Source organism: Arachis hypogaea, chromosome 15 (genome assembly GCF_003086295.3).
Source record: "Arachis hypogaea cultivar Tifrunner chromosome 15, arahy.Tifrunner.gnm2.J5K5, whole genome shotgun sequence".
Lineage (NCBI taxonomy): Eukaryota > Viridiplantae > Streptophyta > Magnoliopsida > Fabales > Fabaceae > Arachis > Arachis hypogaea.
Genome location: NC_092050.1, coordinates 148,495,179 through 148,567,267, shown reverse-complemented (window position 1 = coordinate 148,567,267; position 72,089 = coordinate 148,495,179). Strand labels below are relative to the sequence as shown.

The 72,089-nt window shown below is 34.5% G+C and overlaps 2 protein-coding genes and 1 non-coding gene across 8 annotated transcripts; 2 read left to right on the top strand and 1 right to left on the bottom strand.

Moving 5' to 3' along the window:
• The first annotated feature begins 14,196 nt into the window (after positions 1-14,196).
• LOC140179017 (uncharacterized) lies at positions 14,197-28,353 on the top strand. The gene is made up of 2 exons (XM_072217198.1): positions 14,197-14,618; positions 26,764-28,353. The coding sequence occupies exon 2, from the start codon at positions 27,652-27,654 to the stop codon at positions 28,180-28,182; it is 531 nt and encodes a 176-aa protein (XP_072073299.1). The 5' UTR covers positions 14,197-14,618; positions 26,764-27,651; the 3' UTR covers positions 28,183-28,353.
• On the top strand, positions 15,216-15,288 carry TRNAK-CUU (transfer RNA lysine (anticodon CUU)). The gene has a single exon. It is a non-coding gene; the product is annotated as a tRNA-Lys (tRNA).
• Positions 28,354-50,568: 22,215 nt separating the features above from the next.
• On the bottom strand, positions 50,569-67,722 carry LOC112751220 (protein NUCLEOLAR FACTOR 1). Of its 6 annotated transcripts, none has more exons than XM_072217199.1 (26): positions 67,322-67,712; positions 65,331-65,967; positions 64,329-64,444; positions 64,141-64,228; positions 63,798-63,889; positions 63,367-63,544; positions 62,980-63,118; positions 62,130-62,253; positions 60,978-61,075; positions 60,715-60,831; positions 59,519-59,599; positions 58,465-58,643; positions 58,253-58,325; positions 56,994-57,053; positions 56,823-56,861; positions 56,632-56,720; positions 56,304-56,368; positions 55,817-55,863; positions 55,443-55,502; positions 54,597-54,668; positions 53,855-53,884; positions 53,658-53,752; positions 53,249-53,354; positions 52,036-52,098; positions 51,545-51,616; positions 50,569-50,977 (listed from the first exon to the last, which is right to left on the bottom strand). In XM_072217199.1, the coding sequence occupies exons 3-26, from the start codon at positions 64,348-64,350 to the stop codon at positions 50,900-50,902; spliced, it is 2,067 nt and encodes a 688-aa protein (XP_072073300.1). In that variant the 5' UTR covers positions 64,351-64,444; positions 65,331-65,967; positions 67,322-67,712; the 3' UTR covers positions 50,569-50,899. The 6 variants fall into 6 exon arrangements, with proteins under 6 accessions (XP_072073300.1, XP_072073301.1, XP_025656073.1 ...); XM_072217200.1 differs by having other exon boundaries at positions 63,367-63,516; XM_025800288.3 differs by having other exon boundaries at positions 65,331-65,521.
• Positions 67,723-72,089: the final 4,367 nt, after the last annotated feature.

The window sequence follows — 72,089 nt, the reverse complement described above, 5'->3', positions numbered from 1 at the left end:
ATTTTCTGACCGAGCTGCTGAAGAAAAAAAACATCAGAAATCGTCTGTGCCTCCTAAAACTCCAATTGGCCGAACTCAAGAAAAAGGGAAGTTATGTCACGGTCATCAGCTTTTACCGAACAAAAATAATGCCAATGTGTAGAAAAGAAAAATACGAACATTTTTACCAGATTACATTTTTTATTAGAATTACGAATAGCAAAAAATCGAAGTCGAAAATCATGGAGGTTTTCACGGTTTTCTCTCCCTCACCGTCGGTCACTTCCTTCTCTTATCTCTTCATATTGGTTCGGTGGTGATACTAATGAAGGATGGATAGGTGCTTATATGTGTGTATATATATGTGTGTGTGTAAACAAGTCACGTTTGCCTTTTCTTGATTTTTGTTTCCTTAATGGCTTAAGCCAAAGAAAAGAATCAAGGAAATTAATATTAAATAATAATACTAATCAAAATGTCATAGGTTAACAAGATGAAGGTGGCATATGTGCTCATTGTATATATATTTATACATGCATATAAAACCACATTTGATTTCCTTTTTACTTTGTTCCTTTGGCTTCGGTCAAATAAAGAAAACTAACGGTAATGATATAATAATAATAATAATAATAAATAATAATAATAAATAATAATAATATTATTATTATTATTATTATTATTTATTATTATTATTATCTTTTTTAAGATATCTCATTATAATAGAAATTATTTAAAAATTTTAATAGATTTTAAATTCAAAATATTATAAAATTTAATTTAATTATTTTAAAAAAAAATAATTTTTTTAAATAAAATTATTAACAAATATAATAAATCGTAAATCATTCATCGTTTGATTTTTAAAATCTGGGATCTTACAGAAATTCTAATCCAATAATCATACAAAGTATTTGACATTATTATGTTCTCTCTCACCCAATGACTTAGACTCCCCTCTCTTCTCTTCTCTTAGTCTTAGAGCTCTCTGTTGATCGAAAAATATTTTCGATTAAGACAAGTTAGTTCGAAGTAGTAAAGAGGTCGAAGATATAAGTAGTTCTTGAAAAGATGCACGTGCAAGCCCGCATTGGCTGGAGGTACTCGATGCGGATTCGATTTCGAAATATTTTATCGAATCAAACAGGTCAAACCAGTCAGGTATTCGAAAGAAGTAATCGAATGAATTATTTCGAAGAGAAGATCGAGCGGTTATGTGAGTAGGGAAGTTGAAGACATTCATCATGTGGAGAATTTATGAGTAACCGTTTAATTAGCCAATGATCGGGAACGGTTACCAAGGAGTGCGCATTCAAGGTTGTGTTTTTGTAATTAACTGTCAGTTACAAAAGTGGATTATAAATACTAGAAAGTTTTAGGGAATAGAGGTCGGAACTTTAACTCAGAAAATACTCAAGCACACTCACATGCCAGAGAATTCCTGAGTCTGCGATCGAGTTATTTTTCAGTAGGGTTCCTTCCATGTTTTACTCTTTCAATTTATTTTCTTGTAAACTTTATTTTTCAAGCAAGTTTATCTTCCAAGTACCATTTAATTTCAATGTCCAATTTATATTTCTGCACTTTTAATTTCATGTCAAAGTCCTTTGACTCACTCAAAGGCACTTTATTGCTTTCTTTTATTTTCAACGCAAATCTTTCAATTTCAATCAATTTACCTTTCGAAATTGTATGTTTTAAACTTCTTTATCCTTTTACAAACCTTTATTTATTTGTCATCTCGATACACATCTAATCGAAGATACTTTGATGCACTTTTAGAAAACTGGTACCTGCACAGAGGAGTAGGTTTCGCTCCTAGACCACTAGATATCGAACCACCATCGATTTGCTAAAAATCGACAAAAATAATTGGCACGTCCAGTGGGACAGTTTTTAAAATTGAAGTGTGTCAAAAAGTTGTTATATCATTCGGTGTATGCGATTGAGAAGTGGGAAAATCATTCACATGGTTGATGAAGTGTCGAATGTGAATGGTGGTTCTTCCACCAATGATAGCATACCAGTAATTGTACAACAAGCAGACATGACGTCACGTTCGGAAAGTACAATTGGAAGTGAAAACATAGCAGTTACAACCGCGCAAACTAGGAATGTTGGACGCAATATTCGTCCACATAGTACTCTACCACCAACCCAGCCTCCATTAACTGCTGGTTGGCCTCCTTATGGTCTTCCTCCAGGTTATGTTCCACCAGTGGGTAATTTTGTGCCTCCCATTCGATTTGGGAGTGTAAATGGAGGAAATAATTCCCAAAATCCACAACAACATTCCGAGTACTCTCGTGATTATAATGTGGGCTCTACTTCGAATGCTGCTAATTCGATGGCAGTATATCGATAGCAAGTAGAAGAAAATCATAATGACTTGGTCAATTTGCTGACTCAACAGATGACCACAATTCTAAATCCTATGATGGCTGATCACGAATCAAAATTCGAACGTCTTGCTAGACAAGTCAAGCGAATCGCTTGAATCGTAGATTATGAGGAAGGTGAAAGGCATAATGCCAGGAGAAATAATGAAGGATTCAAAAATATATTTTAAAACGAAAAATAATGCTTTTGATCGAGAAAATCCTCATGTAATTCCTCGAGGTCAAAATGCTGATGACTTTCTAGCCAGATTACGTGCTAATCATGGCGGTGAACGTTATCAAGTCACCAGAATTGTAGAAGAAGTGCTCAATCGAGTTGGTTTGAATGTCAGTTTCATGAATCGACCTCACTTTGTGTCTGCTTTTCTTCAAGTTGTTCAAATGGCCGAAGTGCCAGGGGGTGAAAAATCTAAAAATAATCACAAAGTTTATAGGGGAACTTGGAGAGTCAACCACTGAACATGTTACTCGATATTTGGTCGAGATTGGAAATTTAGCCAATGATAAAAATTTGAAAATGAAGTTTTTTCCTTCTTCATTAACGAAGAATGTATTTACTTGGTTTTCGAATCTTAGAACAAATTCGATAACGACATGGAATCATTTAGAAATTGCTTTTCATGCTCAATTCTATCAAGGGGAAATGAATGTGGCAGTTACTGATCTAGTGCCTCTGAAACGTGAAGATGGTGAAACCATCGACGATTATATGATACGTTTCAAGACCGCTAGGAGTAGGCACTATGTTTCATTGCCTGAGAGTGAAGTGGTGAAAATAGCAACTATGGGGCTAGGATTTTATATGCGTAGAAAGTTGCTTAATGTACATATCCCTGATTTAGCCCATTTGGCCGAAAAGGTTTGCCAGACTGAACTTATGAAGAAAGAGAAAGAGAAATATAGGAGTGAGCAACGATCAAAGAGTAAACATTTCATTCGAAAAGAAAAAGTTGCTTATGTGACTATGAAGTCCTTAGAAGAGGAACTCAATTTCGAGACAGAGGTCGATTTGGCCGAACTTAAGAAGGCCCCCATATGTCTGTTCCTTACTTAAAAAGCTTCCTAGTAATGAAAAGTCGAATGATTCAAAACTAAAAAGTGGAAAGAAATACAGTTTTGATATTTCGAAATCTAATCAGATTTTCGATGTGTTGCTTAAAGATAAATAGTTAATTCCGCCTGAGGGCAGAACTTTACTTTCGGTGAAAGATTTGAAAGAAAAACCTTATTATAAATTTCACCAAGCAACAAGTCATTCGACTAACAGTTGTGTTCGTTTCAGGGACTTAATTCAGGAAGCAATAATGGAGGGACGGTTGAAATTTGATGATGGAAAGAAAGAAATGAAGGTTGATGTTGATCCCTTTGATGCTGGGGCTAGTTTCGTCGAACCATGTTTCGAGGTGAACATGGTAGGAATGTCTTATGATTTTGATGTGGCTCTTGATGATTTCGAGTTATAAGTTCTATCGGTGTATCCCCGTGCGGGAGATGGTTTGTTGGACTTTCTGGTGCAGCAAAAGATTGAAGACTGGGACATATCTCTGTGTCCACGGTGTAATGCCGTTTTTGATGCTGAAGTAGCGGCAATTTTTGAAAAAGAGAGAATGAAGAAAGAATTAGCTCATAGAGAAGAACAGGTACGCCAGAGGCAACCGATTCAGCGTGTCGAAGGTTAAACCTCTAAGGCCTCTCAGCAAAATATGGTTACACCTTTGAGCCGATCTCAGGCTATAGGTGTCCAATGGATTCAGAACTGTCAAGAGTTCCAGAAGCGGGATGCCCTTTATCGACACAATCCACAATGGGGACATCGAGGACCTCCTCGAAACCAATATTCCCATTTTCGTGGTAGAGCTAGAGGTTACTCGAGAGGTCGAGGGGGAAGGAGAAATTTCAATCAAGATAAAAAGTCCCAGGCAGAAGTAAGCAAGGGGGCAACCCCTTCTGGGCATTCCTGAATCGTCTTTCCTTCTGATGGAGAGACTTGTCCAAAGAGAATTCCATTTCCTACAAAGATGGAAAAGGGCAAAGGAATAGCCCAATCATCTGGAGTCGACAAAGGTAAAGAAGTTGATGTCGACAAAGAGTACTTTGAAGAAAGGGATGATGATATGATTGAAACAATTTCGATCATTCTGACTGAGTATCTGGGGGAATATGAAGGTGACCCAGAATAAGATTATGATTTGGAGGATGAGGAAACATTTTCCTTTATCCGAATTGAAGATGAGCCGGGGTATTTCCTTCGGCCTACTGAAAAACAAATGTCTCATCTCCGTCCGCTCCATATAACTACTAGTTTGAGTGGGATCAAAGTAAACAAAGTCCTTATCGATGGCAGGGCGGCAATCAGTTTGTTGCCTGAGAGGATGTTAATCAAGGTGGGTAAGCATCCTGATGACTTGGTCCCCACGAACATTGCCGTGACAGATTTTAGTGGGGCTTCGACTCCAGCAAAAGGGCTGGTTACTCTGACTGTGAAGGTTGGATCATTCGAACGAAATACTGTGTTCGTGGTGGTTCCATCAAAGGCTTGTTATAATGCTTTGTTAGGGTGAGATTGGATCCATGGTGTAGGGGCTGTACCGTCTACTGTGCATCAAAGTGTGCTTTTTTGGTCAAAGGATGGCAAGCCTGAAGTCATAAAGGCAGATTCGAACCTTTATGTTGAACAACTGCACATTGATTTCAGGATGTATAATCCTAAGTTAAAACCTTTGAATGTCGACAGGACACTGAACTCTTATAATTATGAAGGTTGTTACTTGTCGTCGGAAGGTTTGTTCGTGAAGTTGCGCTATCCAGAGTTGAATTTCGCTCCGATTGGTTGGGATTGTCTCTCCTGAAAGTTGCTCTATGGACTAGGTTGAGGCAGTTTCCGATTACCTAGTAACTCTGCGTAATTATTTAAATAATTGTCTTTCTGTAGGAAATAAAGATGATTCTTCTGATGAAGTAGAATCACATAAGGTACAAAGTTCTTTTAATGATAATTGTATCAACTCGATATCTTCAATCGAGTTTAGTCATAGTTTAGTTGTTCCTTCTTTATGTAATGGAAGTAATGTTGCTAGGCAAACTGCTGATTTAGTGGCAGAGGCGCATTGTGTTGAAAATCGAAGTAATTTCAGTTTAATAAATGATCAAGTTCATCCAACTTCCAATGAGTCTATTGATTTTTCTTTTGATTGCATCTATGATCTAGAACTTTTGGGTTTCGAGAGATATTCAGTAAAAGATGATGACCATTTTAAAGGGTTTGAATCTCAAGATCCCTTAGAAGAAATTAATCAAGGGACTCTTGATGATGTTCGAATTACATATATTCGTAAAGATCTTGTCGATCCATTTCGAACTGAACTGTTCCATCTTTTACATGAGTTTAAAGATTATTTTGCTTGGGATTATCATGAGATGCCTGGTCTCGATCGTTCTTTGGTAGAATATCGATTAGCATTGAAACCAAATGCTCGACCTGTGAAGCAAATCCCTCGTCGTTTTGCTCCAGAGATTAATAAAAAGATTAAAGAAGAGATAGAACGGTTGATTAAAGCAAAATTTATTTGAACTACGCGATATGTGGAATGGATTTCGAATATTGTTCCTGTGATGAAGAAGAATGGAAAGTTAAGAGTATGCATTGATTTTCGAGATTTGAATAATGCTACTACAAAGGATGAATACTTTATGCCAATTGCAGATATGTTGATCGATTCTGCAGCGGAGAACGAAATTTTAAGTTTTATGGACGGTTATTCAGGATATAACCATATCTTCATTGCGGAAGATGATGTGTCCAAAACTGCTTTTCGTTGCCCTGGCGCGTTAGGTACTTATGAATGGGTAGTTATGCCATTTGGTTTAAAAAATGCTGGTGCTACTTATGAGCGAGCGATGAATGCTATATTCCATGAATATATTGGAAAATTTATGGAAGTATACATTGATGATGTCATGGTCAAGTCGATTTCGGTAAATGAACATATTGATCACCTAAGACAAGCATTTGTTACCATGAGGAAAAATGGATTGAAAATGAACCCTTTAAAATGTGCTTTTGGGGTATCGGCTGGAAATTTCCTAGGTTTTGTTGTCCATAAAAAAGAAATTGCAATCGATAAGAATAAGGCAGATGCAATATTGACGTTATCTGCACCCAAATCAAAAAAAGAAGTACAATCTTTTCTAGGAAAGGTGAATTACCTCAGGAGGTTCATTTTGAATCTCTCTGATCGAACTCGAGTGTTTGCTCCTTTAGTGAAACTAAAGAATGACTCACAGTTCGAATGGACGAATGAGCATCAATTAGCATTCGATTCGATTAAGACTTATTTATCTAAGGCTCCAATTATGGCGACTGTTCATCCACATGAGCCTTTGAAGTTGTACATTGCAGCATGTATAAATACAATTGGGTGTATGCTGGCCTAAGATGATGAGGATGGGGATGAACAGGCAATTTATTACCTTAGTCAGATTTTAACTAATATCGAGACAAGGTATTCCCCGATAGAAAAATTATGTCTGTCTTTATACTATGCCTGCATGAAATTGAAATGTTATATGGTGGCTAAATCGATGAAGGTTATAGCACAGACTGATCTCATCAAATATATGTTAAGTTTTCCAATGTTACGAGGACGTTTAGGGAAATGGATGCTAGCCTTAACAGAGTTTGATTTGTAGTATGTCCCAGCCAAAGTTGTGAAAGGACAGGTCATTGCAGATTTTCTGGTAGATAATTCGAAAGATCTGAATGACCAGGGGACAAATGTAATCGATGTTGGAGTCGATTATTGGAAGTTATATTTTGATGGATCGAAGTATAAAGATGGTGCAGGGGTTGGATCCTTATTATTTCGCCAGAAGGAATTCCATCAGAATTTTTATTCGAATTAAAATATCCTTGCTCGAATAATGTGGCAGAATACGAAGCATTGATTCTGGGTCTCGAAGTATTAATCAGTAAAGGGGCTTTGGAATTCCAGATATTAGGAGATTCCCAGTTGGTTTTGAAGCAATTATCGAAGGAGTTTAAATGCAATAATGAGAAATTGTAAAAGTATTTAACAACTGCTTGGGAGTTGTTAACCTCCTTTCGAAGAGTTTCTTTGGTTCATATTCCAAGGATTCATAATGAAATTGCTAATGAATTAGCCCAAATCGCTTCGAGATATAGAATCGGTCCAGAAACTATTAAAAAGTTGGCTAGTATCCGTCAAGTATTAGTACTCGCAAGTGAAAGAGAGGTTTTGTGCGTTGATGAATGGGAAGATACTGATTGGAGGAAGCCTATTGCTTAGTATTTAAAGGATCCTAATATTCCAGTTGATAAAAAATGAAATTGCGAGCAATAAATTTTGTCTTGATGGCTGATGAGTTGTATAAGAAAGGGATCGACGGAAGTTTGTTGAGATGTTTAGGTCAAGATGATCAAAATATTGCTTTGGGTAAAGTCTATAATGGGATATGCGATGCCCATTAGGCTGGAAAGAAAATGAAATAGGTGTTATATCGCAATCACGTGTACTGGTCATCTATGATAAAAGATTGTATTGATTATGCAAAGGCGTGTCAAGAATGCCAGAAACATGGTTCAATACAGCAGATTCCAGCATCTGAGTTGCATTCGATAATAAAACCATGGCTGTTTAGAGGTTGGGCTTTGGATTTGATTGGGTTGATCCACCCTCCTTCATCAAAACAACATAAGTTTATCTTGGTAGCAATTGATTACTTTACAAAATGGGTTGAAGCAATTCCCCTAATAGAAGTTGGTAAGGGTGAAATAATAGATTTTGTTGAGGAACATATTATCCATCGATTTGGAATTCCTCAAACATTAAGTATCGATCAAGGAACTATGTTTACTGGTTAGCGAATTAAAAATTTTGCAGTCTCGAGGAATATCAATATGATTACCTCAACTCCTTATTATGCTCAAGCTAATGGGCAAGTTGAGGCATCACATAAAATCCTGATAAGTTTGATAAAGAAGCATATCGGGAATAAACCTCGAACGTGGCATGAAACTTTAAGCCAAGTACTATGGGCTTATCGAAATTCACCAAGAGGGTAAACAAATACTTCACCCTATAAATTAGTTTATGGCCATGATGCAGTGCTACCATTAGAAATTAATTTGAATACTTTGAGAGTATCAAAACAGAATAATTTTCCAGTTGATGATTATTGGAATGCAATGTTTGATGAGTTGAATGAATTAGACTCAGAGCGAATATTGGCACTTGAAAATATGGTTCAACAAAAAGAAAAGATAAGTTATAATCGTCGAATAAGAGAGAAATATTTTAATATAGGCGAGTTGGTTTTAAAAGTTATTTTGCCAATGAAAAGAAATCGAAATTTCTTGGCAAATGGTCCCATACTTGGGAAGGCCCTTTTCAAGTGATAGGGTCATATTCTGGAAATGCATATCAAATTAAGGATATCGAGTCAAAGAAAATAATTAACTCGATTAATGGAAAATATTTGAAGCAATATTTTTGTTGGCTAAATTAAAGTCAAACATGCATAAGTCCAGGAAAGATAAAAATCATCACAAAAAGTAAAGCTTGAGGTAAAAAAATTCAAGGTGCCAAGAGTCTTTCCAAGTCTGAGCGTAGCTTTGCCCTGTTGTTGTCCAAAGTTGAAATTACCTCAGCATGCCTGAACTTTTCAAATTGGACCTTGTCAAGTTTTTTCTTATATTCTTCTTGCTTGGTTTCAATAGAAACAATTTCTTGAATGATTTGTTGCTGTTCTTACTGGGCAGTAGTCAGAGGTGCGGCTATTTCAGCCCGTCTCTCGCGTACTTTGGCAAGCTTTTCATTGATTTGGGCTAACTTTGTTTCGAGCTTGATCTTTTCCTTGTCATAAAAGGCTTGAATAGAGATGGCATGAGAGATTCTCAGATCGAATTCTTCCCGAGAGGCTTTCTTCGATTAAAGAGTAGAGGCACAATTATCGACTTCAGTTGTGATCTTAGCCTCTTCGTTCTCGATCTCTTGGAATTTATTCTGAAAAGCTACATTGTTGTTGGCAAGTTGCTTGAATTGTTAGATTATGGCAAAGTATGGAGTAGAAGCCGGGAATTCAAAGGGAGATTTCAAAAGATCAGATAAAAGCTGGTTGAGAAGGGGGTCCTTGATCCATGTGGCAGGTGGGTGATCCAAGAGTTTGAGAAGTGATCGAAGCCATTCTCGAGTGTCAACATCCAATTCAAATAGAGGACTGGATGAGGATGGTCTAGGAAGTGTTGGTACGGGAACAGGTACTTCATCCTCTTGGATGACTCGATTTAAGATAGAGATCAGGTTAGCCAAAGACGCACTTGTGGGTGTAGTAGAAGTGCCCAAGTCTCTAGACTCTTGACCGGGAGGAGTTTGAAACTCGGTTTGTTGAGGGGGACTAGAGAATCCTTGAGGAGTTTCTAAGACTCTGGATCGAGGCGAGTCTGAATTAGTAGTTTCAGTGACTCGAGAAACAGAATCAGAGTCTGGGGCTACTTGATTTTCAGTAGAAAGTGCAGCTTGGTTGTTTGGAGAAGTTGGATCGAGAATTTGTGTTGGTGTTGGAGAATGTTGTGAAGGATCTTTTGTTAAATCAATCACCGGTGTTCCGGTGGGAGGTAGGAAAGCAGCCTGTAGTGGTTCGATAGATCCTGTCACTTGAATCAAATCATGAGATGTGGAATGACCCAGATCAAGGTGTTGTTGCGGAAGTAGTTGATCGGGTGCCACAGGAAATGTAATTGAGTGAGCAGCAGTGGTAGGCTGACATAAAAGGTACACAGTTATAAGTTAGGATTTATTCTAATTTAAATGAAATATGTGTTGAAGTGATAGTGTTACCAGAATGAGTCTTGGTTTTTGAATTAATTGAGCACCGGGATATAAATCAGCTGTATCCTCTGATTGAGAGGAAGCAGCAAGGATGTTCTTGATGGTTTGTTCACTTCCATCAGAGCTTTCACTTGATGGTTGCAATCGTAACTAATAAAAATCCAAATTCAGGAATTTTTGAAGAAATATAGTTTTTGAAATATTCTATGCATAGGTATGTGTAAAAGTAGTTACCCTTCTGGAAGTCCTGGTGGGAGTTCTTCGACTTTTGTGTTGTGTTTGTCGAGAAGAGGCTGCGGTGTCAGCTTTTCTTTTGTGGGATTTTTTGGGGGAACCTTCAGCAGCAGGGGCTGTCCGGATGGCGAATTGCTGGATTTCCTCTAAGGTACGACTGTACCTAGAATAGTAAGCCATCCACCATTCGAGACAAGACTTGGTGATGTACAAACTGCGATCATAAACAAGAAAATTGAAATGTTCCATGTGTTGTTGATTTTTTGAAAGGAGAAGATCAAGTTCACTTCGAGAGGTAAGAATGATGTGGCAGAATGACTTGTTGTTTCGAGGAAAAGGGGTTGGAATGACCTGTGAGAAACCCAATTACCTGGCTGTGAAATGAGGGGCATATAGGGTTATTTTGAATTTTTCTTTTTTGTGTTGAGGCAGCCCTGTAGAAATTACTTGAACGGCCAGCAAGTTTGCCCAATTCCGATTAGCCAGTTCATTTTCCTTAGCATCATTTGGGAAGAGTAAACGATCAAGCCATGCAGGACCACAATTTCAACGCATAAAAGGGGCAAAATTGAGGTTGTCATTGTAGAAATCTTTACAAGAGTGGAAGAGAGAAAAAACAGCCCAGAATCGGTCTTCATCTGATTGTGTATTTGGGAAATTAGGCTTGTAATCAGCCAATCGGAAGCCTTTGATATGTTGCTTGTCAGTAGCACCACCTCCAGGCTTTGTCATATACTTTTCAAAAATGGCATTGAGCCATAGTTGGAGAAGCCAGAGGGGGCCACCTACACTAATCAGACAATTATCTCGGAGACAATGTACAAATTGACCAAGCTCTTCGAAGATACGCCCTAGAAGAAGCTTGGCCAAATTCAAAGTATTTTCTTCGTGAAGCAGAGCAGCCAAAGGAAGGAAGAATTTTGACATTTGAACACTCCGAGAACAGAAAACGATTGCATTTAGCCAATAGAACAGAAAGGCTACGTGTTCGTCGTCTGTAACAGGAGTGCCTTCTGCACCCATGTTGTGAGCAATGAAATCACTGTAGGAATTGGTGGTGGAGGCAATAGTATATTGATGCTTGGGTTGCATGTCAGAAGTATAGTCAGGAGGGTTTATTGGAAGCCCTGTAATAGCGACTACATCCAGAAGAGACATACCAATCATTCCACATGGAAGGTGGAAGTTGTTGGTCGTCCTGTTCTAAAAATAAGTCACAGCTCCAATCATCCAAGGGAGCGTTATAAGTGAGAAGTGAGAAAGTCTTAGGAGTTCTTGGATCCTCAGAGCCCCCCAGGCAGCGCTTTTTAAAGGAGCAAGGAGTTGGTACCAGGCCGTGAAGTCAGTACCTCGAGGGTTAATCTTTGGATTATTCCTGAAGGGTTTTTAATGAATGAAGAAAGAGATATCAATAGCTTGATTGATCAATAAGTCTTCCCCTTGAGCGCTAGGAAAGAAAGGTAATTTCTTATTCGCTCTTTCTAGGGATTCGACAGGCCCAAGGAAACAGTGTGTATCTCCGTTCACTGTGAAAGGATCAAGATTCTAGTATCATTAACCTGAAGCTATGGGTCGTCAATGACTTCATCATTGACTTGATTTAGCACATGGAGGGCGGGTGGAGCTGGTGGTGCTACTTCGAGACCTTTACCCTTGTTTTGAGCAGCGGCGTGAGAAGAGAAAGCGGCCCTTGCAGAACATAGAAAAGGAAGTTTTGAAGGTTAAGGGTTATGCAAGAAAAACTGGTGCGAAAGAAATTCAGAGAGCGAGGGTTCGAAAAATTGAACAAGAGCGAAAATGTTGAATTTAAAGGAAGTATTGTTGTTCCCGTTATTGCAGAAGGAATGCGAAAAAAGGTAACTTCCCAAAGAATGCGAAGAGGTGGAGAGAGAAAGCGTACGTCTCGAGAAACGTATCGAGTGGATCAGTATTAATGAGAAGTTAAATGGTAATTAATACTTATTTAAGAGATTGAAATTTGAATTTAGATTAAGAGTTTTATCTTCCAATAATGTTGTTGTTAAAGACAAACACATTAATCCAAGGGGACAATTTGTTGATCGAAAAATATTTTCGATTAAGGCAAGTTGGTTCGAAGTAGTAAAAAGGTCGAAGATATAAGTAGTTCTCGAAAAGATGCACGTGCAAGCATTAGCTGGAGGTACTCGATGCGGATTTGATTTCGAAATATTTTATCGAATCAAATAGGTCAAACCGGTCAGGTATTCGAAAGAAGTAATCGAATGAATCATTTCGAAGAGAAGATCGAGCAGTTATGTGAGTAGGGAAGTTGAAGACATTCATCATGTGGAGAATTTATGAGTAAGCGTTTAATTTGCCAAGGAGTGGGAACGGTTACCAAAGAGTGCACATTCAAGGTTGTGTTTTTGTAATTAATTGTAAGTTACAAAAGTGGATTATAAATACTAGAAAGTTTTAGGGAATAGAGGTTGGAACTTTAATTCAGAAAACACTCAAGCACACTCACATCCCCAGAGAATTCGTGAGTTTGCGATCGAGTTACTTTTCTGTAGGGTTCCTTCCATGTTTTACTCTTTCAATTTATTTTCTTGTAAACTTTATTTTTTAAGCAAGTTTATCTTCCAAGTACCATTTAATTTCAATGTCCAATTTACATTTATGCACTTTTAATTTTCATGTCAAAGTCCTTTGACTCACTCGAATGCACTTTACTGATTTCTTTTATTTTCAACGCAAATCTTTCAATTTCAGTCAATTTACCTTTCGAAATTGTTTGTTTTAAACTTCTTTATCCTTTTACAAACCTTTATTTATTTGTCATCTCAATACACATCTAATCGAAGACACTTTGATGCACTTTTAGAAAATTGGTACCTATACAGAGGAGTAGGTTTCGCTCCCAAACCACTAGATATCGAACCACCATGATTTGTTAAAAATCGACAAAACACTCTCTTTCTCAAACCTCACTTCTGACCTCATCCATCACTACTGTTCACCACCGCATCAAAGTCTCGTTCATTGTTGCATCTCTTTTATTGTTCCCGTCAGATCACATCTCCTTCATCATCTCTATTGTCGCATTGCTCTCTCGGAGCCATTTTGCCTCATTGTCTCAATGTCCCGCAGGCCACAGCCGCGTTATCACTGTCTTCTAATCTGCATGACTGGATCTGAGCCTGAAAAAAGTGTTATATCTAATACGATCATTTTTTATGATATTTTGAAATTTTGTTTTGTTGATTGGTACAATTACATATTTGATACCCAATTCGATTTTTATGATCGGATCTGAACCTAAAAAAATGTGGATATGGGATCCAATTCGATTTGTGTGCAGTCTTAGTATCAATTTTAACAAATCACTATTCAAAATTTAACCCAAATCACAAAAGGCTATTTTTTTTAAGGTTATATTTTTTTTTAATTTCTTTTTGGCCAGATTGAGAAATTAGAGATTTTGTAACATCATAGATGGATAGCATTTTCAGTACCGTGGTTCGAGAACCCTAACTCTAAAGGTTATTTTTTTTTTGTCACTGTTATATTGTTTATCTTTGGATGATAGAAAAATCAGTGTTTCATAAATTAATTTTTCCATTAGCCTCAAAAGGCCCGCTTCCAAACTTTCGCAGCCCAAACATCACTATACCTCAAAAACCCAATAATCCATCCACTTCAACTATCCCTTTTCTCCATATTGGACCATCTCCCATATCATCAGATATTACGGACCAACCAAACAAACACTCATCCAATATACACCCACTAAATCCACCTAACACACATCGTACTCACCCAATTCCCATTTCTTCTTCCTTTTTATGATTCAATCCCTCCGTCCCTTTCTCAGCAAAATGCACAACCCGAATCCACCTCCCACAAATCATCACCAATTCACTATCACCGTCACCATCTAGTCCGCAATCATTCTTATCTGACACCACTCTTCCCACCGAACAATCCCTCTCCGCTACTCCTTCATCTTCACATTCTTCTTCTTCCCCAACCACACATGAAGCCGCTGCCACATCCCCTGTAACTGCCATTACCGATGCTCCTCCCGTCCAAGCCCCTCGCAGCAGTCAACGTCACTCCAAGCCTCCGATTTGCGCCTCTCTATCTTCATTTGCAATTCTTATCTTACTACTCCAACTTCTACCTCCTCAAGTTGACCGTAAGCTATCGTTGTCTTCTCTCTCCCCCTCTCATTAACATTTCATGTCATCCTTGCATTTTTAATCATGAGCCTAAGTCGAGGAAACTACCAAAAAAATATGCTAACCTAAAAATAGCAACTAAAAATTGAAAAATACAAAAAAAATAGATATTAAATATATATTGTAAACAAATATTTTTAAAAATTATCTTAAAATTTGATATTTTTTTTAAAAAAATTATTGTGAATGATTAATTTTTTTTAGAGATTAAACTCTGAAATCCTTTTTATATAATTTTTAAATATTTATCTAAATATTATTATAAAAATTTAGATAAAATATATTAAATATTAAAAAATTATTATTTAAAAAATATAATATTTATTAATTATTTTTATCCTATTCTCAACTTATTGTTATTTTTTATACTAAAGTAATAGTTAACGAATTCCAAAGTCTCTTTATCCTAAATTCATTGCCGTCTTCACATGGAAGAGGAACTTGATGACAACGAGTTCAGAATATGGTATGCGATTGAAAACGAGGATAAACTGAAGACGGTAGAAGATTTCACATGTTATTTTACAATTCATGTTATATATAAAATTTAAATAGCCCGTCTAGCTCAGTCGGTAGAGCGCAAGGCTCTTAACCTTGTGGTCGTGGGTTCGAGCCCCACGGTGGGCGTGATTTCTTGTCTTGCGAGAAGAGAGTAACATCTTTTCTTAATTTTTTATTTATATATTTTACTTATCAATAAAGAGAGGTATAAAGGTAAAAGAAATACCACTAAATAATCAATTCAAAACAAAAACTCATAAATAAAAACTAAGGAAAAAAAAAACAAACAAAAAAATACAAAAAAAAAAAAAAAAAACTCATAAAATTTAACACTGTCAAGAAGCCTTTGAACTTTACTTACTGGTAACATGCCTATTTTCATTGTTATTAAGTTCTGGTTGTTAGAAATCAAATTCTAAAAAATTGTAGTAAAATCAACCTATCAAAAAAGAACCATAAAAAAAACATTAAGCAAAAATATCTACCAAAATTCACAGAGAACTATGACTTTTACTATATGTGTGCTTGTATATAATGGGCTAAATTTGAAAAAAGAAAATAATGCATAAGAAATACCACTAAATAATCAAATCTAAAATTAAGGAAAAAAAACAAACAAAAAAATACTAAAAAAAAAATCAAACAAAAACTCATAAATAAATGACAAACTATTAATAGATTAATTGGGAAAACAAACAAAATTTTAACACTGTCGAGAAGCCTTTGAGCTTTGCTGTCTGGTAACATGCCTATTTTCATTATTATTAAGTTCTGGTTGTTAGAAATCAAATTCCAAAAAAATGTAGTAAAATCAACCTATCAAAACAGAACCATAAAAAAAATATTAAGCAAAATATCTACCAAAATTCATAGAGAACTATGACTTTTACTACATGTGTGCTTGTACATAATGGGCTAAATTTGAAAAAAGAAAATAATGCATAATAAAAATATTTAAAAGAGAAAAATTACATTCAAAGAGAACCATGACTTTCACTATATGTGTCCTTGTACATAATGGGCTAAATTTGAAAAAAAGGAAATAATGTATAATAAAAACATTTAAAAGAAAAAAGTTACAGAATTTAAACCCACCAATAATCTCTATTACTAACACAATGACTCACATGACACTAAATTAGGGAACTCTTGTTTAGTAGATTCAATCAATTCAAAGAATTCTAAATCCCAAAATTTTAGTGTACTATGTGCTGACCCTGCAATACAATTTGTGATATTCAAAAGCTTAAGAATAAAATAAACATTGAAACTTTTAATCTTTTAGGCATCAAATTATAATTAAATGAACCAAAATTAGGAAAAAAAATATGTATAAATGCCAAATCTACGTAAATACATATTATGCTTTGTATGAAAAAGTTAATTTGTGAGTGATCATACATTTACACTCTCTACGTCGGTGATATATGTTTGGAGCTGCATTGAAATAAAAAAATAAATTAACTTCTTATTTAATTAGATCCTTATATAGAAAAGAGAAATTTGCCATATCTAATAAAATATTTAGATAGTACCTATATTAAAATTGGCGGTAGTAAAATAATTAAGAAGTAAATTGAAATTTACATCCTGAATTATGTACTTCTATTAATAATAAATTTATATACTGAAAGCACCCATCACTGTTAGTATCGAAAAAATTTTCCTAAAATAAAAAAAAATAAATAAAATAAAAAATATCATAAATTAAATTTAAATCTTTAACTCTATTATCATTAATATTATATAAGTTGATGTTCTATGTTTGGTTAACATATAAGTTGACTACATGTATAGAGTGCATCCTATATCTATTTTTAAACTCTAAGAAAACATAAAATTTGAATACAAATCTATGTAAATATAGATTGTCATCTTTTAAAATAAATAGAATTTAATTAGATGGTAAATAAAGACTACCATCATGTTTATGCTTTGAAATCAGCAGATTCAAGTTGTTCCCCCACCTTGCACCCCATACTAATTTATTTAAAAAAAAAATCACAGTGACTAAGATCACAAAATTTAAAACTTTAATGAAGCTGCAAGATAAATAATAACTGGTGCGGATTTTAAATACCACAGATTTACCGGCAAATGTATCGGGTCGTACTAAGTAATAATTTAGGTGAGTGAGTGTCGATCCTACGAGAATTAATGGATCAAGCAACAATAGTTGGGTAACTAGGCTAGTCAGACAAACTAATTTGAGTGTTGTGAGTTTTAAATAGCACAAAACAGTAATTCAAGAGAATTCAAGAAAGCAAACAGAGAATGGTTGGTGAAAATAGTATGAAAAAACAGTTAAGGTTTTAGAAATGTTAAATTTTCGGATTAACAATTCTTATTATCCACTTTAATCATGCAAAGATTCAATTCATGGCAACCTTAAGTGATTAAACCCTAATTCCTTTGCAATTTAATCTCCCCTAACTAAATCAACTGCCAATCCCTTGGTCACTTAATTTAAATTAGAAGTTTAAGTCCAATTCTATTTTATGAGCCACACAAACCCTAAACACCCAAAGATAAGACGATTATATGTCATATATCACGTTAAATCCAGATATATAGAGAATTGTGAGGAGTTAATTTCAAGTTGTAATTCAAGTGAGTTAACTTTTCCAAGATTCAACAAGAATTCAATTAGAAAAAGAGTTATCTTCCAATATACTCTAATCCGTAGGATGAAAAACGAAATTAATCCTTGAATATACAACAGTGCATTGATTAAGAGTAGAATGACAATAGTATTAATCCATCAAAATAATAGAGCTCCTAACCTTAATAGTGGTGGTTTAGTTACTCATGGCTCAGAGAAAAACCTAGAGTGAAAAAATGAAAAATGCGGAACAAGAAAAAAGAGAAGAAGAGAGCCTACAGGGCTAATTCTTGTCTCCTTTTATGTCAAATCCTAATTTTTCTAAATTTATTAATCAAAAACCCTAAAAACTATAAAAGAAAATCAATTAAAAACTAAATGAGGCCTTCCGTGGAGATTTGAGGATGCTATTGCTGCTAAACGCTGGGAAGTAGCGTTTAGCGCTGCTGGACAGAGAGCTTTCCAATGTTTCTGGGTACCTGGCTTAGCGCCACTATCGCATGACCTTGGCACACTTTACGAAGCATCTATCGCTAAATGCCGAGTCATGGTGTTTAGCGCTAACAAATAGAGGCACGGGGCGCTAAACCAGCTTGACAGCATCAAAATTTTTTCTTTTTCTTCTGCACGAACTCTGTCAAACTTGTCCGAACTTCACCTGAAATCATCAAAATAACAGTGCAAATCAAAGTAGCATCCAACATGGCTTAAAACACCAAATTCTCATAAAAACTCAACAAATCCACGTCTAAATTATTAAGAAATATAGAAAAGATGCTCAGGCATCACAACACCAAACTTAAATTGTTGCTTATCCTCAAGCCACTGAAAATAATATGAACTTGAGATGTGGTTTTGCCTAAGAATTGAGTTTTCAATTAAGTTCCTATATATTCTTTGAATGGGGTTAATGACACTGTGATACTAAATAGTTTCAGCACCTCACTATCCTTTGAAGCTTAAGAATGCCAATGTCATTTGGAACTAGAATCTGGATAATATTATGAATTCTCTCTCTTTTACCTTCCAATTAATCCTTGAACACAGTTTTTTCTTTTCTTTTCTTTGGTGCTTTGCACTTTGAGTCTAGCTGTGACTCTAAATATTTTGTCTCAAGCTTTGCTTGACACAGAAACACAACAAGCACTTAATTGGGGGAACTCTTTGAATTCTGATTTTTCTATTGAATTTTTCTAGTCAGTGATGTTCAGAGCCTTTGGCATACTCTTTATTTGCAGTTGGCTTTGACTCTAAGTGCTTTGTCTCAAGAGTTCTTTGACACATTCACGCCACAAGCATATAGTTAGGAAAATAACTGTTTGAGCTTTTGATCATTCTTAACCTTCCTAGCCATTGATGCTCAGAGTCTTGGGCCTTGCTTTTTATTTTCTTTCTCTTTTGCTGTTTCTTTTGCTTCAAGGATTAATTTCTTGTTCAATTTAGAGAATTTCATAATACTTCTCTCAATTTTTGTTCCTCACGAATTAACATCCTTTACTCCAAGATCAAACATGCACTGCTCTTTTTCATGCATTCAAAATCACACATAAATATCGCCACATCTACTTAAATAAAACAATTCTAAATATAAACTCAACTACTCATGCATTACACCATTTTTCTCTCTTTTTTTTGAATTTAAGCTCAGTGAGCTATACATGAGATATATTTTCAAAATAAAAATAAAAATAACAATAACTGAATTAAAAAAAATAACCTAAAAAGACTAGATATAATAAAGATCATGCAAAAGACAGAAAATAAAGCAACAGAAAACAGAAAATAGCAAAATAACAGCGAAATGGAAAAATAGAACGAAAGAAAACTTAACCACCTCAGTCATCCTGGTGGTCATCTCCTCTATTAGGCTGAGCTCCCGGATATCTTCTCAGTCGCCCAATGTCAAGTCTCATCTGTGTAAGCTCATGGCACTGACTTTACTGCTCAGCTAGAACCTACAGAAAGAGAGCACTATGACTATCCTAGCTCACTCTCAACTGCTCAATAGAGGAAGTCAGCTAATGCCAATACTCCTGCGGAGGAAAGTAGTGTCCCTTAGGCATCAAGGGCTGCTCCTGCTGGGGAGGGAGAACTGGTTGTCCTTGTGCTGCTGGCTCCTCTCTCGGGGCTCGTGCATACTCCTGGGGATACTCCATCCTCTTCCTAAAGATCGGTCTCTTTATGGGAATGAGGGTGTCGTGCTCTATGTGCACTATGTGGGCATCGCAGAGGCAGTAGATAAGATGTAGGAATGCCAGCTTGGCGTGGGTGGAGGCATTGAAAGCAATGTTGTATATCTCCTGTGGAATCACTTGCACCACCTCCACCTCATCCTCGAGCATAATACAGTGGATCATCACAGCCCAGTCTATAGTAACCTCAGAACGGTTACTTGTCAGGATGATGAAACGTTGGATAAAATCCAACCACCCTCGGGCTACTGGCCTCAGATCATGTCGTCCCAACTAATAAGGTTGCCCCTCTGAATTCAGCCTCCACTGGGCTCCTGGAAGGCATATGTCTGTAAGAATCTGATCCGGCCTCCAGTCACTATTCACTCTCTCAGTATAGGAGTGAGGATCATCTCTTAATTGCAGCAGTTGGAGTGCTTCCCTCACACTCCTCGATCTGAAGGCCATAGTCCTCCCTCTTACCATAGCAAGCCAATTCTTGGAGCTGGGATTCACGCCCCTCACATGCTTGTATGTAACCCAAGCATTAGCATAAAACTCCTAGACCATCAGTTGGCCCACTTCAGTGATCGGGTTACACAGTGTTCCCCAGCCTCTTCTCTAGATCTCCTAAATTTTTGGATACTCGTCCGACTTGAGATCAAACTGGACTTCCGGAATAACCTTCTTCTTCCTAGTGATCTCATAGAAGTGCTCTTCGTGCACTTTGGAACTGAACCGGTTGGCATCATATGGACCGGTCACAGGGGCCTTCTCTTTCCTCTTTTTTGAAGAGGATTCTCCTTCCTTGGGTGCCATATATAAAGATCAAAGAAAGAAGCGGTGCAACCACACTAAATTTAAAACTTTTGCTCGTCCCCGAGCAAAGAAAAAGAGAAAAAGAAGGAGGTGTATGTGGGTAGTAATGGGAAAGAAAAAAAAAGAAAAAAGAAAAGAAGAATGGAAAAGGGGAGTGGATATGGTAATTAATGAAATAAAATTGATAAAAAGGGGAATGTGGTAAAAAAAGAAAGGAGGAATAGTGGGAGGGGTAAAAGAAAAAGAAGGAAGAAGAATAGAAGAGGGAGTAGTGTGGGGTGGGTAAAAGAAGTAGCAGTAGTAGGGGGGTTATTGTTGTTGGTATGTAAAAGGGGAGGGGGTAAATAGGTTTATATAGAGGGGGGAAGAAAGGAGAGTCGTTGGGGGAAAAGGGAATGGAAAGGTAAATTGAATGTGAATTAATTTGGGGTTGGTGGGGGGTAACGGTTAGTGGGGAAAGGGGGATTGGGAAGAGAGGTTTGGCGGTATGGAGGATGGTGATTGGTGGAGGGGATGGTTTTGGTGGGGCCCGCAAATTTTTCAATTCAAAATTCAAATCCCCTCAATGAAGGGGTCTCAAAACACGCTACTGGTACTAAACGCCAGGCTCAGCGTTTAGCGCCGCCTCCGTTATTTTTTTATTTATTTATTTTTATTTATTTTTATTTTTATTGGATGAATGCTTGGAGCTAAACACCCAAATGGTGGAATTAACAGAACCTAAATTCCAAATTAGAGCACCTATGGTGCTAAACGCCAGCTAGCCACGTTTAGCGTCAGCAAACAGAGCCATTTTCTCATTTTGTTGCACCATCAGCGCTAAACGCCAGCTCTTCGAGTTTAACGCCACAAGACAGTGGTTGGCTTCTCTAAATGTGTTCATCATGGGGCTAAACACCACGTTGTGGTGATTAGCGCCACCTCACAGTGGCAAACTCCACAAATTTCGTGCCTTTTGGCACTAAACGCCAGGTTGCGGCGTTTAGCGTCGACGAATCTGGATAAAATTTCCTCCAGAGTGTTCTGAGCGCCCATCTGATTGCACCTATTCATCAAATGAAGGAAAACCATAAAAAACTAGAATAAAGTAAAAAAAATACACTAAATATAAAATCTAAGGATACAGATAATTGGATTGCCTCCTAACGAGTGCTTCTTTAACGTCACTAGCTTGATGGTTGACTGTTGTTAGGGTGGAGGTTGATCATAACGCTTCAACTCCTCACCTCTCATTGTGAATTGTCTCTCTGCGTCCACATAAATTAGATCAATATGCTCAAGAGAGAGGATTTTGTTTACTGTATAAGGCAACACTGGATTACGAGTCAACACCACCTTCAACCCTAAGGAAAAACCTTCAGTGGAGATCTTTTTGTTTCTCCATTCCCTGAGCACTTTCTTCTTGGGAACTTCCTCCTTGGTGGATGACGCACACCCGACACGAAACTTAGGTTTGATGTAAGGGGAAATTGTATTGATTCCCACCAAAAGAGGATTGAGCTGCAAACTCTGTTGTACATCATCAGGGGGTTCTTAGAGATTTAGATCAGTGAACTCAGTCCATGCAGTTGTCCTCTTCACCAGAGTGATGTATGGATTTACAAACCTTGAGGGTCAAATTCTCCTCATGCACCATCAGCATCAATTCACCTTCTTCCATATCAATCAGAGCTCTCCCAGTGGCTAGAAATGGTCTACCTAGGATTATAGAGGTGTAACACCCTACCACACATAGCTTTACACTGAAGATGTAAAATAGAGGTGGCGAGGCGTTACGAACTCTAAAAATAAAATATAAATATACATAATATAGTTGAAAAGAAGGTTCATCTAGGAACCTTTGAAAGAAAGTTTAAAGCAAAGCTTTAAACAGAAAAGCGCATCACTCACATAAGCAATAAACGTAACAAAGCTGGATAAGAGTAAAATAAGCATGAAAGTATATATACAAAAGAGTTCCAAGATACATATAGCAAAGCTTCTGATCCAGCTCGCGAAGTTAAAAAACACACCAGAATTCCAAAAGTTCCACAAGACAGCCTACAGAACCTATTTTTCCACACACACACACACACACACACACACACATCAGAATTCCGAAAGTCCCACAAGACAGCCTACAGAACCTATTTTTCCAAATTCAACCTCTAAGAGGGATAAAACATAACATACATATGTAGTGGAGATAAAAAGTATATATATATATATGTATATATATATATATATATATATATATATATATATATATATATGTATATATATATATATATATATATATATATATATATATATATATATATATATATATAACCAAACTTAAGTCCCAAAAGTACAAAAGAATCTTCGCTTTCAGAAGCTCCCAGAATGCTTCAGCGAGGTGCCACCTGACCTGCATCTGAAAACCACAAATATCCATATAGAATGAGAACTAGGAGTTCTCAGTATGGTAAAGGTACCGCATACATGAGATATAAGGTCCTGAGAAAGCCAGAGGCAATCCTAGAACGCCGACACTCAGATTATAAAGCTTAAAGAACTAAAATAGAACCATAAACCAAGGTAATCTTCTAAGGGTTCCTAACTTAACCAAAACTTAAACCTAAACCATCAATCCTCCTCCTTTCCTCCAATCCTCCAACACCAGAGAACCGCATAGACAACCAAGTAGACAATAACAAACACAGGTAGAATACAAGTACTGTAGGTAGCAAATATAAAAATTAACATGGTAAGTTCACTTAGGGATTCCCAAATAATGCACAAACAAGCAATTCAAGCAATATGCATATGATGCATGCCTGTCCTATGGCTGATGAGTCTCATTTGTCGGTTATCAAGCCAACCCGACAAGTCCGGCTGCCAAACCCTGGATTGTTCCCCCGATGCGCATCCCCAAGAGTCTATGCATAGCTTTTTCTCATATATAAAATTGCTCAATGGGTGTTATCCTTCCCAGAAATTTATAAGTACTCAGTCACCCTTACGTCGTAAGGTCAACAGAGTATCGAGTCTCAACCTAGAACACGTGGTGGCAAGTCACGGTACTTTACCCAGGGAAACTCGTATCTCAGATAACATTTAGTGCATTAGTCTCATTTCATTCATATTCATTCATAATTATTTCATAATCATTCATTATAGCTATAACATCACTTATACATCATATATTTGCACCTTTATACATAGTTTATCATAACCCGGAGCAAGTAGGGCAAAACTACAACCCTTGCGTCTACCCGAGGAGCCTCTATATACTAACCAACCTGGAGCAAGTGAGGCAAAATCACAACCCTTGCGTCTACCCAAGAGGTACGTTCTCATATGCCCTGGAGGAACAAAGGAGGGGATCCTAACCTCCCATCATCTTGCTGGGGGAGATTTTACAATACCAGGAGGAACAAGGAAGGGGATCCTCACCTTCCACCATCTTCTGGGGTCGCACTTTCGAAAAAGAGTGCTCAGATACAATGTTTATTCCTTTCTTTAGCCAGTTTCATAATTTAAGTAGTATATATATATATATATATGCACCCTATCTCCTCATACCTAATTCGTCACTTCTCAAGCTTTCTTCATCTCCAAGTTATCACCCCCTACTAACTTCTTCTCATCAATCAACACATAACTAAGGTTTAGGGGTTAAAAGAGTAAAAATAGAGGTTTAGAGGTTTGAAATTAGGTTTTAAAACATAAAATTAAGTTTGCTGAAAATAGGTGTCACGCGTACGTATGGGCCACGCGTATGCGTGGGAGTGAAATTCGCCCATCACTCGTACGCATTACCTCGTCCGCATACACATGCATGCCAAACAGAAACGCCCATCCGCGTATGGAGGGGTTTGCATACGCATGCATTGCAGATTAGTAAAAAATGGTTAAGTCTGCAGAATTTCAATTTTACATACCGAACTTCTGACGCACATAACTTTCTCATTTGAAAACATTTTTCATCTATTCTTCGAACGACGTAAACTTCACGGACCCAAATTTCATGAGACAAGTTTGAAACAATTTGGGGGTCCGGAAGTAGAGTTATGGCTCACCGAAATTCGGCAAAAAATCAGATTTTAACAAGAATCTTCCAAACCTCTATTTTCATAAAACATAACTCATTGCTCACACCCACACAAAAATCCCCTGCCCAAAACATAGCCAACACAACTCCACACCCTACCATAACTAATCATACGTCAATATTGCATAATCTCATACAAATTCATCAATTTTTACCAACAATTCATTACATATACATATGCATGTTTACCACTTTATCAATCATCTTCAAATCATCACTTAGCATTCCACTTCTATCACCAACATCAATTACCAAGCTAATAATCAACCTATTTCAACAATTATTATCAAGGTACTAAGCGTTTAACACATTCATACATTCACACCTAGCCTATGGTCATCTAGCCTAAGTTTTCACAAGACATTATATATTAAATACGAGAAACCAAAACCATACCTTGGCTGATTTTCTCGTATAACCCAAGACAACCCACTTAGGCAAGATTGCAAGCCCTCAACACCAAAATTCAGTAACTAGCACTAACTCCAAGCTTCCAATAGGCTTGTTTGAATTGTGATGCTGTGTTTTTTATCATGGCTGTGTGAGGTGAACCAGCTGCTAAATATTGTTAATGATTGCTTGTGCAGTGATGATTTTGCTTAATGAATGCAAGTTGTTTTTGCTTCTGTCTTGTTCCAATTTGAACTCAATCACTTGACCCAACATGCTTATTTGTTTAAGTTCATGTTGAACACTTGTGGTTGGGTATGAACTTCAGTGAATAGCATGCTACCTGAATTCATTATCTTTATGCAATTAGGCAGATTTGGAGCTGTATTTTAAGCAAGTATTTTTGTTCATCGTTCAAAGAAAGAATGTTAATTGTTGCTGGCTGATTTAGTTTAATTTGCTTTTTAATGTTTTGCTGCTGAAAGATTGGCTTAATTGTTCAATTCATATGAACTCATATATGATTTTTGTGCTTTTAATTGTTAATGAATTCATATGGATTAGAATTGCTTGTTTGAATTTGGGAAATAGCCAATTTACTGCTGAAATGCTGCCAGATTTTTTCTAACCATGTTTCATGAAATAACACTGTTTAATTGATGCAACAAGCTTCTATTTGATGATTTCTGTGTCAATAAGGTTTTGTTTGCTAAATGGTTTTGGAAACTCCTCAAGAACATGTTTATAGGTTTTGGTCATGCTTGTAGTACTCTTTGCTTGCTTACAACGCTAATTTGCTTATATGCATTGCATAGTTAGGTAAGCTTTCAGATTGACCATAACTTGAAACTCTTTCAAGATTTTGTGCCTCTTTTGCATAAACTCACAAGTTTGAAGGTTTTTAATCTGTGTGATTAATTGATTCATTCTATTCATGCCTAATTTGCATTAAGTCGCATAGATCATGAGATTTTCCATTCTGGTTTCAACTTGTGAATTTTATACCTCTTTGGAATGGGTGTTGAATGTTTCTTGATTTTCTTGTTCCTCAATGTTCTGATTTTACCAACACCAATTCATACAATTCTAGTGATCTTCACAATTGACTGATGACTTGTTTTCATAATTGTGTGCTTTTTTGGCAATATCATATTTCATCATCAATGACTATATACATTTCATGGTTGTGAGTATTCTTGCATCCATACTTTGTACACTGCTTTTAATTGAGCTAATAGCAGTCATATCACTAATTTTTAAACTAATTTCTAACTCTAACTTGATTAAGCAACTGATTTCTTCCATTTATTTTGAACATAACTCCTTTAATCATTCTTTTGAATATGGCATTTATTAGGCTCAATGAACAAGCATTGTGCAATTGTGGTTTGAATTCTTGATTTGTAACTAGAATTAAATTCTGAATTTTGTTACTTGTATTTCAAGCATTCTATTTTCTTCACTCACTTCATGAGTATGCCTTACTTTGAGTGCTTCACATCTACTTGGCTAGTTGCTTACATCATTCTACATCTGTTTTTCAGGATGTCAGACAAAGGGAAAGCTATAGCCACTACTTCTAAGAAGAGAAAGCGCTCTAAAACCTCTACCTCTTCACCCTATGAAAATTATGCTAAAAATCCCCTGAATGAAGTGGACAAAGAAAATCAGCTACTCCCATCCACTGATCCAATCAAATTCTCCAACCTCTACTGTGAGCTTCGCTTCCCTAAATTCCGGAAGACGAACCTAAACATTGAAAAGAAGCTGGTCCTTCCCAATGATGTGAGACGCACCATAAACACCCGTATTCTGGAGTTGGGATTGGACTTTGTTGACAGAGATTTGGGAAGGATAAACATTTCATGGGTGAGAGAATTCTACTGCAACTTCTTTCGTGCCACTCTCGATTCAGTCCAGCTGAGGGGTAGAGAGATTCTGATCACTGAGGCAGCCATTGGGGAGGCGTTGCTTTGCTGACCTCGCACTGATGGCACATGCGCCTATCAGTAGGCAGAGGTAGCCATCCACTGCATGACATTCGATTATGAGGCACTTAAGCGCGTGATTGCCACACCTGACGCTCCCTGGGTGATGGATTCTACTAACAAGAAGCCTAAGGGGATGCTTTTCACCTATCTGTCGAGAGAGACCAAGACTTGGCAGCATATATTCGCCCATTATGTCCTGCCCACCACTCACTTCTCAGAGATCCCGATGGATATGCTAGTTTTGATTGGATGTGTGATAGAGGAGAAAGAGGTAGACTTCCCCCGACTAATTAGGCAGAGTATGTGGTGCGCGCACATTCGTGGTCTATTGCCATTTCCTACACTGGTTACCAGCATGATTGAGCTGGCTGATGTTCCGTGGGAGGACGATGATGTGACACCACCACCCCTAGATGACGACGATAAGGAGCTTACCATTCCATGGGGTGGGTGGGTGCACGAGAAGCCTCCACCCAAGCGCCGTTCTCGAGCCAGAGTAATGATGGAGGCAGCTCAGCCCTTATCATCAGCAGCAGCAGCAGGACCCCCTCTACTTCAGCAGCCGCAGCATCCTTACCACCACCTCCTGCACCTGAGTCGACATACCTGTTGGTACAGTGCCTATTTCGCTCTATGGAGCGCAGCGAGCGTCGTATCATGCGACGTCTCGACTGCATAGACCAGGTGTTTGTCTCCCAGGGTATTGAGCTACCTCCGCTCCCAGACTCTCCCGCCTCCGACGAGCAGGATCAGGAGGAGGAGCATGTTGAGGAGCCGACTCAGCAGGAGGCACCACCAGAGACACAGGCCGCCACAGAGATTCCACAACCTCCTAAGGATCCACAGCCTGAGTCACAGCCTGAGCCTGAGCCACAGCCTGAGCCTGAGCCACAGCCTAAGCCACAGCCCGGCGCAATTGTTGACCCCATCCCGAGCATCAGCAGTAGCATCGAAGATGATGTTTCATCCTAAAGTGTGGGGAGGTCACCGTTCGTGACCGGTGAATAGCATTTATGTAGTGAATTTTTAGATATTTATCCTCTAGTTTTTGCTACTTTATTTTATTTCGCATTTTACTCTTGCACTTTATCTTTGAGATCATTTTGGGATTACTGTATATATTTGTCATTGTGGATACCCTTATTTTGGTTGTTGTACACTTTTATTATATATATATATATATATATATATATATATATATATATATATATATATATATATATATATATATATATTGCATCTTGGCTTTTGATTATGATCAGAAAAATTTTGGATTGTTAAAACTCAGTTGACCCTTTTTGTATAAGAATTGTGTTTTGATTGAGAAGAGGGTAAACTAGGGAAAATTTTTAAAATTTTTTAAATCACAACCTTGCGTTAGAATAAGCTTAATCAATATGATGAAAATTTCCAAGAATTCCAGTTCTGAGGTACCACCCCAATTGGTTGAAAAAAATTTTTTAGAACTTGTTTGATTAATACACTTTGTGGATCATATTTTGAGTTTAAGAACACAAGCATGTGAGTTTTGAGCCTTAATTGTGTGGTTACATCATACATAACCACTTATTTTCATTCTTGTGTGCATTATTCTCTTCCTATGATTGTAATATTTGATTTGTTTGATTCTTTATGTCCATTATTTTGTGTATACATGCATTTTTATGATTGAGGCCATTGTTCAAATAGCTCACTGACCCAAATAGCCTACCTTTTATATTCTATTGTTAGCCAATTTTGAGCCTATGCTTAACCTATTTGTTCTTAATTGTAGCACATTACAAGCCTAAGTGAAAAACAATAAATATTCCTTGTTTGGATCTTTGATTAGCTTAGGCTAGTGAGAGTGTTCATAATTTGATTTTGGGAAGGTTGGGTACATTGGGTAGAGATAAAAGTGTGTGTGTGTTTTTGTTGAAAAATTTTAGGAATTGGGTGCACACTCATGTATTAATCATGTATAAACCATATGCATTGATATTCTTGTATATATTTTAGTAAAAAAAACTAGAAAAAGAATTGTAATAAAAAGGGGACAAAAATGCCCCAAAGCTCAAAGTTTAATAATGATCAATGCATATGTGTGGTGATCTAAAGGAAATGCATGAGTGAGTGAAAAAGTGAAGAATGGATAGCTAGGTTTGTTTAGAATTGTTTAGGTTGTCATAGATTAGGTGGGAAGTTTAAGTTAATCAAGGATCCAAATTTCAAGCTCACTTGACCATATGTATCCTACCTTGACCCTAGCCCCATTACAACCTATGGGAAAGTCCTCATGATATTTGTATGCATGCATAAAGTAATTGTTGATTGTTAGATGAAAAATAAATCTTGGAAAGCATGGTTAGGGGAGAATTGAGTGAATCAACCCCATACACTTGAGTGCCTAGAGCGGATATACCTCCGGCGAGGGTTCGATCGCTCAATTACATGTTTCCACCCATGATTATCTTTTCTTGCAAGTTTGTAAAATCTTTCAATGATTCAATCCAATTGTGGTTTGCTTTGATTGCTATTGCCTTAACACTGGGGCTTGCATGCGTATTCTTGGAGATTGATTTATTTTGACTAAGCCATTGCATTCATGTAAATAGGTTACATATAGATAGATTGCATTTAGTTAGTTCGCATTGAATAAATGTTGATACCCTTTGCTTCTTTCTTGATTTTAGCATGAGGACATGCTTAGTTTAAGTGTAGGGAGATTTGATAAACCCCAATTTCATGGTTTATCTTGTGCTTATTTTAGGAGATTTTATCACCTTTTTCCCACATTTTTATTTAATGAAATAGCGTGATTTTGTAATTCTCCCTTGAATTGTGTTTAAGTGTAAAAACATGCTTTTTAGGCCCTTAAATTGGTGATTTTGATTCACTTTAATTCCATTCGATGCCTTGATGTGTTTGTTGAGTGATTTCAGGTTCATAAGGCAAGTATTGGATGGAAGAAATGAGGAAAAAAGCATACAAAGTGAAGAATGCATGAAGAAACAAAGATTAGGAATGCATCAATGGGCGCGCACGCGTATAAGGTGCGCACGCGCATAAGTGATTTCACATAAGGACGCGCACGCATATTTGCCGCGTCCGTGCGGATGAAGAAACAGCCAATCGACGCGCACGCGCACATGGCGCGTACGCGCCGATACTAGCACGTGGCCCACTTAAAGGCAAAACGATGGGGGCGATTTCTGAGCTGCCCAGGACCAAATCCAACTTGTTTCTGAGTGTATTTCATGCAGAATTGAAGTCCAAGCAAAGGGGGGAGCAATTAGTTAGTCAACATGAGCCTTTAGTTAGTTTTCTAGAGAGAGAAGCTCCCTCTTCTCTCTAGAATTAGGTTAGGATTAGGTTAAATTGTCATGGATCCATGTTTAATTCCTTTCTTTCATCTTGCTTCTTTTATAATCTCTCCTGTCTACATCTTGATTTTCTTAGTTGTAATGTTAATTTCTCATTTTTCTATCTTGTTTGTGATAATGAACTCATGTTAGATTTGGTTCACAATTAATGTAATTTGGTGTTGATGTCTCTTTCATGTTGCTCTTGCTTGCTATTATTGATTTCTTGCTTATGAAGTTATGGTTTTCCTTAATTTTAGCATTTTGTGATGTTTACTTTTATTACACATTAGGTGTTTGATATAATGCTTCCTATAGTTTTTGAGTAGTTCTCTTGACCCTTGGCCTAGGCTAAGGGGATTGAGTGATCTTGAGTCCTTGGGCTTTGTTGAATTGTCAATCTTAGAATCCTTGGGGATCAATTTGATAACCATTGACTCTAGCCTACTACTAAGTCAATTAGTAACTAGGTTGGGACTTATGGATTGATGTTGATCAAGCCATTTGAAGTACTTCAAGCCTAGGAGTAGACATTACGTACTTAAGGCTTTAGTGAGTAGACCTAATGAGCTCGGTTCCGCATAATTATCAATGTTTGAATTGCGACAAGGATAGTGATCTCAATTACCTATGTCTTAGCCAAGAGTCCCTAATCTTGCTTCTTTTAATTGCTTGTTTGATTTACTTTTCTTGCCATTTATTTTATTGCCCTCTCATAAATCAAACCCTCCTTGCGTTCTCATAGCTAATAATTGACCACTTCCTTGCTATCCTCGTGAGACGACCTGGAGTCTAAATACTTCGGTTAATTCTTATTTGGGGTTTGTACATGTGACAACTTAAATTTTTGATGTGGGAATTGTTTGTTGGTGTAGAACTATGCTTACAACGAAGTTCTTATTTCTATAAGAGAAATTCTAAACCGACACGACAAATCTCATTTATCAAATATCACTCCCCTAATCTAAGTCAGTAAAGCCATAAATTCTGCAGTCACTTGACTTTTGAAACCTTAAGCCATGTTGGGTTGTGTCAGCTAAGTACCTAAGTATTCTTTTGACAGCTCTCTAGTGAATTTCTAGAGGGTGGTGCATAAATTGTGAGACTTCATTGGCAGCAAAGGTGATGTCTAGTCTTGTGATTGCATATTGGAGGCCTCTTACAATGGATCTGTACAGTGCTAGTTACTGAAATGCTTCACCATCAAACACAGAGAGTTTCAAGTTGGATGCCATTAGGGTAGGCATGGTTTTTACATCGTGCATTCCCGCTCTTATAAGCAACTCCTTGATGTACTTGGTCTGGCAAAGGAGTATTTCATTGTCATTTTGCTTAATAGTTTCAATACCCAAGAAATAATTCATTTTTTCTAAGTCCTTTAAAGAAAAAATTGAGTTAAGCTGACTGATTAGTGTGGTAATTTCAGAATCTGAGCTTCCTGTGACCAGGATCGTCAACATAGACAAGAATATATGTTGCTGAGAATGCTGTAAATCTTGTGAAGAGAGACGTGTCTGAGATAGTGTTATGGAACCCAAATCCGTTGAGGGTTGTCTTGAGCTTGGTGAACCACGCACGAGGTGCCTACTTTAACCCATATAGTGACCTCTGAAGTTTGTGCACATGATTCAAATGGTTGGGTGAGAGAAACCCTCTGATTGAGTCATGTATATTGTTTCTTCAAGATCCCCATTTAAGAAGGTGTTATTGAAGTCAAATTACTTTATCCTCTTCCTTTTGCCAATGCCAAGGTCAGCATGATTCGCACCGTGGGTGGCCTTACTAAGGGACTGAAGACCTGATCAAAATTCATGCCTTCCTTCTAGTGAGAAACCTTTGCCACCAGTCTAGTTTTGTACTTCTGAATTGTGCCATTAGGGTGTCTCTTTTTCCTGAAGACCCATGTACAACCAATGATAGGGGATGAGTTAGGAGTGGGTTTGGGGACTAGCTGCCAAGTGTGGTTCCTCATTAGGGCTCATATTTGTCTTCCATTGCTCTTTGCCAATGGGGACAGACAAGGGCCTGTGCTACTGTCGGAGGCAAGTTCTTTGAGAGGTCAGTATACCTTCTTGCACTATTGCTACATATATTTTGGGTTTGAAAATTCCAGATTTGCTTCTTGTTTGCATCAGATGCAGGTTTCTTGAAGCTGGAGCTGCCAGCACAATTTCAATCCTGGCTAATTGATTAGCACCTGTAGTAGGAGTGACATTGCTAGGAGGCAAATTAGTAACATCAGCAGTATTATCAGCAAGAGCAGAGTAATCATATACAGATATAGGTATAGTAGGTAATGATGCATGTATGTCATTGTGTATATTGGAAGTATCATTTATAGAATGCAATGTATGAGGTGTATGCAGGGCATGAGGATGAGGGAGAAGGTTTAGGGTGTGGTGAGAGGAAGAGGTTGAATAAAGGGAAGAGGATTGAGATTGAAAGTGGGGCTGGGGACTGGTTGTAGGGTGGCTAGATGAGGTTGGGTCCTGAATAGTTGGGGGTAAGGGAATTCAAATTCATTGAAGAACACATTTCTTGAGATAACCTTTTTTCCATTTGGGGATAAGCACATGTATCCTTTGTGGTATGTGGCATATCCAATGAATATTGATTTTTCCGATCTGTAATCAAACTTGTGTGCATTGTATCATCTTAGCAAGGGGTAGCAAATGCAGACAAAGGATTTTAAAAATTCGTAGTCTAGTTTGTTGTTGGTGAAGGCTTCTAATGGGTTTTGTTGTTGAGAAGGTAGGTGGGTAACCTGTTTATAAGATAGGTGGTAGTCATGGTTGAGTATTCCCAGAATGTGAGAGGTAGGTTGGCTTGTGCTAGTAAGGTGAAGGATGTTTCAGTGATGTGTCTGTGCCTTCTCTCAACAGTGTCATTCTTTTGGTAGGTATAGAGACAAGTAAGTCTGTGTTAGATGCTATGTTCAGTAAGAAATTATTTGAATTCCAGGGACATGTACTCTCCTCCATTGTCTGTCTATAATGCTTTAATTTTCAATCTTGTTTGGAGTTCAATAGTTGCTTTATAGTGCTGTAAGGCTTTAAAGGCCCAAGCTTTGGTGTTAAGCAAGTAAGTGGTGGTATATCTGGTATACGCATCAATGAAATAGATATAATAATGAAAACCTGACCTACTTTATACTGGTGCTACCCCCAAACATCAGAAAATAGTAATTCTAAAGGTGCATAAGATGTACAAGAATCAAGATATGGCAATTGGTGTATTTTGCTTATGCAGCAAGCACGACACAATGAAGGAACAAGACTAATTTTATTTATTGTATCAGCCAATTTTGGCACATTACATTGTTTTATTACAAGAATAACTACTTTATCAGAGGGATGGCCTAATTTTCTATGCCACTGCTGAGTTATATCACTAACTCTTTTACAAGTGATATTTGTTGCTATAAGATGCAGGCTCCTTTGTTACTGACTCAAGAGGGCTATTGTTGTTTGATATTTCTTTTTCTTTTTCATATAGACTAGAATTTTTAACTCTTTTACAAGTGACATTTGCTGCTATAGGATCAGGCTCCTTTGTTACAGACTCAAGAGGGATATTGTTTTTTCATATTTCTTTTTCTTTTGCATTCAGACCAGAATTTTTACTGCAAATAAGATTATTAGCAATTTGGTTTTTTTATTTGTCTTTTTCTTTTTCATACAGGACAGAATTTGTTTTGCAAGTGACTCCAGCTGAGTTTGTTGAATTTGATTCTACAGCAGGTGAGTGTGAAGAATTAGGACATTAGTCAGGTGGATTTGGTTTTTCTTTGGGATCATAGGTTGGAAATTTCGGTTTTTTAGACATATTGGTAAATGCTTGGTTTCAATGACTCTTGGGATAACTTGAATCCCTTTAAATCTGTATAGTCCTTCCTTAAGTAGGCCTTGAAGGAGTATCTTCTTGGATATCTAACGTTTGAGATTGCAAAAATAAGGCCAGAATTCAAAAAATATACAGTTGTCTAGCACAAACTTAGCAACATTAACAAGGTTTTTAGATATGGTGGGTACATGTAGTAGGTTTCTTAGTGTGAAAAGTCTATTGGATAAGGATGCATGCATAAAAGAACTTCCAATATGCTTAATTTTTATACCTTGGACATTACCTTCATACACTTTCTCTGTGCCCTCATAATCTGATCCTGTGGCAAGGTTTCTTTGGTCGAATGTGATGTAGTGTGAGGCTCCTTAGTCCAGAAACTAGGCTGTGTCAGGGAGAGCTGATGGTGGCGTGAAGAGTGCTTATGGATTCACTATTGTAGGTGACTGCATTTTTGGATCTTAATAACATTTCTTATTTCCTAAGGCATTATAGAATGCCATTGAGGGTGGTTGAGCTATGGTTAGGGGTTGCAGTTGAGGATTCATGAATTCTGGATTGAACTTGTGGTAACACTGTACAACTATATCTCCTATCTTTCCACATAATTACACTGAGGTTTGCTACCTTGCCACCATATAGATCTTCCATAACCTCTGAAGTAGCCTCTACCTCGCGTTCCTAAAAAACTACTATGTTGTAGTGGTGATAGCTTCTACTTGAGCTTTCTCTTATTCCTCATTGCTTTGAGCAACATTTGCATGAATTAGCCCTAGATCTATCTTTCTGAACCTATCAATCAGCTCTTTTTCTGTGAGCAATTGTTACTCAAATTCGCTTTCTGACATGTGGTCCATTCTTGTCATTGTAACTGTAATAAATGCTCTATATTTCTCACTGAGACCTCCTACTGCATCTTCTATGTATTCTTCCTTGGTAAGTGGTGATCCAAGAGCATTTAGATAATCTGCCACCTAATTGAACTTTGCGATGTATTAAGCTATGGTTGATCCTTACTTCTTGAACATTTTTATTTGTGTTTTCAAATTTTTTATTTTCGCTTTGACTTTGGCTTCGAAGTATTCATCTAGCATATGCCAGATCTGATACGCACGATTGTATTCAATCACTCAATTCACGAAATTTTGCTCCATTGATGCGATTAACCAGGCTACTAAGCATTGATCTTGGACCTCCCAGTCCATATATTGTTGTGGTTCAATTCCATTGCATCTGTCTGATTCTGAGCTGAATTAAGCTAGAACCTTTCTCGGATTGAGATGCTTTTGGAATTTATTCACCTTTATACACGCTAATGCCTGTTTCTTCCACGTATTGTAGTTGTTTACATTGAGCTTTATTGCTGAGAACAGTGCAAAAGTGTTTTGGTTGAACAAGCTCATTGGATCTTGTGAGATTTGCACAGGATTATCCATGGATTGATGTGAGCTCTGATACCATGTGAGATATCAGATTTCTTACGAAGAAGAAAAGGAAGTAGGTAAAATAAGAAAAAGAAGAAGAAAAAGATCTTTAGAAGAAGAAGATGGAAGAAAGTGGAAGCAGAGAGAAACTGAAAGATAGAAGATGCTAGAAGATTTCAAAAAGGAGATTATGAATTAATTCAACTACAAAAAGTTGTTACAGGGACTGGTATATATACATGGAGTTTTAACAGAAAAAGGCTTAATTGACTCTACTTTTAACAACTTCGCTAATTTGGTTTGATAGTTCTAACTAACTCCACGTATAGTTCTAACTATCTGCACGTGCTTCTGTATGTGAAGGGTCATTGCTATTAACATCAACTCTGCTGCTAAACTCTACTCTTTCATTGCTGCTAACATCAACCCTGCTACTATTAACACTTCTTACATATTGCCATTGCTCACTCCTAAATACTGAACCAATCTTTGTATTTCTGCTGCATGCTCTGCTGCTTCAATATTGGTTTTGATATTAGGCTCAGAAACTATCTCAAGCAAAGGTGCCCTGCTCTACTTAAATCAACTTATCATTAAAACACCATGAACTTCAACACTATTTTATCATGGATACAGGTGGTTGAGCATATTATGCGTGATCTAATAATGAAATAACTAAAGGTAGTTGAGGGATTGTCCAAATATAGACATGTTAAAAAATATGCAACTCAGTACAACAGATGCACAGCAAATAAAAACAACATATTAAGCACTGACATTAGAAATAATTAAAGTTCCAAAAAAGAAGAAAAAAGGATTACCTGTAAGTAATTTTACCTGTGAGTAAAATCAAGACATTTACTAAACCCCATGATCAAAACTAAAAAAGGAGATACCGAACCATGTTTCACAAACAGTAGCCAATTTGATTTTGTCATCGAATACTGCTGCTCCGGTATTAGAGAGCGAGAGCAAGAGTGATAAGAAGAAAAAATTGAAAAACATGATCTGTAAGGATAATGAAAATGAACATATGCAGATGATTTTTTTTTTCAAATTAATTTTCAATTCAAAATTTAAATTTTGAAACAATAAAATTTGTAGATTAAACAAATAATAATCATTTACATCATTTATCTAATTAATTAATTAAAACAAAAAATAAAATTCATGCAAATCTGCTTTGAACGCTGGTTAGATCTCACGGCTCTGTTCTGGTCGTCGCTGCTGTGCTCTCGACTTTCATAGTCTCACTGCATGTGCTCTCTGTGGCCGCCACTCAGTACTTTCCAGCGATATGCTTTCTTCCGCTGCTTCCTCCTCCATATCCATCATCACACATCGATGATTACCATGAACTCCACTGCACCCACTACGACCACCACGCCATACCATCGTCCACCACCAAAGCAATCAGCACCTCATCCACCGTTGAAACCCTACCACCACTGCTTGTGTTGCCTCTACCATGATGACTCCCCTAAAGGATGGAGCCGTCAGGTACAATGACATACTCTGCCTTATTGAGTACATGAACTTTATGACCTCCACCTCCAACTTAGATTAGGAAGAAGAAGAAAATTATACAAAAACATAATCAGTGAACAAAGAAACAAACGGAAGAAGAGGAGAAAAGAAAAGAGGAGGAACTGACAATGAAGAAAAAGCATCGAAGAAGAGGAGGAAGAAAGAAAAATTAAAACATAGAATGGAGAACTTAGATGATAGGAACGAATTCCTTTTTTAATTGATTTTGAATTCAAAATTTAAAATTTCAAGGGAATGTATACATGTAAAGTAAGTTGTAAAAGGATGATAAGAAAATTAGGTACGATGATCAAAAGAGTGGCATAATGAGGATGGTTTGATGTAGGAGTGTTATTGTAATAAAGATCATACATAAAAAATTTGAAAGAATCTGGAAGATGCCATATAGGAATTTCACTAGTGAATAAACCTTCTTTTCAAGGATTATTATAGGATAGGATAAATACATACAACTACTTTTAAATTTTTATATCCTTGGAATATTTTTTATTTTTCTTATAATCTAATTATTTCGGTTAAATATGGCTTAAATTTCTAGTCCTCTGAACCAATAGCTAAATCAGTTTGACTTTGTCCAATTCGGTTTTAATTTGGTTTTAGAACCTTAGTTTTCATACAGGAGATACAAACTTCAGAAAAGGCTTCCATAATTTGAATTGTATGGTATTTATTTGGTTTGAAATCCATGTATGCATCATATTTTGTGCACATTCGACAATAGTTTCAATGAAACTAGATTCACTTACATTCTTGATAAAATATATGTGGAAAGGGGAAGTATGAATTTAAAGCAACAATTAATCTCTACATTTAAGTCATTTAACCAACTAAATATAACCAAGTAACTTTAACCTAATTCACCTCCACGTGCCACTACCTCTAACAAACTTTTGACTTAACGTACGAATATATATAACTGCCTTTTTCATGCGGATTTCATTTCTTTTTTTGAATTTTCTCAGCATTTTTTGCGTTCTCTTCCTGCTCTGTGTTCTCTTCGTTCAAGATCAATGTTCTTTTATTTGGTTTGAAGATTTGGATCAAATTTTTTGAAATCAAGCAGTGAAATCAGATTTGAACAGGTATTTTGTTTTCAAAGACAATGAATGATTCAAGTTCAGACTATCAATTGAACCAGAGCAAATTGAATTATTATTTTGAATCGAATCAAGTGGCTAATGTGTGGTTTGAATCTAGTTAATGTAGTTCGTTTATAGTTTATGATTCTGTAGCTGAATAATTTTGTTTTTGTTTGTGAAAATTGGTGTTCATTATTGATGGTTTGAATTTGAATGTAATGAAGGAGTTTTGAATTTGAATTATTATTTTGATGAATCTGTTTCATTCCCAGTTTGGTGCATTTATAGTTATAATTTGGTTTAGTATGGAAATGCTTTCGGTGTTTTTCAATTTCTATGTGATGTTGATGAGCAGCTTGTGCCAAATGTTGGGATGACTTTTAACACGCTTGAAGAAGCTGGACAATTCTACAAAGATTATTCTAAACTTGCAGGTTTTTCTACGAAAATTCAGAACACAAATAAGAAAAAAATGAAATTAAGAACCAATTGATTACATGTAGCAGAGAGGAGAAATGGAAATCGAACATACCTCTAACTCATAAGACAAATCCCTCAGCTAGATTAAATTGCCCTGTAAGAATTTATATACATATATTAAAAGATGTTGATGTTTGGATTATTTTGAAGGTTATTTTGCATCATTCATATCCATGTTGTCCAAATCAAGCAGAGATGCTTAAACAACACAGGCAGTTAAGCATGCTTATACGTCGTACAATAGAGAATAACGACGAAGCTAGAATCAGACCAAGAAAAATATATCAAACATTTGTCGCAGCAGCAGGGGGTCATTGTGAATTAAGTTTTATTGAAAAAGATGTGAAAAATTACATTACGAGAGAAGTACATAATGTTTCAGAACTATAGGATGCAAAAGAATTTGGAAAATACTTATTAAGAATGAAAGAGAATAATCAAAATTTATTTTTTGAGCTTGAAGTTGAGGTTGATCACTCAATTATGATTGCTTTTTGGGCCGCCACAAGAAGCAGGGCTGCTTGTCAATATTTTGAAGATGTTATTTCATTCGATAGTACTTACAATACAAACACGTAATTTGCTATTCTAGAATATGTGTTTTTTGAAATTATTTTCAGTGTATATGATAGCTATTTTTGGTGTATACATGATTTGTTTCTGTGTTGTTATTTTCAAATATAATTTGGTTTTTAGTTCCTTTGTTGGTGTCAATCAGCATGATCATTCAACACTTCTGGGATGTGCTTTGATGAAAAATGAGGATATTCAATCATTCAAATGGTTATTTGAATGTTGGCTTCCTTGTATGGGAGGAAATGCTCCAAAGGGCATTCTTACCGATCAATGTGCATCGATGCAAAGGGCTATTGAGGCTTGTATGCCCACAACAATTCACAAGTGGTGTATTTTGCATATCATGAAGAAGATTCCACAAAAATTAAATGGCTACAGGCGACACGAAGAAATTGAACACGAGATGAGTCATATTATTTGGAACTCTTTTACAAAAGAAGCATTTGATAGGAATTGGAATGATTTTTTGATGAAGTATAATATTGGCGACAATAAGTGGCTTTTAGGTAAGAGTGTCTTTATTAGGATTAACTGATGTTGTTACTTTTAGTGTCTGGATATTTATGTGTTTTTCTTGTGTAGCTTTCTCATTTTTCCAGAGCTTTTCGAAGATCGTCATTTATGGATCCCAATTTATCTTAATCACCACTTCTGGGATAGGATGAGAAGCACACAAAGGAGCGAGATCATGCATGCCTTTTTTAAAAATTTTATTATGTGCAATAGCTCACCTATCCAATTTGTCAAATAGTATGATAATTGCCTAGAAAGTAGAGAGCGGAGAGAGAGAGAGAGAGAATCGGATGATGCAAATTATTTTACTGTCATATCGTGTGCAACAAAATCATTAATAGAAGCACAATTTTAACATGTGTATACTCACGAAAAGTTCACGAAAGTCCAAGCACAATTTAGAGAAAAGGTGAATTACATTACAAGATCAACGCATTCTGCTCTAGGTTTTACGGTATATGAAGTTGTAGAACAAGTTTCTAACTCAACCTTTAACAAGTTTGTGGTTACATATGACGGGATATCAGGTGAAGTTAAATGCCAGTGTTTATTATTCGAGTCTAGAGGGATATTGTGTCATCATTCTCTAAGCGCATTAAGCTTTGAGCGAGTAGATAAAGTGGCACCAAAATATATATTAAAAAGATGGAGTAAGAACGTAAAGGGGAGGCACACACATATCAAGAGTAGCCATGACGAGCCTTTATTGGAGCCAAGAAGTAGGAGATATGATTATTTGGTGTTTCGGTCACAAAAATATTTGTGAATTTGCATCAGAATCTAAGCAGTTGACTTCGATTCTGCACTGCACTTATGATAATGCGATAATTGAGATGCAAGAATACAAAGCCAAAAGCAAAGAAAAATATTCGTTATCTCATGAAGATGCTTCCTTGAAAGATATTAACGAGCTTTAAAGCCTTCCATGCGTGAGAACAAGAGGACGTCCCAAAAATAGATTTGGATCAAATACGGAAAAATAAATTGCAAATGCTTCAAAGAAAAAGAAAAATAATGCTCTAAGTGAGGTAAAATTGATGTGATTTAAATAGGAAAAATTGAGTTTGTGCATGTTAATAGTTGTGCAAATTTATGATTTATTTTTTGCAGTTGAACCTTTTAGATGATGGATCAGTGGTGCAATCAAATTTCAGCCATTGTCATGGACAAATAATGAATTATCAGTTCACATATTCCAGAGAATAAGATAGACTTCTCGGTGTTTATCTGAAGGCATTTCGGTGTTTTGTAATATAGTTTCGGTCAATATATATATGTTTTTATTTTTTAATGAAAATGCGGTTTACTTTTTATATTTTCTTGTTTTGTTCCATTTACCATGTTACTGTTTGTTTTGAAATTAGTTTCTTCAATTTTTTCAAGGGATTTGTTTGTTTTAAATATACAGTACGCAAACAATTCAATAGTTAAGCAATGTAGAAATTCAATCTACACAGTTTTTATATCTCCTAATGAAAATTTACATAAAAAATTGTAAGAATTTTCTCGGTGTTTATTTGAATAATTTTTGTGTTTTCGGTTAGTGATTAAGTGTATTACATAAATTTTTCATCTTTTTCTGCAATTTTGTGAACCCGGATTCATTCATATTAATAGGATTTTAATACTGTACAGACAGATTTATAGAAGTTTAATCTTGCAAAAAAAGTTTTATAAAAAGCTTGGATTGAATATTTATAAAGATACAAAGTATGTGTTGTTAATTCAAAATTGTACACACAATTCAAAACAACATTGAAGAGATATTGTTAACAATTTACATTATACAATCAATTGACTTTCTATATTCCCTTATGTAAACCTACAGTAAGAACTTACACAGAAAATATTAAAAAGAAATTTTATTAAGTAGAACTTACACATTAGGAGGAGCTACATGTTGAGTTTCCTTTTGGAGAGCTTCCTCGTGAGATTCTTGTTGAGGTTGTTCTTCCGAATATTCCTTTATGGGAGACTTTGCATCAGGTTGTTTAGGTTGTGGAAGACTGCAGGATTACACAAAAATAATTATAAAATAAAGCACCAAAAAAGAATTATACAACAATAAAGAATTTAACTAGAACTTACGCTTTAACAGGTTCTTGTGACAAAAATTCTTGCATTGGAGACTACGCAGTAGATTTTTGTTCAATATGTGGAGGGCTGGAGACAGGAGTTTCTATTAAAGGAGCAATTGCTTGTAGTGACACACTCTAATGATGGCAAACAATGAAAAAATTAATATGCAGTAAATATTAACAAATTTTAGTGCAAACCATTAACTCAATGATTGCAAAAGCAAACTAAATTAGAAAACTCACATGTCCAGCAATTCAGATTGAGAATGAGTTTGTTTTTGAAGAACAATCATTTGTTCTTTAGGATCATTATCATATCAACAGTTGTGCTACTCATTCTTTCCTGTAATTGGGTTTTTTTTTTCTATTCTTGCTTCCTGAACAGGGTTTGGTTCATCTAGTGTTTCTTCTTGTTCTTTGAACTAGTAATGCACATAAATCATCTCACCACAGCACCTCAAGCATTGAATAAAAACACAACTTCCGTTGTATGAGAACTTACATAGTTGCAGGCTCTAAACTGTTTTTTTTTTCTTGCCCTTTTTTTCTTGACAATAAAATCTTAAAGGGCTTTTTATTCTAAAAAAAGATATGAAATCAGAAGCAGATTATGATAACACAAGAAATAAAATAATGGTAAGAGAAACAGAAATTACATGGTATCACTTGGTTGATTTACAGAGCTCTGATAGCTTGACTATGATTAAAACATAGGATCATTTTTGTAACACCCTAATTACCCTAAACCTTACCTCGCGTCGTAAAGCAAAGGTTAATCAAAGGTTACAACAAGTCTAAAGCTTATACGTATAATATATAGAAAAAGTAATATATTCTAGAAGCCCGATGAAGGATACAACTCAAAAACAGGATTTGAAAAACGCAAAACGTACTCATAAAGCTACAAACTTAACGCACAAGAAATGGATATAATATAACAAAATATAAGAATATAATAATATGAAGATCTAACCATGACTCGCGGAGTTTAAGACGGCTAGCTATATGCAGACCATACAGACATCTAAAAGTTAAAACAACTTATACAAGTTTTTCTCTCAAAGTAAGCCTCTAGGAAAAAGTAAATACAAAAGTGAGAGATAATACAAAATAAGCAAAAAGACTCCAAAACGGATAGAGATCCTCCGTTCTGTCACCACCAAAACAACTCACCGAGGTGGGTTGCGACCTGCATCTGAAAAACAACAACAGAATATGGTATGAAAACCGGAGGTTCTCAGTATGGTAACAGTGCCCAATAAGTAAGATGTAATGCTCCGGGACGCCAAAGGCAATCCTAGAACTTCACATCAAATACGGATATTCAAGCTTAGAATAAATTAAATAAGTAAAGAACTTAAACCATAAACAGGGTTATCTAAACTTAGGGGGAATTCTAACTAATACTAATCGCACCGCTGTATCCCACAGCCTTCACCAACCTAACCTCCGTGCAATCCCATCGCCACCCCTACCTAACCTCCTCAGCACCAGACAATCACAAATAATACAAGCAAGTAAAACGCAAGTAATATACATGTACAGCAAGTAAAATAACTAGCAAATAAGCATATTATTCATTTAGGCAAAAGATGCAATTAGGCAAAGCAAACAAAACACATAGTAGATGCACATGATGAATGTCTGTCCTACTGGCTCGTGATATCACTTGTCGGTCTATGAATGCTAACCCGACACATCCTTGCGGATGTCGCCTTTCTACCACGTCCGAGGATATAGCGCCAGACACGCTTTTGTTCCGAGGATATAGTGCCTGGCACACTATCGTTCCGAGGATATAGTGACTGGTACACTTGCATGCTCATTCCGAGGATATAGTGCCTGGCACACTCTTGTGGCAGAGAAGGAAAACAACAACAACATCTATTTCATCATAAATCATTCTAAGGATATAGTGCCTGGCACACTATCATTCCAATGATATAGTGTCTGGCACACTTTCCACATCCAACAAGTCCATCCACCTCAATCATCACCAGTCATCACCAGTTCTCATCTCAATCCACTTTCATTTATCATTTATCAATTCTCAACATTCCAAGGATATAGTGTCTCGCACACTTTCCTTCAAACACTATCATTCCAAGGATATAGTGCCTGGCACACTCTCCACATAATTCAATAATTTCATCATTCCTTTCCAAGTTCTCAACTCATCACAACCATTATCATTTCATAATTTTCCATTCTAACCTCATTAGTTCATCAGTTTTCTCAATTCGTTGTCGGTAATCACCAAGTTCACTACTCTTCCTTCTCTCTCAACCAAACTCATCCTCAGTACGCCGGAAACCTAAACCTCCGTTTTCTAACTTTCCAAGGTAATACCCAAATCAACTCTACCCAAGACCTTATCTATGTTTTAATATCCAAAAATAAGCCAAAAATCTTAAATAGGTGTCCCAAAAGTTTACAAGTTTGTTGGGAAGGTGAAATAGTTAAAAACAAGGGTTTAGCTGAAAAACAGGGCATGCGCGTACGCACAGGGGTGTGCGTGCGCACGCCCAGGATTTTTAAAAATGTGTGCGTACGCATAGAGGTGTGCGTACGCACAAGTGTGAAATTTTTCAATTCTGTTCGCTCGCACAAGACGTGCGAACGCCCTCAAAAGATTGCACCTTCCAACGTGTGCGTGCGCACAGGGCTGTGCGTACGCACAACTTGCAGAACTTCATTGGTTATGTGCGCGCACAGAGCGTGCTAGCGCTCTCATCAGTAGTCGTGTCCCCGTGTGTGTGTACGCACAAGGTTGTGCATGTGCACAGGTTCAAAAATCCCCGAGGTGTGCGTGCGCACAAGGCTATGCGTGCGCACACAAACCAGTAATCACAAATTCTGCAGAATTTTGATTTTGACACCAAACTTTGAATGATCATATCTTTCTCTACATCATTCAAATTTCCACAAAATTTAAACCATTTTAAAGCTTGTTAAATTATCTTTTATTGGATATAAAATATATCAAATTCCAATAACCATAGCTCAAGATATGATCCGTCAAAGTTAACCTAAAACTCATTTTTACCAAAAAGTCACAACTTCTCAACTTTCCAAAATCTCAACCAAAATCAAATCAAAACCATACCAAACTCCAATTTACCTCATAACTCACCCTTTGTGTCACAAATAACCCTTCATACCAAATTTTCCTTCACATTTCATTATTCTCATTCTTAAATATCAAATATACATTATAATCATTCCTCCACCAACACATTCATCAATCATCATTCTATCACTATCAATCTTCATCATCAACCTCATTCATACTCCATATCAATAATCAACAATATTACTCATCCAAATTCATCATACATCATACAATCAACAACATTATTTAACAATATTAACAACATCAATAATTCCTCATACATAAATACTTCACTTACCACCCATCATTATCCTGAAAGTCACCCAACGCCAACCTTACACACCATCAATAACCCACCAACCTTAAAACAACATCAACCACAAGATTAAAAATCCAAAATTATCATCAACATCTATCATCACACATCCCAATCATCAATATCCTTTACTCCAAACCATCACAAATATTTTACATCAACTTATTATCTTAAATTCTCATAATCCTCGTTATTCATCAATATAATTAATCACCATCAATACTCATCAACACCAATAATCCAACACAACCAACAATTACATCAATTCACATATAATTATTCATACGCCAAATTTATTCAATCCTATCTTAGGGTCAACTAGCCTAAGTGTCCAGAAACATTACATATTACATAAAGGAAACTGAAACCATACCTTGACTGATTATCCTCCACGCACGAAACCACCAAAAAGCCAAGACAACTCCAAAAAGCACCAAAGCTCAAACTAACAACACATATATCGTCAAAATCAAAACCTAGAAACCACAACATACAACACTACAAGGGTTTATGAGCCACTTTACCTTGTCTAAAGAGGATTTGGACAATTTCCAACAATTACCCGCTACTAGAGATCACCTAAACAACCAAAACCACAAAATCTCCTTAAAAATCATAACAAAAAATGCACACAAACTAGAGCAGGAAATTGGAGTGTGAGCTTCTAGTTCTTACCAAATTTTCTTAAATAGGAACGAAGATCTTGACAAGAGCTTCTCATGGCCGCAAACGGCTCGTCAATCGGAGTTTCGTAGCTCAAGTTATGGCTCCCGGAAAGTGGATGTGAATAGTAACATCACCTCTTCTCTCTTCTCTCAAACTGCGCCTCTCTCACTCTCTAATCATCAAATGAGCTGAAATGCTCATTAAATGAACATATATATGTTGGGCCTTGAGTCCGGTTTGGGCCCGGTCCAACCCGTTAGCGTTTTTTGTTCATTTGGTCCACTTTTGGCCAAAACCCTTAAGATTAGTACCCGGTTTTTAATTCTAAATTATTTTGCCTTTTCAAAACAACAAATCAATTTTCCAAAATCTTATTTTCCAAAATACGCGGTACTGGATAGACTAGAGCCGGTACTGCCGATTTAAGCGCCAGTACGCAATTTTTAGAGAAACTTTTTGAAGAAGATACATTTTCCAACTTAGTAAAATTCATTGAAACCAAATTTCACTTTTATATTTTCAAATTAAAACTTCTAGACTTTGAATCTATTACGGGCACTAAAATTATTTTATAAAAACGGTTTTACATGAAAAATTCCGATTCTTACAATTTTCACTTGACAAATTTACATGTGGCATTCTAAAGACAAAATAAATATTATTCAGTAAAACTAGAGTAATTACATCAGGTTTTAAAAAATTTTAGCAGAGAAACAATTTCAAATATTGAATCTTACATTTGTGAAGGATCAAAATGAGCTTCTGTCGAGTGGAGCCCACTTTTTGAAATATCTGTGGTTTTTGTTTGCATCTTGGAAAGGCAAAGAATCATTAGGTAAATAAACACAATAAAATTGGCAAAAAGCACCGAAGATTAACACATACTTTATGCAGGCTTATCCATTTTTTCTTCAATCTTGCTTTTGTTATTTCTTGCATTTCTTGGCTTCTGATAATACATGCAAAAAATTCTGTTTATAAAGAAAATTTTGATCAAAAAACAAAATATAGCATTACAGTGATAATTTCTTAGTCTTACTCATCATCAGATTCAATTTCTATTTGAGAAGATGAATCCACAATAACACGTTTCATCTTTTTGGAGTTCATCTTGGAAAAGCAAACAATCATCAGGCAAATAAACACAATAAAATTGATAAAAAAAAATTGAAAAATAACACATACTTTTGTGCAGGCTTATCATTTTTTTCTTTAGTCTTTTTTTTTTGTTATTTCCTATATTTCTTTACTTCTGACAATACATGCAAAAAATTCTGTTAATAAAGAAAATTTTGATAGAAAAACAAAATATAGAATTACAATGATAGTTTCTGAATCTTACTCATCATTAGATTCAGCCTCTGTTTGGGAAGATAAATCCACAATAACGCGGCTCTTTTTTTTTTCGGATTCCATCCTGAAAAGGTACAAAGACACGAGATAAATAAAGATAATAAATATTTACAAAAGACATCGAAAATTAATACTTACTTCTTTGCCATTCTCTCAAGTTGTTTTCTTCTCATCGGTGTCTCCTCTAAGTCATGTTTAGATTCAAACTCATACTCAAAATCACTTTTACTTTCCAAAGATGAGTGCAATATAGCAGTCTTCTTCTTTTGTTGCTTCTTTTGTTGCTTCTTTTTTTCCTTTCTTTTTCCCTTCTTTTCGTCTTTTGATTGGTCTCTCAGTTGTGCTCTTCTCACGAGGCCCTAAATAGAAAAAAACATTAGTTAGCATAATATATTTAAAACAAATGCACCGAAATTAAAGAAAAGATTTCTATTAAGTTACCATTTCATCCTTCACCTTACTTTCTATTCTTTTAACCAGCTTCTTCCTAGTCCAACGTTGCACCCACGGTGGTCCAAGAATTCTATCCACCGGCCTATTCTTGTTTGTGGATTCATGAAAATATATGATCATCAGTACAAAGAGGCAGCCATCAACTGCAAATTTATTTTTTAATTTATGCCCTCTGATGCTTTTGATGAGAAAGTTGAACACATGAGCAGCCCAATTCCATTCTTGTATTATATCTACATGAAGAATAAGCGGCATGTGAATCGAAAAATTTTTGTTTATTGTTGTCGGCAACAAGAAGCACTTCTGGATGAAGAGGATGAATATTCTCTTAAATTTCAGCTGATTTTCTGGCCCATCAACACTCATGTCAATCAAAGACTTTGTCAATTGTGACAAAGTACAACCTTTGAAATTTTCAATAACTTCCTTTTGCTCCTCATTAATTTCTTTATTTTTAATTTTGTTTGGATAGCACTCCCCTACAACAGCAGTAAAAATATTCTAATAACACATAAATAATGTAAAAAAAAAAATACCGAAATTTAATTTACAGAATAGATTACAAAATAGATTTTTACTAGATGCATTCAAGCCAAGAGAATCTCCTATTTTTTCCGGGGTGATCTCGATTACACCATACCGGGTCTGCAGTGTGCTATTGTTCAAATCAAATGAATATGCCAATTCTTTTAGGAGCTTATGCGACACATTCAAGGCTGGGATATGCGTCATAGCAACAAATCTCAATTCTTTAACAACAGCTTTCTTGTCATTGCTCATGTTGTGAAATATATCATAAATGAATCTTGTGGAGCATCTCAAATCATGAATTTTCTGTAAATAAATGAAAATTATGTTACATAACTATATTTATACAAAAAAATTGAGTTGTTCTAACATATATCTACTTACATTATATTTTGGTCCTTTTTTTGTGGTGCTCTTCTCAGCAACTTTTTTAATTGTCATTTTTTCTGAAAGAAATTAAAAAATTAGGTTAATAGGTAACAACAACGGTAAATACACCTCAATTCACATGAAATACACTGAAATACAAATCAAATACACTGCTATTATTTCTTGATTGTAACACAATGTTAGTGTAAAAAGACACACAACTCAATCAAGCATGCACAAAATGACACCAGCAGCATTACGACAAAATTCTATGGACTAGTTACAACAAATCCATAAACAAAATTCCTCAAAAAATAAACAAAAATACATGCAAATCACTCAAATATGCAAAAATAACATCAGAAGCACTACAACAACATTCCGTTGACTAATTACAACAAAAAGACAACACCACCAAGTGCACCTCAAATCACATGAAATACACCGAAAGACAAACCAAATGCATCGCTATTATTTCTTGATTACATCACATAATGTCAATTCAAAAAGACATGCAATTTAATTAAACATGCACAAAATGACACTAGAAGCACTACAACAAATTTCTATGAGCTAGTTACAACAAATCCATCAACAAAATTCTCAAAATGGACAAAAACACATGCAAATCACTCAAACATGCACAGAATAATATCAGAAACACTGCAACATTATGTTGCCTAGTTAAAACAAAAAGATGACAACACCACCAAGTGCACCTCAATTCAGACAAAATACATCAAAAGTTGTTACTGAGAACTACACACGAACTCAATTCAAAACATGCAAATACTCAAACATGCACAAAAACACATTCAAATCCATCAAATAATATAGGTTAAAGTATACGAGAAATACTACGTAACATTTTTACACCGACCTAACAATGTTATCAGCAAATGAACAGTATGAGAACAGTAGTATGTACTTTAACGCAAGAACACAAAATCTACTAAATAAACAAAAATATGACTATCTAGTGTTTTGCAATTGAAAATGCGAAAGAGAAAAGTGAAAAAAACTAGACAATTAGTGAACAATACCTTCAATAATCTTTCGTCTTTTTTTTTTTTGTGTGTTTTTGGGTGAAGATTTGAAACATAACTTTGAAATTTCTTTGAGTTTTTACAAAGATTTAGAGAAATTTTGAATATCGTTTGAAATTTGATCATTTCAGTTTTGATCGAGAGAGAAAAAAAGTTTTTCATATTAACGTTCACACTATTGAACAGTTGTGGGAACGAGTGTTTACATACTCTCTAATCCAAAGTCGACTTTTGTTGGACTTTGACCAATTTAGTTGGATTTTATTGCCAAAAAAGTTTGTAAGTGCAGCATAACTGTTAAAACAAATAGTTTAAAATATGAGAATTAATGGAATAGTTAAATAGGTTATGCTACGTGTACACCAAAATCAGCCACCAAAGTCAGCCACCAATATAAAATACATGCTGAAACACAAATACACATTGAAAATAAATTAAATCACACATATATTTATACACAAATATATTTGTGACTGATTTTAGTGGCTGATTTTGGTGTACAAATAGCATTTCTCAATTATTCCAATGTTACCTATACTCTTTATGATCTGTCAAAAAATGGATGCTAAAAACAGATTATTCAAACCCTAAATTCTAATAAACTTATGATTTAAGAACAGCTTAAATAAACCTATGTATCAAGGCAACGTAAAAATATTTGTTTAATATATATAGTCATGTAAGCCAAAAAGTATATAAGATTACAACCAAGATTACAACCCTCTCAAACTGCAATATTTTCACTATGCCTATTCAGTATTCACAATCTGAATTTAACTCGAAAAGAGTAAGACTAATAGAGACTCGACCCAACGCATAAGTTTCCCTTCATTTGTGTTCCGAAACTGAAATTGAGGCAGTCTCTCAACGCACCACGGAAAAAATGGGGTCCTTTTCAGCTTCATTTGGTCAAAAAGGATGTTCTCAAAATCTAAGAACATTAAAGGTTTTGGAATACTACAGATTTCTAATGGCAAAAGAAAAATACAGATTTCTCCGCAGTCACCATCCTTTTTGCTTTATTAGTCCCAACAATTCTGTCCAGCTGAAATGTGATTTCCGTAGCAAAACAAATATCAGAATATTATTACATTATGTTGCTGTTAGAGGAAATTGTAGGAGGAATGGCTAGCCAAAAATAAATAAATAAATAAATAATAGAACTAGAATCGTATTTCATGAAAAAAGTTAGATGTACAGAGGTTTCAGACATCTTTTTTAGAAATATAGCGATAGATGTGCAAGTAATTGGGGATTTTAGCTATATCTCAAGTGAATATGTTGAATGCGGAAAAATAATTTATAATTTATTAGAAACTTGCACCAAACTTATCACTTTCTAAACTAGAATCTACTGAGTTTCACTTTTCTTAAGTGATACATAAACCAGCTATGTCAACAAAATCCTCCCTTATTTAGCCCTTTTCTCGTACAATTCTCATTACTACCATGCATTTCAATTAGCCAACCAACAATTACATACACACTACATGGCAGCAAGTAGCATAATACTCGGTTATGACTTTTTTTTTTTTTGTGTGTGGGGTGGTGGGGAGAGGGTGTTTAAATTTGTATATATCCTAAAAGGGACATCAAAGAGAGAAAGTATTACCCGAAACTTGTCAAGGGAAGAAAACATAAGAGTGCATGCCATATTGGCAGACCCATCAAGCATATTCAGAATCTGCAAGATGTAAAGGGATAGCAATAAAATAAGAGATATATTATGTTCAACTTGTATGGACAAACTGAGAATAAGAACCTATTAAAAATTTTATCAACAGAACAACGAAGCAATGAAGTGATGAACTAATTACTGAAATGCATAGGCTATTGAAATAAATGAGAGCATAATAAATCAATAAGGTACTTTGAAGGGCAGGGCTTGTTTTAAATTCCTTGGCATATTTTGCATATTGACTTTTTCCAGGTTGTCAAGGTTAGAGACCAAGAGAATAGTTGATTTGTTGAGTTATGTTATTTATTGTTTTCTCTTCCTTCTTTTGTTTCTTTGTATCCTACACTCCCATTTCACACTATTTCCTTTCTTATGAATTCTTTGAAAGAAACAGAAAACAAAACCTACTTGATTAAGCTGCTCACCTCAGGAAAAAACTCCTTCCTTTCTGGTAGTGAATACATGATTAAGTTCTGAACTCCACGAATCTGCCATTAAGAAATAAGCTATATTTGTCAATATTGTGTATAACTCTGCCTGTATCAGGCTTATTACAAACATTTTACATAGCCTGTCCCAACCCCAAATAAAAGAGGAGGGTTGCGTTAGGCTAAACAACCAACGTAAAATTCTTTTGAATCCCGATGACATGGATCAAAGATGGAACTGCGTTAAGGCTAGATTGTTGCCAAGAAGCGACGTGCTATGTGGATGAATCATAGGGAAAATCAATGGTGGAAGTGCACAGGTAAAAAGTCAAGTGAGTCAGGTGAAGGCAATGTAATTTGGAACCTTGGTATTTGAGCTTTGGTACACAAGAAAGGTAAAGAATAGGAATGAGATAGGCGTTATCCTTTGATAAGCATTGGGAAAAAGATGTGGTAGAGGTTAAAAATGCGGGTGATTGGATCATTACACTAAAACTTGCGGTTGAGGGGGAGCACTTCCTTGTGATTAGTGCCTATGTACAAAAGTCGATTTAAAAGAACACTACAAGACAAAACTTCGTGAAGATCTAAAAGGTTTAATCCAAGGCATAAAGTAGGGAAACAAGACTTTCTTGGAACTTAAAAGGAAGTGATCCACGGAGATCATGGATTTGGTATAGAGAACACAGAAGGTACAACCATCTTGGACTTCTCTTTAACCTCTGAGTTTCTTATAGCAGTTAGCGAACACTTGTTCTAAGAAGCGGGAGAACACTTATAACACAAAAGAATGGGCGAAAAACTTTCAAATCAATTTTTTCTTGCTAAGAAATTTCAACCGGAAATTTTGTACCAACTGCTAAGTTATCCCAAGAGAGTGCTTGACCATCCAACATAGGTTCTCAACAGCTTGTTATGGATTTTTGAGTACATCAAAAGGTGAGAGAAGAACACAAGGGTCAAGTGCTGGGAAATGAAAGGTGAGAAACAAAGAGATTTCCAAAGAAGGTAGAAGAAAAAGCAAGACGGGATGGGTATGGAAGTGCATAACTGCATACGAGACGTGGAGTGAGACCACCAAGTGATTGAAAAAACAACAAAAGAAACCTTTTTGTGTGTGTGTGTGTATATACCCAAAAAAATCCATTAATCCTCTTGAATTTAGAGAAAATAGCAAAGCAAAGGCAAAAAGAGAAAAAGTGTATACAACCTTGTATCGGTGGTAGAAGTGAGACCTCTCGGTGTAAAGCATGATCTTCCTTTTTGCTTCATTGAACCAATTACGTGCACGAGAAATGTCACTTTGGGTCGTATACCTATATTAGTCCAGAAAAAAAAACACTCATAAATCATACATAATTATGAAAAATTATTATATCAGGATAAGTATACCACCTCTGATTTACAGTCAAACATAACAAAAATGATGGGCCCCACAAACAATTTAGTGTATCTTAAATAAAGTGATGGGATCCATTTGCATAGTGAATAAGCATAAATATAATGTGTTAAACTTGTATTCATGCAAGAACCTCCAATCATTAGAGATATATTCTGAAAACATGCAATAATTGACAGCTACAAAGTTTCAAAGTAAAGATAAAAAGTAGGCTTCTTACTCCCCAAGAAGACAAAATGAAGCATTCTGTGACTTCAAAAAATTTCGGATTCGAATAAATTCAAAGTAAGAACTGATAAATATCATAATGCCTCCCTGTATCAAAGATTTCATCCAACAGAACCAAAATAATTAGTATATAAATTTCATTTATCACAGGCATACACATCAGAAATTGAACTACCTAAACAAACTAACCTGATCAGAATCTTTGATCCGTGGGAAAACCTGCAAGATACAAATGACTGACATCATATCTATAAATTTGACTACAAATTGCCATAAATTTTTAACAATATGCACCTAATAAAAAATTATTTTAAACTGTCCTAAGGAATTTATATAAAGAAATTGAACAGAAGCATTTCAAACCCAGAAAAATAACACAAAATACAGAAGTATTTCTCTCATCTACCAAAATGAGATTGGGCAGTCGGATAAATCATTGTGCACCCAAATATCCAATAAATGGATAACATTGAAGCATACCTTGATGTAGTAGTCTTTTTATTAGCTAATATTATAAATATTTGTTTAAATATTGACTACAATATCATAAATATCTAGATAAAAATTGGCCAACCAGGATAAATATAGGTCTAACTGCTTGGCATTGATTTCCAAGACTATATAATTTATTTTTAATAACTGAAACCACAAGTATCCTCCAATCAGATCCTATTCCAACATTTGAAATCCAATAAGGGGCATAACTCTCCCAATGCTAGTTACTCCATACACAGAACTCAAACTCAAGTTCACTTATTAAAAGGAAGGAGCATTTGCCACTCCAACTGACCATATGTTAGCTACAAAAATGATGTTTATTTGACATATGACTTCAGCCAAGTCACACAGAAAAATATTTGGATAATTAGTTTTTCAAAAATAGTTCAACTCAACATGTAAAATTTCAAAACTGCAATTCTTAAACATATACCTTCTTAACAAAATAATCAAAGCGAGCATCATCAGCATCTACTATTGAGTCTACATGAAATCGTTCATAGATCTACAAGTCACATGATCAAGAGAATTATTAGCATAAGGAAAAACGAGGCAAGATAATTTGGAATAATATTTGATAACTCAACACCTCAAGAATAATTAAGGACTACAAACATGTCAAACGAATTAATAATAACAAGAATACAATAGTTGAGCATACATTATATATCACAACTGCCTAAAACAAAGTTTATCAAGACATTTTCAACTGTATGCCTCGTTTAACTATGGCAGTCATCCAACTAATCTATTGGCTCATTAGGACCTCCACCCAGAACAGAATACAATTAAATTATCCATGATTTTTTAAATTGTATTAGCCACACTACCAGCAAATGAACAAAGATAACAAGCAGAGAAGAATGCTAGAGAGACAAGCCAAAATAAGAGTAATCTTAAGGTCTAATAAAAAATCAGCCACTTTCCAATTATCAAGTCCTTAGAGATCTTCACCACAAGATCCCAAAAAATGTCAAAGAGGAGAAGGAGGTAGCTTTTTCAAAAGTCTACTGTAAACTCTTTCATCTTTAAAAATATTATTGTTTCTGCTTACAAGAAAAGATCAGTTTCACTAATGAGCTTCCCCCCCCCCCCCCCCCAAATGTACTTTTCAAAGGAACAGTACAACAATGAATATTGTTTTATGCATCACATAAGTGATCCAAGTAAATTTAAGTGCAATGATATTGTGATTACGCTATCAGAATGCATCTACACCCAAATGGTTTCATTCCCATCTGAACCTCTACTTTAAGAAAGTAATACTGAGAAAGCATACTTGTCTTATTTCGGGAAGAACTTTGTGTAAAACACCTTTATAATCACAAACCAGCTTCACCTGCAGATACCAAATGAAAAGACTGATATTGAATGACAAGGAATATAATTGGTTGGTGTAGTTGCTTAAGCAATAAGAAAGAAAACCTTCTTATGATTCTCATCTCATTATAAGGCACAGCATATCAACAATGCCTAGGGTTAAGTCCATATAAGAAAAATAAAAACCATATTAAAGAGAATGGCAAAAACTTGAGATTTTTCCATGAGAACTCTTTCGGCAATGATGTATCTCTAACCCTCCATGAGTGATTGTAGGTACAAACATTGAGCCCATCTAAAAGAATGGAAAGTGCAACCAGACATTTTGCATACCTTCCCTTCATAATTACAGCACTGATGATTGAATGAAGCATTTATATCTGCAACAAGGAAATGAATAAGCTGTAAATTACTCAACGTGGTTTCTTAATAATGCTAGTCAAAAAGGATTCATTAGAAAACTCTATAACTCAGCATCAACAAAGGTTACCATAAGTTAATCAAAAAAGGTCCTTCGGACAAGGAAAATACACAAAAATTTTAACCATGTATTATAATTGGAAATAGATTATCTTGATGATTGTTTATGTAAATTTTGAATGGATATTGGATGAATCCCCAATTGAAATACTGAAGCAATAAATATTCTTTCTTCCAGCAAATTAACATCCCCTATTTATCAAACAGAACAAAAGGATGAAGAATACAAAGGTCTGTTAAAACATATAATATCTGTCCTTCTATAGAGAAGTTAAAGACAAAACTATGTGAATGCAAGATTGTTCTCAACATCTTGGCCAAAATAAGGAAGGTTCATTACCTGGATTTGAATAAAACCCCAGAACAATTGTTTGCCTGTAAAATCTGGCATTATCATCAAGATACCTAAACAAAGAAAAACTAAGATTTCAAGATTCTAGGGTAGAAAAACCAGAAATGCATCTCATTTCTGACACCTTAGCTTTCAATGACCTGAGTGCAAAATGCAGTTCATGGAACAAAAATAATCATGTACAAAAAGGCAGGTTACTCCCTCCCAAATATCCAATGCATGGAAATGAAAACTACGTCACTCCCCCCCAAATTTAACAACCACCAACTAAATGGAAAGAAATGAAAATCTAAGAAAAATCCAACATAAAGTGTACCATGGTCTAATGCGCATAACATCAGTTCCAGGCTGCTTCGATGGTAAACGGTTCAAGTGGTCAATAACTGTATGTACATGATACCAATTCTGGAAGTTTCAAAAATAATAGCCAACATTTATACTCTTCCAACTTATAGTGACCTTCAAATTATTATTATAATTTAAAGAAACATGCAAGATACAACAAACCTGCATTGCTATTACATCAGCATGATCAACAATCAGCACCTACTCAAACATAATAAAATATACTTTGTCAACTTCAAACTATATGATCCAATGACCTATACACAGGGTAACTACATATTCAAATAGAATTTATAAAGCATGGTCTAACAAATAACAAGTAGAGCCACTTACCTCGATCGATGAAAGAAAATCTACATCTTTTTCCTTGTTACTCCCGGCCTCTTCAATTTTCTAACATTCACAACACTGATGTCAGGCACTTGCAATAAGGATATTAAGAAAAATCCAATTCAAATTCAAAATATGTAAAGTATAACAGTTTCTTTTTCATTTAATAAGTTACAATTTAAATGCAGCAACAAGCAAAATCTAGATTTAAAAAGTAAGCCTTTTAGAAGCCATAATTAATATAAAAAAATAAAAATAAAAATTTGAAGCCAAACTAAGGGAAACCATTTTTACAGCTACATGTTACGAACCTTCAAAATTTAAAAATTGCACAATAATATCAAGATTATGATTGAACATATATGCAGGCTGTACCCAAAAAACAGAAAACTTGCATACCCAAGTCTAGTCTCATTCAAGAAAAGTGAATATATGCCAGAAATTTTCCTTATCCAAACTGAAGAGAAAGAGTGAGTAGCTACAACACAGTCTATATGAACTGGCGACATGGACCAGAATAAGCTAACTTTCTCTTGTTTCCTTTCATTCTCCTTAATTCTTCACTTACTGATCCAACATTCTTGACCCCCCAAAAACAATATTAAACACCTTTTACTTATCCTAGAAGGTTTAGGACTGTAATTGTTAAATCCTAAGGCTATATAAAGCCCAAGTGAAGAAAATTGATTCCTAGAAAATCAGACCTAGAAAACTTGTTTGGCATAGTCACTTCCATCACTGTACCTCAGGAAAGAATCCAATCCAGACTGTTTTCATGCACCATCACCTTAACAAGTGACATCTGATTTTGATCATGTAAAATGTGTTGAAGGTGACATGACATGACAATGGTTTCAGCACGAGAACAAAACTCTCCAAAAACAAATAACACATCAAATAACATTTGGTAAATTTTAGCGGAGTAATTGTATTCTCATGACATTTCATGCCTTCTTGATAAAAATTTCTGTTTCCAGTCTATTGTTTCTTTTAAAGGATGTCTAGCTTGTCACTTGGAATTGTCTTCTATACTAATATTAATAAACCTTTACTGTCAAACAAAAATAAATAAATAAAACTAAAACATAAAACCTTCGCCATCAAACATATATAAATAAATAAGAACCAAAATATAAGGGAAAATTGCAAAGAAAAATCACGAGTGATAATATAATCTAAAGTGAGCAAAAAGATATCTAGGAGGCAAATATGAATAAGAACCTAAGAATGATTCTTTTTCATAAAAGAAAAATCCCACTTACATTAACCAAGGAAAGCGCTGAAGCAACAATGATGTCTGAGGTATGGAAATCACTGAACAACTTAATTGTCTTCCTGCAAGGAATTTTATGAATAAGAAAAAAAAATTCATTATAATATACTAAAAAATACAGATAGTGGACTATTGCATAGCATGTCTTGGGAAAGGATAAAGAATAAGCAATCCTAATCACCAAGCAGTGAAATTTGTTACCTAGTAAATTTGATGCCAATCATAAAATCGTCCTCATTATTGCCACCAAAAAGTACTTCATAGTCAGATGGTTTGGATGCTTTTTGAGGTTTTTTATTTTCAGAATCATGGTCATTTTCCTCATTGCCCTCTTCACTTCCAAATTTAGTTAAAAAACGATCCATATGCTCAACATTAACCTGAGAAAACAAACACTTCAATATCACAAAGGACTTACAGAATTGTCTATCTTTCTCAACAAAAATGTAATAAAATTAGATAATACTAATAAGCAACACTTGCAACAATGAGTCACTTATCATAAACTACAGCAGAAAGTTACATGTACTAGCATGATTTAAGCCTAACAATGTTAAATTAAAGGTCATTTGTAGACATCCACCGATTAATGATCTAGGAATTTCACTAGCATTAAAATTGATAATGTGCATTGAATTTGGAAAAGAATGGTCTTCCTTTTACAGAACCTTGTATTCCTTTTAATCAAGGAGGCACACAATTTTCTAACATCTGCAAGAATGATACACAATAACAGAAGAAGCCTATTATACATAGTTACTGAAACCACCCATACAGAAGAAAGAAACTAATGACAAATGATAACCATCAACCATGTAAAACCTTAGTTTCCTAAAGTTAACGGGATCTATTGAGAAACCACTAATAAACTAAAAGGAAAACCAAATTGTACAGAGAGAAGCCGGCAAAAACAAAAGGAAAACACACAACATAAGCCAACTATTTAAATGATATTTTCCAACACATGCAGAATATTAACCACCCAATGGAGGGATCACAATCATGAACCAGAAAGTAGAAGTCCACATAAGAGAAATATAGAAAGATAAAACTGAAAAATAGTCTGATGGGGGGTTCATCAATATATCCCGACTCTTTACTATGAGATAACCTGTAGTTGAGAAAAAAAAAACTTAAAGAGTTGAGGCAACTCCTCAGAGTCTAGATGTGTATTGATAATTTAGGTCATGTTCAAGGGGCAATACCATGGTTAGATGGAAAGAGTAATCAACTAGAGAGGTAGGTACAAAAGCACCTTGTGAGCTGAAGGTGTAAGTTGTATAAGCCTCTTCACAACACGATACACGATGCTTGCCATTGGCAATAAAATTAAAACCTGGAGCACAAGTAGATAAAGGATCATATACTTTGTTTGAAACATAACAAATTAACATGAGAAGAACTTTCTTGTATGCTTATGATTCTTCTTAGACTACATGCATTTCTAGGTTATACTAAGCTTACCAATTGAACATGATTAAGCAATAAAAAGAACAAGGCGAAAATACCAAATCTACTAATTCATTTAGATAATAAGATGCAGTTTAGAACAAGTATAGCAAAATACTAATTAGACAAGTGACAAATTTAATTATAATCAGAAATCCATTATAGAAATGATTCAGTAACAGATCCAGAAAATTTTGATAGAGGGAGAAAAATATATATAATATAATAATAATTATTATAAAAATATTATGTGTATATAAAAATCAGTTATCAGATTATCTATTAATCATTATATATTTGTGTATAAATACATGTGTTGTTTAACTCATTTTCAATATGTATTTTGTATTTTAATATATATTCTATGCGGGTGGTTATTTTTTATGTACATATAGCATGATTATTGTTATAATTATATTTTGTTATTGTAAATATGATTAGTCTTCCAAATATCTAATTTACAAATTAAAACACTAAAGTAGTAATTTAAATAACAACATATAATATAAAAGTCTATTTTTTAGGTTTCATATTTTAAAAAAATTGAGCAATCTTTTTCTTAACAATACAATCAAAATATCTCTATATATATCAGTAACAATTATTTAGAAATTTACTTCTTATACAATTAGAAGCCAACATTTATTGATATTCATAGTTGAAAAAGTTCTTTCAATTAATGCAATTGCTGCGGAAAAAACTAAAGCTAATTTCAAAAGAAAATAAATAATACTTTTTCGAGTCGATTTCTAAGAAAAAACACCAATCTCATTTAAATTGAGAATTGATCATTCTAATAGACATCTAATATAAAATTCTTAAATTGACTATTAAGTACCAAAAGTTGAGTAAAAAATTATTGTGAGGTCAAATTCAATAATTTAATGGGGGTAAATAAATATTATTATCATGTACTACGAAAAAAAATTCAAATTGTAGTGGAGGTGCTTGCCCCCACAACAATGGTAATAGATCCGTCCCAAATGACTAATGGTCCTTTACCTTTGGACGAGTAAAACCTTGATCTCGGAATTTGTCACTACCAGCACTCTCTCCAGCTCTGGATAATTTTGCATCATTCTTTTTCACACAATCTCTAGTTTTGAACACATGATTGAGCTGTAAACGATATAGCCATTATGTCATTGCTATCAATATAGCATAGGCATGGGTGTGTAATATAATCTGTAATATACATTGCCACCATGCAAAAGATTTTGACAAAATCCATAATCTTAAATAAAATGACAGGGAAATTTGCTTACAGAATGCATTATGTATGCATCCATGATGCTTGTATCTTCGAGACCTTTGACATAGAATGGTTTCTTATTACAGTGAAGTATATCCCGGTATCTGCTGCCTAGAAACATGTCAACATGAAGGCAATACCATTATAATGATGGAAGAAAAATAAATAAATAAATCACAACCTTTATGCAAAAAGCAACCAAGCATCCTCAACGGGAGTAAACAACAACAACAGCAGCAGCAGCAGCAACAACATCAACAACAAAAGTGCTTGAGTGTGTAACTTGGATAACTACTATAAAAGAATTTCAAAATACACTCAAAAGTGGTTTAGTGCAAATAAGCAGCATATTGTGGTGTCAATTATCAATTTATCATACCAAATGACAAATAAAATGGAGATGGTGACGTGTACAACAAATGTCGCAAGTGGCAAGCTCTAATAAAATGACATGACCATTGTGAATAAATTCACAAAAAAGGTAAAAAAAAATCCTAAAATTAAAAAGAAATTATAATAAAAGATTGAAGAGATAATTGTTCTCTTTCCCACTTCCCATCATCATCGTGTTCATGTGTCTATATGTAAAACCAGGTCCTTTTTTACCAAATTGCAGAAAACCTTCGGGCCGGAAAAGATATACAACCTTTGTTATTGCATTTTGATGGAATTAAATAAAGATAACAATGAGTCACTTTTAAAAACATTCGGAGCACAAATAGAACCAAAAAACATTACGGAAAACATCGATATATTTATTCTAAAAATTTTGGATAAATATAATACTTAACCATTCAAGAAAGAAGTTAAATCCTATAGCTGTATCTATACTAACTCCAGTGTACCACATGAATTTTACTGCATAGACCATAAAGGGTAGAAGGTCTACATTCTCTCCTGTTGACCATTAAAAAATTAAATTACCATAAGAGAGGATTTAGATTCCTTTGGCTTATTGCTATTTTCCAATATAGCAAATACAACCCCCTATCAGCTCAGAAAATTTTACATGAAATAGAAGAAATTTGGAAGTCTTCTAAAAAATGGAAGATATTGTTTAAACAACCCCTTAGTTTCAGGATAAAAATCAAGGGTAGTTATTATGCTAGATGCAAATAATGAGACTAGAACATGATTTATTCATTATATCTGAAAACGAACTTACAAAGGGAGAAAAATATCTTTTGCATAGATGAATTCAAATCCTTGCCCCCAGATGTCTTGTAGACATCCATCCAGTGCTCATACAACCTTGCTTTCAGACCATCGAAAGAATTGGAGTTCAAATCCTAAAAGAGAAAACAAGAGACAAAAATGTAATACCCGTAAATATTTACACACCAAATAATGTTTTTAACGAATTAAGTTGCCAGAAACAATTCTCCTTTTTAGTACATGGACTAAGATTCAAAGAGAAAAACTTACAGCAAAGCAATGGGCAGTATCAATGACAAGGAAAAGATAACAATAGAGGAAAATATTCTTCGTTGAACAATGTTGATTTTATCCGAAAAGAACTACTCCATATTTTTTTACCTTTGTTTAAAGGACTACTATTAATCAAAGTCTCCATGAAAATAGCACACAACACACCATTGACTTGATATACTGGTAGTCTAACATCAACTCTCATAGCCTTACCAAGAAAATGATTAGGATGCAAACAATAAGTCAAGTAGTTCTACTACAAAGCATATAGGTGATGAGCATTGAAATTGACATCAATGCTGTAATATCTAATTATTTTCCCCACCTAACATATAGCATTATCTACTTTGCAAAAGAAGTAACCATATGGGGAATGAAGTATCATCATTCTAGACAAGAAGGCAAAAGCAATGAATTCTATGGCCAGCTGCTAATGTCTACTATTCCCCTTTACTTTATTACAACCATTCAGCTTGTGGCCAAAATAATTACACTAGATTTAGCACTTCCACAAAGAAGCTACTCAATCTTGGATATGCCAATAGTTTTAAAAAAAAAAAAAGTAAAAAATAACAAACATGAAATACCTCCAAAATATTTTCTCCAGTTCCTATCCATTTGCAACTCGACATGCCAATGGCTGGTACCTCCCATTTAAATTTGGAACCATTTTGGTTGTCTATCTCTTCTTTTGTTAAATTATGTTCCAAATGTAGGTTAAAAGAACTACAGACACAAAATATTGTATGTTAGACTATAGGATAAAAAGAATGAAAAGAGCAGGAAATTCATTTGAGTTATGTATAATGACAAAGAAATAAGTAGTTGGTACAATTTCAGATTCATTGCAGAACATCATAAGACATTGGTATTACTCGGATAATATTTTTCTTTCTCCATCTCTTCCACACCTATATTTTATTTAGAAAATAAAAATAAAAATGAAACTGAGAAAGCAAAAAATATTAACAAACCTTAAGTGCACTGAATCCTCATAATTTGGTTGACCATCAATTCCAACATCCTCTTCATCTGACTGAGAAAACTCAGCATCATATTCAGTCTCAGAGCCTGTTGATTGAGAATCATTGTCATCTGAATCTTGCAACATCCTTTCCGCGTCACTGTTTCTAGGAGAATCATCATTAAAATCTAAGACAGTAAAGAATACAAACATCAATAAATGATATCCCGAAATTAAATAACCATCTTATGCTATTGAAAATCAGAGGGAGATTGCAGAAAACAAAATGGATGTACAGACCCTAATTACAAAACTGAAACAAATCCTTAATGAACAGAAATATTGACAAAAATTTAAGTTAAAACATTGCTATTTTCTACTCTTCTCAAAGTTCTTGCCTTCCACATAATCATAATTATTTTAAATATTGCAGAATCAAACCTTCTTCATCATCATGGTCATCCTTCAGCTTCCGACGCGCAGGGAGCTCCGCCTCTTTCTTCCTTTCGTCATGTTTAACTTTTTGCCTTTTCCTGAAAATAGGGGTAAAGCAACGAAAAATTTTAAACCCTTTCTTTAAAATAAAAATATCCCAAACAAAAGGCAATGTCAAATGAGCATGATTAAGTGCTTGATCATTTAAATAAGATAGTAAACTAAATATGCATGGACCAATGTAACAATCAATACCAAGACTTTAGAACAAAGTAAATGAATTTATCCTATCTTATGTGGTTGTTTCATAGAGCATTAAAATAGTTGAAAAAATACACACTGTTACTACCTTTTAAGGTTAGAAGTAGGAGGATCAGTCTGCAGAATATTCACATTCAAATTATTGGGGTTCTGTTTGGATGATTTCTTCTTCTTCCCTACAAAGAATAGAAAGTTTAATAATAACCAAGCTTAGAAAAAACGCATACTTAATTAACTGCCATAGTGGGAAAAGCAGAGAAGAATGAAAATTGGCACCGGCGTCAGCTCTCTGCGTCATCTTTATCCTTTTAAAATCTCACTCTCTTGACCTCCGCACAGTAGCAGCGGCGGCTCCCTCCTTCGGCCGTCAAACTAGTCGTTGGCGCAAGTGTCTGGAGAAAGTATGACCGGTGAATTAGTTGTAAGAACCGAACCGGTCAGGTTACTGGTTTACTGGTTTATTGGTTCAACCGATAAACCGCTGGTTGAACCGATAAAACCGGTTTCACGTAAATAAAAAATATAAAATACTAAAAATAGTCATAAACTTAATAAATTCAAAATACATATCTTTAGTTCTTCACCAACATTTTAAAAACAACCAAGTTTCAAAGTCTAAATATAACTAATACAAAGATAAACGTGAAATTAGTTAGTACTAGTACATTAGTATCTTAATTAAACACAATAAGGATAACAATTCATAAACTAAATCCAAGGAGTGATTTCGAAGTCGGCAAGTTGCAAAAGTATAAAACAATAGCAATTCTAAATTCCCTAATTCCCATTCCCTATTCAGCAAGACAGCAACCTTAAAGGCTTAAATAGTTAAATTCACAGCAATCTTAAATAGTTACATTATTCACAGCAATCTTAAATATTCACAGCACAAGCATGTTCATAACAGAACAACATTAGATTAACATTATTCATATTCAACAAGCATATTCAACACCTCGGTTTAAAGCATTAGTCAACAAACATATTCATCCCAGAACAAATCAACAAAACAACAAATTTTCACGTTTTCAACAAGCATATTCAACACAGAACAAATCAACAAAACAACATAATTCATATTTCATAGATTCAAGCTTTCAACAAGCATATTCATCCCAGAAATTTTAAGTTTTCAACACAGAATAGAATAACATAGGAGAAGTGCAGTTTAAGGTTGCTGGAGAACAGAGGAGAAGTGCAGAACAACATTATTCATAAGTCATAACACTGTAACAGCAAGAAGTGCAGAACAGACTACAGAGGAGAACTGGAGCTAACCTGTTTGACAGAGCAGAAGAGCGAGGCAACGGCGAGGGCGACGGCGCGGCAACGGCGATGAGAGACAGCCGCGGGTCTGTCCTGTTCCTACTTCCTTAGTTCCTTCAGACTTCGGAGTTCAGACGGGCGGTGAGACGAAGAAGACGACGTCGGGCGGCTGGCGGCTGGCGGCGGTGGCTGGGTGAGTGACACTGTGACAGAGTGAGGTGAGGTGGTGGCGGAGAGGGTTAGCCGTTAGGGGATTAGGGTTGGGGGAAAAGTGGAAAGTGGAAGCTGGGCCTGGGAGTGGGGTTTGGGGGTACCGTGCGTATACGACGAGACTTTTTTTTTTTTTTTATAAACCAAAACGACGTCGTTTTGGAAAATGAATAAAAAAAAAAGCGCTTCCGAACCGGTCGGTTACCCAGAAACCGCCGGTTTTCCGGTTTTCATCAAAACCGGCCGGTTCAACACGGTTCTCTTCCTTATCCGGTCATATCACTCAACCGGACCGGTTAGGAGTCCGGTTCACCGGTTTTTTGGTCGAACCGGTCGGTCCGGTTCGGTTTTTATCGGTTGTTATTTAATGTATTGATCAAGGTTCAGAAAACTGGACCGGTCATCAAACCACTCGTCACTAGTTCACTAGTTTACTGATCTAACCGGTCCAACCGGTGGTTCAACCGAATAAATCGTTTTAGAATAGAATAATAAACAGGTAAGCTTATTAGAAATAAGCAAAACTCTAAAAACATGAGAAAGTACCAGTTGAAAACTTCTAATTACAATTGTTACCAAATATATATGTCCTTTATGTAAGGTTAAATTTGAATGGAAAAGCATCTTATGTGCAATACATCATAGAGGTCACATTCAATAATTTTATTGACTTGAAGCTCATTAAAAAAACAAATAAAAATTAAAACTCCTTGATTCTTTGGCAACCAAATGATTGAAAAGATAAGTGAACATAGACCAAATGTGCAGGGGTTGAGCACTAACATTTCAGAAATTAGCAATACTCAACATCTAAAACAGAGAGAACAATGGTACAAAAATAGATATTAACAGTTTATAATTTGTGGGAATTAACTTAATATTCTATAGTTTCTTTCTTCTCCTTTTAGTTTCTTTTTTTCAATGGAAACAAGATTTAACAATAAAAATTCAATAATAAAAATTCCATCATTCATTTTAATCAGTTCAAAACAAGATACAACTTAGCTAAATTTAACTAAAAAATTTAATAAATAAATTTAATTCAATACAACAGAGAAGACTTAATCATTCAGATAAAAGCTCATGCTTTAGTATCATTTTAACATAAATTAACAAAGAATTATCAAAGTTTAAGCATAATTTTTTTCAATATAGCATAAAAAAACAATCAAATAGAGTACAGCCCAGCAGTAGCAGTAGAGTTAATCATTCAACAATAGCATTAACCATGTTCTTAACCTAAAGCAGGAGCTAAACACAATGAAAATTAGCAGCGTGTTCTTAACCACAACATAAGACCATATCTGCCTACAGCATTCAGCCATTCAACACAACACAATTTTGCCTAGTGCCTACAACATTCAGCCATTCAACACAACACAATTTTGCCTGCCTACAATCAGATAACCCCAATCATAAACATCATTACCAAATTAAATAAAAAATCAACCAAAAATCACCTTGCAAATCAAAAACTCAATCTCTTGAACTCAATAATTACATCAGTTATCCAACTAAATAATTGCATCACAGTTATCATAAACTGATTTCAAAGCCTAGAAGCAGTAAGCAAAACCAATCAACAAAGCACTGACTGAGTATTCTGTTCTGATTCTGTGACTGGGAAGCAACAAATTCAACAAATTCAACAAATCCAAGTAAAGTACCGATTTACAGCAACATTTAGATTAGCAACAAGGCAAATTTGATTAGCAATTCAGCAACATGCAAAAATACAGGGAGAAGGGAAATCTGAAAAGAGAGAACAGGGAAGCAATGGTGCAGGGACTCACCAACGATCGACGGCGAGTCGGCGACCACCCCACGAGTTGCTTCTGCCGCCGGCGACGAGACAGACGAACCACGAGATGCCAGTGACTGAGACGAGACTCGAGTGAGGCTGGGAGGCAGAATCGAGCAGAGACAACCACGAACGACGAGCAGCAACCAACACGCACAGCTCGAGCACTCACTGGCGGAGGGAGGCGCAAGCAGCCGAGCACAGAGGAGAACGGCGAGATGCGAGCACCCGACGTGGAGGATCCGGCGAGAGGCCCGAGAGCACGAAGACGGAAGTTCTTGAGTGCGATGGACGGCGGCAGCAGTCTCTCACTCCGACAGACGGCGACAACTATTGGTGGAGGCTAGGGTTTGATGAAGGAAGGAGTTGGAGAAGGGGGGAATGGGGGATAACGCGCAACTTTTTCCCTTTCAAGGAAGGAAACGAGGTCGTTTTCTGTGAACCGGCCGGGTTTCTGGTCCGATCCGACCTGCCGGTAACCGGCCGATTCAGCGGTTCTTGAACGGTTTTTAATTTTGCGGTTTTGCACGCTGGATCGAACCGTTTTCTTTGTCGGTTCCCGGTTGAATCGGTTTGACCGGTCGGTCTGGTCTGGTTTTCAAAACATTGGTATTGATGCATTCACGGTTGATTTTGTGCCTCTAGAGCTTGTACTTGTTCTCCAAATTATCATTTTGTTCTTGTACTGTGTTGTTATGTAGGACATTCCGTAAATTATTTAGCTTTAACCTCACTGTAGGACTAAATTGATGCTAAATGAAACTTTTTTGGATTCAAATAGGACACTTTAAACCTTAAGGACTAAAATAGAATTACGCTCAAACATAGGGGACCAATTTAATTCTTTATCCTTGATTGAATTAATTATTCAAGGTGTCATCGCTATTTCTATTTTTAAAGAATTTTTTTAATATTATTTAACAATTCTAATAATAAAAATTAAAAAAAGTAAGACGGTACAAAATTGCAATGACGATAAGATTGAAATACCCTTGATAAAATTATGTTGATAATATATACTTGGGTATTACTAACAACTATGTTAGTAATTACTTAAAATGAATAACAAAATAAGTTATAGGGTATTATTTTATTTAAATTATTAATAATTAAAAGAATAAAAGGTCAGTAATTATTTTTAAAATAGACATTAAATTTAATTTTATGGTACTAATTTATTTGAGTTGTTAATAAAATTTATAATTTTTAAATTTATATCTACTCAATTTATATATTTTATTTTATTTTACTTTAACAAAAAATTGAGACCGTGCATTTTTAATTATTTATTTAGAAAGTATAGCGAAATAAGTTATATCAATTATAATTAATTATCGATAATTGATATCAATAAATTGATTGTATTAATTTATAAGATGAATAACGTGTAATAAATATTGTGAAATTAATTATAATAAATTAATAATTAATAAATAAAAAACTAAAAGGACTTTTTTATTGCTTTTTAATGGATATACATTTTTATAATTTTACTTTCTCTTTATCTCTTCCTTTCACATTTATTTCTTTTAATTTATTGAACTAAATCAATTATATTAATTATTTGTGTTAACTAATTAAGTACTTTTTAATGGATTATTATAACTGTGCCTTTAAAGCATAGGTTAAAAATATTATAAAAAATCTTTTATAAAAGTTGTTGCAAAATAAATATTTTTAAAATGTGTCCTTAAGACACAAATTAACTAAATTATTTTTCAATTTAATGTGTTTGATTCATTCAATTGTATTAATTATAACTAATAAATTATATAATTTTATTTGATTAGGATAAATATTTCATCATTTAATATTTTATTTGATTCATTAAATTACATTAATCATAACTTCAAATATTTAATTTAATTAGAGTAAATATCAAATTATTTTAAATTTTGTTTGATTCATTAAACCAAATTAATTATAACTAATTTATTATTTAATATGATCGAGATAAATATTAAATTATTTAATAAATAATATATAAAGCAATGAAATAAATGAACTCAATTAATTCAAATTATTATCTTATTATTTTATATATCCATTTTCTCTCTCTATTTTGTACTTCAGATAAAATATTTATAGTTTTTTATTTATGTTTTTTTATCTTAATTTTGCTAATATTTTTCTATGATTTTGTTTTATATTTTTTTATTTATTTTGATTAATAATTCTTAAGGGTATTATTATTTTATTTAAAGATAATTTAAATTTTTTGTAATATTTTTATAAAAGTTGATTAATAGATTCTTTTCTAAAATAATTTTTTGAAATTTTTTTAATAAGATCGTATTTTGATTTTTCTCTTTCATCCTTTGTATTAATTAATTATATTAATCTTCTATTGCAATATATTTTTTATCTACTCCACACATTATCTTTTCTATCTTCTTTTACTTTTTTTAATTACTCTTTTTACTTTATTTTTAATTATTTATTTTACTTTTATTTCTCATATATAGATTTATTATAATTCATCACAGGTTCTTTTTGAATTTAAGTGATTTTTTAGGTTATATTTTACCATTGATGCTTTTATTTTGTTTAGTGTATTTTTTTAGTCTGTGTTTAATATAATAATCTGTAAATATCTATTTTATTATGTAAAAATTAAATTTCTTCACTTAATGATAAAACTGTCGTAACATGTTTCTAATGGTGTTTTTCGATTTATTTCTTTTAACTCATTAAATTTATTTTGTTATAATAAATTAATTATATCAACTAATTGATTTGGTTAATTTTTTAAATATCATACAATTTATTATAATTTCTGTCAATCAATTAATTGTAATTCAAATTGAATGATTATTTTGTTACGAAATTATTATTTCCTAATCTAATTTGTGGGTAATACATATATTAATTATAATCGTAAATTAAGCTATTTTATATTAAATGACTTATATAATGGTCATCTCATTTATTATCATAAATGCTGAATTAAATAAGTCATTATTACTTTTGATTTAGAATTAAATGAGAATAAAATCAGAGATACTATTTTATTTGGTCTTTCGGGTTTAATGGGTGTGACACTTAAATATAAATAGTGATTTCTGGATTTTGGTCTCCAACACGTCAAAGCCATCTCCGTAACTATTTTTTCATAAAAGGAATTTTGATTCAACTCTATCAGGGATACAGAAGGTTTTCAAAGAACAAAGAAATAGTCTGAATTTGTACGAATTCTAAATGTTCGAACTTATGATATTGTTTCAGTTCGTTGTCATTACGAAAATGACTTTAATCTATACGTGTCTAAGGACTAAAATAGATTAAATATTATTTAAGTAATTTATTTCTAATATTGGTATTTGATTAAATTAGTTTTAGAGAAATTTAAATTGTTGACTCAATTTATATATTACGACTATTCTTTTTGAATATATTATTTTTATATTTTTTAATATAAAATTTCTTTTTTTCCTGATTTTTAAGTTTATTTTCTTTCTCATTTTATATTTCAGATTAGTAATGTAATTATTAAGAAAAATGTATTTAAAAAAAGAAAAAAAATATTAAAACATCACTATTTAAAAAAATAAAGATACGTGAAAAAAAGAAAAATGAAAAATTAAAACATCACTATTAGAAAAAAAACTGTTAATATGTATATGAATGGAGTCGAAATTGAGGAATATATATAGATATAAAAAATAAAAAATTTATTGTACGATTGTAGAATAAAAAATAATCATATATATAAAATGAAATAATTATAACAAAAAAATAATTAATATATGTGATTTAGATATTTTTAATAACCGGTAATAGAGTTTAACAAAATATAATTCACATATTTTTTATTATATATATATATATATATATATATATATAATTATTTAATAAAATTAATATATAAGGTTATGAAAAGTTCTATCCAATTTTGACAAAAACAAGATGACTTACATAGAAATGGTTCTCATGAATAGTAAGGTAAGTTGATTATTTTTCATGATTCTTTCAAGTGATGTTAGGTCCATTTTATAAATATTTTTTGTTCATATATTTTAATATTTTTAATAACCGGTAAAATAGAGTTTAAAAAAAAATATTCATATATTTTTTTATTTATGTATATGTATAGAATTATTTATGTATATGTATATATATTAAGAAAAACTATCGTAATATATATATATATAGAGAGAGAGAGAATTATTTAACAAAATTAATATATAAGGTTATAGAAAGTCTTATCCAAATTTGACAAGAACAAGACGACTTACATAGAAATGGTTCTCATGGATGATAAGGTAAATTGATTATTTTCCATTATTCTTTCAAGTTATGCTAGGTCCAATTTATAAATATTTTTTGTTCATATTTTAAGTTTATTTGATAAGTAAACCCTTGCACGCGAGCAAAAACAGTGGGATTTTATAGATTTATAAGTGCTAATAGCCTTTATATTTAATTTGTTTTATAGTGTGATAATAACTAATATATTTATTGGTAGATTTAACTATTACTATCTTATTTATGATCACATTCAGTATATATGTCTGATTTATTGAAAAAAAGTAGATTTTTAAAATTAAAATTGATTAATAACTATTTTAGAATTAATCCAATTAACACTAAATTAAAAAAAAATAATACATAACATGTTACTTTTTTATTAATCAAATTATTATAATTCAAATTAATTTTAAAAAATAATTTAAAATTATAATTTTAATCTTATCATGTGCATGGCACGGGTAATTATACTTGTTTTTTCCTTCTAACTTTTGATTAACAAAAGATATGTG

Bases quoted from the DNA above. Each gene is read 5' to 3' on its own strand.
- LOC140179017 (XM_072217198.1), top strand. From the start codon at position 27,652: ATGGGGTGGGTGGGTGCACGAGAAGCCTCCACCCAAGCGCCGTTCTCG.
- LOC112751220 (XM_025800289.3), bottom strand. From the start codon at position 64,350: ATGACGCAGAGAGCTGACGCCG. The intron at 62,254-62,979 runs GTATTTCATGTT...TTTCTCTTTTAG, and splicing joins CTGGAGAAAATATTTTGGAG to GATTTGAACTCCAATTCTTT. The intron at 55,864-56,303 runs GTAATGAACCTT...TCCTTGTTGCAG, and splicing joins GGGGTTTTATTCAAATCCAG to ATATAAATGCTTCATTCAAT.